At 35.7% G+C, this 54,757-nt stretch overlaps 11 protein-coding genes and 1 pseudogene across 15 annotated transcripts; 7 read left to right on the forward strand and 5 right to left on the reverse strand.

The window, feature by feature from the left end:
- The first annotated feature begins 1,255 nt into the window (after positions 1 to 1,255).
- On the forward strand, positions 1,256 to 3,334 carry LOC148933580 (uncharacterized). The gene is made up of 4 exons (XM_089060648.1): positions 1,256 to 1,373; positions 1,881 to 1,943; positions 2,045 to 2,397; positions 2,506 to 3,334. Exons 1-4 carry the CDS (start codon positions 1,256 to 1,258, stop codon positions 3,112 to 3,114), a joined length of 1,143 nt encoding a protein of 380 aa, XP_088916774.1. The 3' UTR covers positions 3,115 to 3,334.
- Positions 3,335 to 4,589: 1,255 nt separating this feature from the next.
- On the reverse strand, positions 4,590 to 6,590 carry LOC125198739 (uncharacterized). The gene is made up of 5 exons (XM_048097028.1): positions 6,514 to 6,590; positions 6,336 to 6,429; positions 5,542 to 6,082; positions 5,244 to 5,469; positions 4,590 to 5,140 (listed from the first exon to the last, which is right to left on the reverse strand). Exons 3-5 carry the CDS (start codon positions 6,064 to 6,066, stop codon positions 4,689 to 4,691), a joined length of 1,203 nt encoding a protein of 400 aa, XP_047952985.1. The 5' UTR covers positions 6,067 to 6,082; positions 6,336 to 6,429; positions 6,514 to 6,590; the 3' UTR covers positions 4,590 to 4,688.
- A 1,716-nt stretch (positions 6,591 to 8,306) lies between these two features.
- Positions 8,307 to 11,024, forward strand: LOC125223772 (F-box protein At5g51370-like). Of its 2 annotated transcripts, none has more exons than XM_048127067.2 (2): positions 8,307 to 9,787; positions 10,332 to 11,024. In XM_048127067.2, the coding sequence occupies exons 1-2, from the start codon at positions 8,580 to 8,582 to the stop codon at positions 10,597 to 10,599; spliced, it is 1,476 nt and encodes a 491-aa protein (XP_047983024.1). In that variant the 5' UTR covers positions 8,307 to 8,579; the 3' UTR covers positions 10,600 to 11,024. The 2 variants fall into 2 exon arrangements, with proteins under 2 accessions (XP_047983024.1, XP_047983023.1); XM_048127066.2 differs by having other exon boundaries at positions 8,308 to 9,787; positions 10,329 to 11,024.
- A 3,276-nt stretch (positions 11,025 to 14,300) lies between these two features.
- On the forward strand, positions 14,301 to 16,251 carry LOC148933581 (uncharacterized). The gene is made up of 4 exons (XM_089060654.1): positions 14,301 to 14,559; positions 14,633 to 14,832; positions 14,988 to 16,011; positions 16,112 to 16,251. Exons 1-3 carry the CDS (start codon positions 14,301 to 14,303, stop codon positions 15,753 to 15,755), a joined length of 1,227 nt encoding a protein of 408 aa, XP_088916780.1. The 3' UTR covers positions 15,756 to 16,011; positions 16,112 to 16,251.
- Positions 16,252 to 18,980: 2,729 nt separating this feature from the next.
- On the forward strand, positions 18,981 to 20,627 carry LOC125224504 (protein transport protein Sec61 subunit beta pseudogene; annotated as a pseudogene). 2 transcript variants are annotated; one of them, XR_016134693.1, is made up of 2 exons: positions 18,981 to 19,124; positions 20,246 to 20,627. The product of XR_016134693.1 is annotated as a protein transport protein Sec61 subunit beta pseudogene, transcript variant X1 (transcript). The 2 variants fall into 2 exon arrangements; XR_016134694.1 differs by lacking the exon at positions 18,981 to 19,124 and adding an exon at positions 19,250 to 19,270.
- On the reverse strand, positions 20,578 to 22,806 carry LOC125224503 (uncharacterized). 2 transcript variants are annotated; one of them, XM_048127910.2, is made up of 6 exons: positions 22,648 to 22,806; positions 22,310 to 22,568; positions 21,771 to 21,923; positions 21,560 to 21,665; positions 21,378 to 21,492; positions 20,578 to 20,923 (listed from the first exon to the last, which is right to left on the reverse strand). In XM_048127910.2, the coding sequence occupies exons 1-6, from the start codon at positions 22,693 to 22,695 to the stop codon at positions 20,885 to 20,887; spliced, it is 720 nt and encodes a 239-aa protein (XP_047983867.1). In that variant the 5' UTR covers positions 22,696 to 22,806; the 3' UTR covers positions 20,578 to 20,884. The 2 variants fall into 2 exon arrangements, with proteins under 2 accessions (XP_047983867.1, XP_088919358.1); XM_089063232.1 differs by having other exon boundaries at positions 20,578 to 20,965; positions 21,368 to 21,492.
- Positions 22,807 to 23,220: 414 nt separating this feature from the next.
- Positions 23,221 to 25,111, forward strand: LOC125219533 (malate dehydrogenase, cytoplasmic-like). Its single transcript, XM_048121542.2, has 6 exons — positions 23,221 to 23,413; positions 23,489 to 23,823; positions 23,903 to 24,180; positions 24,295 to 24,430; positions 24,498 to 24,609; positions 24,984 to 25,111. The coding sequence occupies exons 1-6, from the start codon at positions 23,275 to 23,277 to the stop codon at positions 25,076 to 25,078; spliced, it is 1,095 nt and encodes a 364-aa protein (XP_047977499.1). The 5' UTR covers positions 23,221 to 23,274; the 3' UTR covers positions 25,079 to 25,111.
- Positions 25,112 to 26,748: 1,637 nt separating this feature from the next.
- Positions 26,749 to 27,374, reverse strand: LOC148933582 (uncharacterized). The gene is made up of 2 exons (XM_089056362.1): positions 27,158 to 27,374; positions 26,749 to 27,023 (listed from the first exon to the last, which is right to left on the reverse strand). Exons 1-2 carry the CDS (start codon positions 27,244 to 27,246, stop codon positions 26,855 to 26,857), a joined length of 258 nt encoding a protein of 85 aa, XP_088912488.1. The 5' UTR covers positions 27,247 to 27,374; the 3' UTR covers positions 26,749 to 26,854.
- Positions 27,375 to 34,219: 6,845 nt separating this feature from the next.
- LOC125221725 (T-complex protein 1 subunit alpha) lies at positions 34,220 to 43,065 on the forward strand. Its single transcript, XM_089063349.1, has 17 exons — positions 34,220 to 34,471; positions 34,563 to 34,627; positions 35,075 to 35,164; positions 35,253 to 35,339; positions 35,458 to 35,517; positions 35,636 to 35,686; positions 36,578 to 36,673; positions 36,873 to 36,938; positions 37,502 to 37,719; positions 38,031 to 38,127; positions 38,432 to 38,518; positions 39,047 to 39,181; positions 39,401 to 39,505; positions 40,307 to 40,435; positions 40,532 to 40,635; positions 42,582 to 42,672; positions 42,759 to 43,065. Exons 1-17 carry the CDS (start codon positions 34,399 to 34,401, stop codon positions 42,840 to 42,842), a joined length of 1,638 nt encoding a protein of 545 aa, XP_088919475.1. The 5' UTR covers positions 34,220 to 34,398; the 3' UTR covers positions 42,843 to 43,065.
- A 1,931-nt stretch (positions 43,066 to 44,996) lies between these two features.
- LOC125217990 (cell number regulator 6-like) lies at positions 44,997 to 46,070 on the reverse strand. Its single transcript, XM_048119577.2, has 3 exons — positions 45,909 to 46,070; positions 45,687 to 45,801; positions 44,997 to 45,570 (listed from the first exon to the last, which is right to left on the reverse strand). The coding sequence occupies exons 1-3, from the start codon at positions 46,002 to 46,004 to the stop codon at positions 45,065 to 45,067; spliced, it is 717 nt and encodes a 238-aa protein (XP_047975534.1). The 5' UTR covers positions 46,005 to 46,070; the 3' UTR covers positions 44,997 to 45,064.
- A 1,350-nt stretch (positions 46,071 to 47,420) lies between these two features.
- LOC125219392 (uncharacterized) lies at positions 47,421 to 48,985 on the forward strand. The gene is made up of 4 exons (XM_048121362.2): positions 47,421 to 47,706; positions 48,158 to 48,260; positions 48,349 to 48,442; positions 48,529 to 48,985. Exons 1-4 carry the CDS (start codon positions 47,522 to 47,524, stop codon positions 48,801 to 48,803), a joined length of 657 nt encoding a protein of 218 aa, XP_047977319.1. The 5' UTR covers positions 47,421 to 47,521; the 3' UTR covers positions 48,804 to 48,985.
- A 4,754-nt stretch (positions 48,986 to 53,739) lies between these two features.
- LOC125219338 (ethylene-responsive transcription factor ERF039-like) lies at positions 53,740 to 54,544 on the reverse strand. The gene has a single exon (XM_048121286.2). It carries the CDS (start codon positions 54,510 to 54,512, stop codon positions 53,889 to 53,891), a length of 624 nt encoding a protein of 207 aa, XP_047977243.1. The 5' UTR covers positions 54,513 to 54,544; the 3' UTR covers positions 53,740 to 53,888.
- Positions 54,545 to 54,757: the final 213 nt, after the last annotated feature.

Here is a 54,757-nt window from a genome sequence, read left to right on the forward strand (position 1 = left end):
TAATCTACCATCACTTGTTAAAATTGGTCATAATTATAATATTATTCTATTGTATTGTGAGAGTGGAGTAAGAGGAGTGGATTAGAATATCTCTCTGAATTCTAGCACGATTATTGGAAAAGTGATAAGAGTTTGAAGAATAGCTTTCATAGACTCTTGGGGTGTTTAAATCATACGGATATGAGATGGTATTTGGGACAAAGGTGTTTTGATTTGGAGATTTATGCGGAGAAAACGTCTCTTTGCTTGAGAAGTGGAATTATTTAGAGACCTTCTATTAGTTTTGAATCATACTTCCATGACTGCAAACACTGAGTGTATATATATATATAAGGGTGTGTTTGATACCCATGTCAAGAAAATAGCATATAAGAAAATAATCAAGATAATTGACCAGAAATATGTTGAAATTATTTTCTTACTTGTATGTTTGTTACGCTACTGATATTAACCCAGAAACATGATGCGTCAATTAGAATTACATTTTTACCCTTTTTATATTTTTCTCATTAATGTTCATTTCATTGGAACGACCTTAAAACCTGTCCACTGTCATCAATGGCAGCCAAATTTTTTTATTCAGAATTCATCCTCAACTGAATCAATAGCAGCAAAAAAACTATCAAATTATCATATACTGTTACAACCCAAAGTTCTTCGCACTGCCATCAATAGCCCCTAAAAAATCAAAATCATAACCCATGTGATTAAAAAAGAAATTTTTAGCTGCTTCACCTCTTCAAATCTTAACAGCCGGCTTGGGCTTTGCTATTCCACAAGAAGCTGATGAGTTTTTCACCGGAAATAGTTGGCCGCCTTTCCGTCTTCAATTGGCTATTGATTTTCACCAATTGCAGCTTCATCCTCAAGATCCGCCGATATTAAGTTATTTCATTTCTTTGTCGATTTTCTCATTCGCGAATCTGATGAAAAATAATCACAATTCAACGGACTACGACGCCGGCGACATTTTGGGTGTTCAGATCTATCACTTGCAGCGGCCTCACGTTTTTTTGCCAAACAAATTCGAAATATTTCAATGTAACTTCATAGCCAAATAACCAGTGAAATCTCCATACATGAAAACTATGGATTCATTGGAGAAAGTTGTGGTGATAAGAAATATAGAATGCAGAAGAGAAATAGAGAATATTAGAAGGACAAATGTTGGAAAGAATTTTTTTTCTTGACACGGCAGAAAAATATCGGAGGGGTAGGCTCCGAAAAGGTAACTGCTGTAAGTGGGAATAGATACATGGGCCTCGCTCATTTCACGGGCCAGACAGTAAATACTCGTAGGTATCAAACTGTTGAGTTTGACCAGAAACAAGCTGTTTTCCAGGCTATACAGGGCTATCAAACGAACCCTAAGGGTCCGTTCGCTTTTCCATATAGCATTTGTCATGTAAAAATACTTGATGAGAATTAGGAGAGTTTTGTATCGAACCTGGCCCACAAAAAATGGCGTTCGGTTATGCTTTAATCATTCTGTTTTGGGCCTCCACTATGGAAGGAAATGACTCACAAGCCCTCATTCATATGATAAATTCCCAATTCTACCCTTCAGTCTCTAAATGGCGGGATGAGCGAAAAAAGGGGCGGGATGAGTGAAAAAATGGGCGGTTCATTTTGGCGCTTCCGATTTTGGGTGAATCATTTTGCGAATTTGAATTAATGGGGGTTGGTTGGGGAGATCACAACATAAATACATTATATTTGAGCTCGGTGTCGAGGTAAAGCTCGAAGATTTCATCTCGCCGGACTAAGGTATCGTCCCTTTGGTTTGTCAGTCGGTCGTCACTCATGCTTGACTTTGGAACGACGGTCGTCGGCATTTGTTGTACTGGTACAGTGACTTCATTTCCCTGTGTGTTTTGCAGGTGAAAGTGCTATGCCGTCGTCAAACACCGAAGAGCCCAGCCGTGGTGCAGGTGGTAGTGTAGGTGAGTTCAATGTTGGTCATTGTTCGCATTCATATACTGGCTGGTAAGTGCAAATTTTTCATTGATTTCACCGGGTTTTTTGTTTTGATTGCGACATGTAGGAGGGAATGGGGTTCGGCGTAATAAATTTCGCAAGGGTGAGCGGACACGTCGAAGTTGGATCGTCCGTGAGGAGGAAATTTTGGCTGCTTCACTCGTTGATCTCGTTGCTCGTGGCTGGAAATCTGACAATGGATTCCGAACTGGGTACCTTGCCAAGATCGAAGACGACATTCGTGCCGAATTCCCCAAGTCCGACATCAAGGGAAATCCTCATGTTGTGTCAAAAATGACAGCTTGGAAAAAATGCTACAACAGCCTCAGCCGCATACTAAGCCGGAGTGGGGTTGGTTTCAATACCAATGGGGACTACAAAATAGACATCGATGATGATCAGTGGGCTCAATGCGTGGCGGTATGTGTTTGCTAAGCACACTACAGTATTTATTTCGATGTCACTCCCCTGTTTAGCATGATATGTAGTCGTGTCTTCAATCAATGTTTTCTAATTTTGGAGTTGCAGGTAGACAAAGAGGCGAAATTTATGCGTAACAAGCCATGGCCGTTATGGGAATCTTGGAAACGTATTTTTGGCAAGGACCGTGCATCTGGGGGTGCAGCAGAGACAGTGGGTGTTGCTTCCACTAGATTGCGACCTCAGCCGGCAACTGGCAGCCAAGTCAATGAGAACGACGTCTACTATCCGTCCTTCGACGATTTCCTTGGGTCTGAGATTCCGCCACCCATGTCCCCTGATGTTGATACTCCTACCAACAATGAAGCTCAATCCAAGCAGCAAGTATCGACCATCAAGCAGGGTAGCAACAAACGCAAAGCGTCGGCCTCTGATGACGCCTTGATGGAGTTCCTAGAGAAACTGCACACGCAAACAAATTCCCGCTTGGATGCGATATCAACTAGAATTGGGTACGAGTTTGATTTGGGTAAGGCTCGTGAACAAATCTTTGACAAGCTCTGTGCCGTTGATGGGCTAACACTTGCCCAGCGTTATGCATTGTGTAACATCCTAGGTGACAAGCCCCAACGTCTCGAAGTCTTCAAGGGGATGCCGGACAATGCGAAGCTAGGTTATGTGCTGATGCTACTCGACAACAACCGTCAAGGAGATTGAAGTGGGGCATTGTGTTTCAACAGATGGGTGGTTATGTTTTGCTTATAAACTGTGTGCTAGCACTTATGACTATTTTGGTGTGTTTGTAATGGTGTGTTATTATGACTTTTTGGATCTTAGTTTCGGGTAGGAGATTACTATGTGTGCTTTACGTGCACGCGGTAGTCCAAGTTTTCTTCTTTTGTATGCTCTACCCATGTATTTTTGCTACTAACTATGGATCCTCACTGATGTAATATTTTCCCTATTATTGATTGTGTGTTGATTACTTGGACTTGTTGGTCCCGGTGTTGTTTGAGCATGGAACTAAACTGTGAAGTGGTGGATGTATTGTTGGTCCTGGCAGTTGCCGCCTCATATATTGTGTTGGTGTTGCTAAATATGGGCATAGTTTATGTGGTCATGTAATATTAATAAGGATAGGAGATCTTGCTGCAAGGAAGAATAGGGGCTGAAAGGAGAGGTGGTGTACCCAGCCAACATAAATGGTTTACATCCAATTAAACATGTCAACTAATAAAATTATTTTTAGAAGATATTTATTATACCACTTTTATTAAATAGTATTGCATAATCTTAAAATATGAAAATTAAAAATATTTTTTTCACTAGATCTTCTAATCTAATAACCCTTTAATATGGAGTACTAGTTAAGAATTGATTCTAATTTTGGATTGTTAATTATTTATTAAATAGTATTACATAATCTTAAAATATGAAAATTAAAAATATTTTTTCCACTAGATCTTCTAATCTAATAATCCTTTAATATGGAGTACTAGTTAAGAATTGATTCTAATTTTGGATTGTTAATTATTTAGTAATTAATCCCATCCGTGTATATATCTATGTATAGGAGGAAAAATATTTTCATATTTTAAGATTATGCACTACTTTATAAAAGTGTTTTAATAAATATCTTCTATTTTTTATAGGAAATAATTTTTTTCTAAAAATAACTATATTAGTTGGCATGAGTACACACTTCATAATGGTTACTAGAAATATGTTTACAAAAATTTTAATTTGTCAAAGATTAATTGGTTGGGTACACCACCTTTCATTTTGGTGTGGAAGATCCACTATATATTTTTCTCTTTATATATATATATATATATATACACACGTACTTATATAGTTATAATTTAATTTTATATTTATACTAGATTACTAAATAAAAATATGACCGTTTAATACACTAAAAGATAGAAAAATGAAATTTTAGTCATGCTTTTCATTTGTCCTAATTTTATACTATCATATATCACAACTCTATAAAATTTACACGTAAATATCATTGACCAGAAAATTATACTAGTATAATATTCTCCAGAAAGAGAGTCCCAATTAAATTTTTAGTAACCATAATTTTAGTATGAGTGACATTGTGAACCTGTGGTTCATCTACAAGAACAATTATTAGTCAACATAAAAAAGATGTATCAGTTTAATGAAGTGTAATGGCCGGACCAATGCGAAACGTTGAACATAGTTTGATCATTAGCATACAAGTGAACACAATATCCGAATGTCTGCATTCATTAACCAAATAAACAAATACAACTAAACCAAGACTAGCGGTTGTTCCACATATATTGTGCTATTTCTTCGCGTGTTTGTGTCCACTGCGCGGATGGTTCCACAGATTCAACAAATTCTTGACCTTCAAACTCGGCATCCTGTGCAAACGGCATAGTCTCACCATCCAGCTCAGCTTCTATGGGGTCGTTTTCCATTTCGCGCCGTATGAAGTTGTGTAATAAGAAACAACTCATTATTAGCCGAATCTGGGTCTGAATCGGGTAATATGATGCACTCCTAAGGATACCCCACCGCATTTTCAACACAGCAAAAGCACGCTCTATTATATTCCTAGCTTTCGTGTGTCTCATATTAAACATCTCTCTCGGATTTTGTGGTATGGCCGTGCCAGGTCCCCACTCTTTCAAGTGGTATCTAACTCCTCGAAATGGTGTCAGAAAACCGTTGCTATTTGCATACCCATTATCGCAAAGGTAGTAACATCCTGCCACGACAAGGTGCATATATATTAGTTCATCATATGTGCATTATGTTCACTTGAACTGCGAAGTAAACTAAACATGTGAAGAACATAACAACATACAGACCTTGTGGAACCTTAAACCCATCTGGCTGCGCCACTGCATCTCGTAGCACCCTGGAATCCCCAGCTGACCCCTCCCACCCGGGGTAGAAGAACACAAATTGCATGTTACGGTCACAAGCAGCCAACGTGTTGGTTGATATTTGACCCTTTCTATTTCTATAACGTGGTTTATCGGCATCACCTACCAAGACATTAATGTGTGTCCCATCCAACGCCCCTAAGCATCCCTGCATCAAAAAGCATGAACAATGATAGCCATTTAAGAACATGTAAATTAAAAACAATTTTGTTAGAGGTACCTTGAACCATTTCCAACGGTGGTCGTTACAGTCGTCAGTGACCGGAGTCGCCTTAGGTATGAGAACTGTGTGAAGACTTAGAATAGCAGCCAACACCTTATTCACATAGTAGGAAACCGTGGATCCGGACCTAACAAAGTTGAAACGGACAATTCGATTTTTCTGGTGGTGCGATAGTACACTTAGAAATATGGCCAATTGTTCTTCCACCCCAAGCACTTTGCCAGTTCGCAGCCCTGCTCGGTCCACTAAAAGTCTACATAATCTTCCAAACGTATTTCGATCCATACGCAAATTAGATATACAGTCAATGTCGCTGAAGTTCACTAGCCGTCCGAGGTGTTCTTCTTGACGAGGGATTTTTGATAGGACACTGCATCTTCTTGCGTGCTCTAAAATTATACGCTTAGCCCTTCGTGTCCTAGCATTCATATACCGACGGACAAGCACCGTAGTCTCAACTCGGTATACATCCATGATGTCTACTAAGAGCATGCATATCTGTGCAGAGTCGTGGGATCTCATCGTGCTATATTAAATCCTACCAAAAACAAAATTTGATGCAGTACGAAAGATCACGTTTCACAGAATGCTAGAGAACCCACGAACCACTACTTGCGTTTACACACCACATTACACAAACCAACTAACTATACCAGCAATCATAAATTTCATAATAATCATTTTATAAGCCAAACTATTCTATTGCTACTGAACTCATTTAAAAGCACCTAAATTGGCTATAAATTAAAATAATAGCATACGCAAATATGTGTAATCCAGGGGTTATTTACCTAGCTATGACGCTGCAAATTTGAGGACCGGTTGAACCTCCGACTGGAACGAGTACACCGGCGGATCTTCGTCGACACGGCGAAACCGAACGGACTATGTACGCACAATAGCATACCAAATAATCAGAAAAACAGACGGAGGAGATCATTAATCGAACAATATTGTTCCGAATCTTACTGTTGACTGACGGAATGGAGGTCGCCGGTCGCGAGCGTTGTGTGCTGGGCGCCGTTTGTCACCAAAATTAGGGCTGGAGTTGCCTCGTTTCAAAATGAGACAATTTGAGGTGATTCTAAATTCACAAGGGCAAATTGGTCTTTCTCTTCAACAACTCATCCGATTCTGGCCTCATTAGAATTTTATCTCACAAAATTTGGAAGAAAAGTAACAGCCCATTTATGAAGCAAACAGTGCGGGCCAATGGGTTTAGCTTGGGCTTTCAAGTATTCATGCATGGAAACCGAACGGTGGTTATTGGGCAGTTTTGAGGGCTTATATGGCCATTACGGGGAAAGCGAACGGACCCTAAGAGTTTAGTCTTTTGATAATTCTTATGCTTTCTTTGTGTCTAAATGTATTATTACCCAGCTCTTTAACAAAGACAATTCAACTTCTATTCGTAGACGATTGGCTTGAAGAAACATTTTTTGTTGCGAGCCCAACTTCAGATTTTGCTTTATCATTCAAGGAAGTATAACCGGAGTCCATAATGTTCAATGTGTGTTTTGCAGGGAAGAACCAAAGACCTTGAAACACATTTTTACAATAGCGTCAAATATGGAACTTCTATTTTGCTTTTGTTTTCCTTTTCCAAATTTATCATTTAAAAGCTGTTAGTTTTGTTAAAATTTCATTAAGGGCAAAAACTATTATCCACCAAAAAGTGATTAGAATTGATAAATGTATTTTTTATTTACCAACGATCTTTTTCTAAATAAATCGCTTGTTTAGAGGTATTAACATTTCATAAATTTCTGCAAGACATGATATTTATGTATGTATGTATTTATTCAAATTTATTCTCTTTAGAATGAGCTACTATTTGACTTCAATGTGCACATTATGCAATTAAATTGAGTGGGTGTTTCACATTGTAAAAATTAATATGAAACCGTGTGATATAAGTGGGCCAATTAAAATGGTACGAGTAGTACCATTATCAGTTTTGTGGTGGGAACAAGAGACATAAAGATAGTAACAAATTTCAAGCACCTTATTTTTTCTGGACTATATTGCTTTTGTCAAAACCATGACAAGTAATCAATTTCTTTCACCTAAACCTCTTTTTGTAATTTATTAGTGTTGCCGCCGACAATGAATTTTGTCATAATCGAATTTCAAAGTCTAGATTTCGTTTTAGTTTTTTTTTTTTTTTTGTGGAAAATAGGATTAATTGACGATATAATACGAAGAATTCATGTTGTTGTATTGAGTTCTTGATTTTATTGACACAACAATAGGCTTGACTGCTTAATGGAAGTCACAGAGGATTGCAATATGCGGAGATATTTCATTTGGGACGATTTAGGATCTGATTTTGCTCAAATTAATCCTCGTGAATAGAAATTATTGCAACGACTTTTTAACGATTTGGCAATTAAAGTACATTGATTTTTCATGTTAAAAATGGGATTTTAATTAATAGTTCCTGCCACGATTTTATGTAAAGGAATTAAGTAAAAATATTTGGGCATGTTGTAGTTATATAAACATAAAAAAAAATAAAATGGAGGTGTAGAGATTAAAGCCAATTGCTCTCATCCTAAAGTAAAAAGGACAATTTACATATTCTAGTATTTAAAAATTAGTATACTACTATAAAATGAAGTAGAATTCACTTTTATCATCACCACTAATTTCATATCCAGATCCAATTATCTTGTGCAATTTTTCTATGCAAATGGCAACAGTATAAACAGATAAAAATAAAATTAAAAAGAAGAGTCAGGCATGGATATTCTCACCATGAAATGAACATTATGCGTCCCACAAATCTAATCTACTCACGAGTAATAATAGGCTCATAATTCATAACTCATCTGAAAAAACAAAATTTTCAAATAATTAACTCTTGAATTTCCGCAGCAAGCAGGAAAGCAGAAAGAAGCAAAAGCAAGAAGAGTTTGAGTTTCACACACGCACCAACACAAGCGGATATGCCGGTGCATTGACTACTGCGTTGCAACGATAATTTCCAGCTGATTCGCCGCCGATGCTCTTCGCCCAAACCCTAACCCCTGATTATGTCGTCCTCACCTCGAAAAGACCCAATCTTCAACCCTAATTCCAACCACAACAAGAGGATGATTCCCAGCCCGGATGACGCACTGAAGCATGCTCTCCTCAAATTGCGCCCGCGCACCGTCTCGCAATCCGGGTCAACCTCTCCCTACTCCGAGTCCGAGCCCGAATCCGATTCGTCAAACCCTAACCATCTTCCTGCCGCCGCCGACTGCACCGCTCTTCTCTCGGATGAGCTGCTGCTGGAGGTGTTGGGTAGAATTCGTGACAGGAAGCAGCACATTGCGAATTCATTGGTTTGCCGGAGGTGGTGCGTGCTGTGCGGGAAGCTGGTTAAGTCGATTAAGTTAATTGATTGGGAGTTTTTGGAGTCAGGTAGAATGAGCTTTCGCTTTCCTAATTTAGAAGATGTTAATTTAGTTCCGGCTTGTATTAAATCTGCTAGAAATTCTGGTATTTTGTTGAGTAATAGCTTGATTGAGGTTCGTCTGAGTTCGGGGATGTTGGAAAATGGCGAAGGGATGTTCGTTAGGAAGGGGGATGTTGTTGAGTCGAAGGCTATCGATGGAGGGGTGGCGATATTAGCTGAAGGGTGCAAGAATTTGAGGAGAGTGGCGTTGATGAATGTTAGCGAAGAAGGGCTAAATTGCTTGGCGAAGGAATGTGAGTTGTTGCAGGAGATGGAGTTGCATAACTGTGGTGATTTCGCACTGAGGGGGATTTATAATTGCAGGAATTTGCAGATTTTGAAGTTGAATGGGAATATAAACGGTGTTTATGGCTCTGTGGTTTCTGATATTGGATTGACTATACTGGCACAAGGATGCAGCCGACTAGTGAAGCTTGAGCTGGTGGGATGTGAGGGGAGTTATGACGGTATCAAGGCAATTGGGCAGTGTTGCCAGATGTTGGAGGAGTTAACGATATGTGATCATAGGATGGAAGGAGGGTGGTTGTCGGCTTTGTCATACTGTAGGAACTTGAAGAGTTTGAGTTTCCAGTCGTGTAAGAATATTGATGAAAATCCCGGACTAGATGAGCATTTAGGATCATGTATGATGCTTGAGGAGTTGCATTTGAGGAAGTGCCAAATGCGAGACAAGCAGGGTGTGAAGGCGTTGTTTGTAGTGTGTCGGAGGATTAGAGAGCTGGTTCTTGAGGACTGTTGGGGATTGGATGACAGTATCTTTACTGCTGCCACTGTTTTTAGGTATAAATCAACTCTAGCTTTTCTTACCTAGAACAAAATTATATCATCCTATGCTTGAATTTGCTTGTTTATGACATAACTGTCTTCAAATACTTTGGCTTGGATACAACTATCTAAAAAATAAGTATAATCATTAACTGCCTACATTGAAGAAACAGAAATGTGATGCAATTTTACTAAGCTGCTCATCTTTTCTAAATATGTAGTTGGGCATAGTTGAAATTTTTTATGAAATATACGTACTTTTTGTTGATATTCCACTGTGTTAGACAGGATATCCAGTTTTCCAAAATCGGAATAATCTTATCGTTGACTGCATATCGTAAGAAACTTATTGTCCAGTAAAAACTTCCTTAAACTTAACCGTTCTTCAATTAAAAAAAACTATGATTGACTGGAACTTTTGCTCATCCCCAGATTTTGTAGATGATGAGTAACCTCCAAGAAGATATTTTGTGAAAAAAATACTCTTTTTGCTTAAGCAGTTAGTAATTGACTGGAATGTGAATGGTTAAGGCATACTCATTCTAATTTCTAACAGCAGGAGCATAAGATCTCTCTCACTGGAAGGATGCTCGTTACTGACAACACAAGGACTAGAATCCGTAGTTCTATCTTGGAAGGAGCTCAATAGGCTTAGAGTAGTTTCATGTAACAACATTAAAGACAGTGAAATAACCGCAGAACTAGCGACTTTATTTTCCATTCTCAAAGAGCTGAAGTGGCAGCCGGATTCCCGGTCAATCCTATCTGCTAGCCTTGCTGGTACAGGTATTGGACAAAAAGGCAGTAGATCTCTGAGATGGAAGTGACGACAAGCAAATGCTGATCTAACCACGATACCTCACATATTTGCTTGTATCCATTTTTTTTGTATCAAATACAACTTTTCAAGGTGGTGCCGAAAAATTTGGGTTCCGCGCATGTTGAAGATAAGGTACATCGGACCCATATGAAGATTTCCGGCAACCCAAATACGGTCTGTAAACTTGGTTAGCCTCTTTAACCTGATACAGTTTTTATCCTTTATGATGTATTTTCCCATTGATAGTGTAGAACAGTTAGGTGTTGAGAAGATGGATTTTAGACTTTTAGTGATGGACTTTTAGATGCAGACTGAAACTTTAGAGCATAGTCCATGATAACAGTGTTGGTGGCATACCTTCTTGTATTCGCCTATTCAAGCTGTATGAATTTCTCTTATAAATGAATACAATAGTTATTTTTGTTCCCAAAATGTGATTATTGATTGCTTGTATTTTTCTTTGACATTGTTTCATGCAAATCTTGATATCTGTGTTAGGATGGCAATCAAGTTCAGCCCAACTGATTTTGGGTCAATCTTGTGCAAGTTGCGGGCTAATCAAATGCTTTTATTGTTACTATCTCCGCCCACCAAAATTTGTCCCACTTTGACCTGACACGGGTTTTAAAAAATATAATGGGAAGAAAATTTGTCCCACTTTGACTTAGCACGGGTTTTAAGGAATATAATGGGAAGTGAGTTGAAAAAGTTAGAGGATTGTGGGTCCTAATTTTATATATTAGTTTTATAATAAAATGTGAGTAGGAATGAGTTAGTGGAATATGAGGTCCACTACCAAAAATGGTAAAAGTGAAATGGGACAAATTTTGGTGGACAGACAGAAATGGAAAAATGGGACAAATTTTGGTGGACGGAGGTAGTATAAATTTTCATCTCTGATCCTACATGTTTGGATTTTGGGTTGCTACTGCTAAAATAAATTCTATATGTTCAATGCAATACACCAATGGCGGATTCAGGATTCGGAAACGGAGGGGGCAGAATATATAGGACAGTATTAGCTTGATTTAGTGCGGGCGTGACTATTTTTTCCGATAAGGGGGAATTAGCGCACGGAGGGGAAAACCGCCCCCTCCTGCCCCTCTAGATCTACCAGTGCAATATATAATGATGAAAATTAGTCATATTTATAAAATATAAAGTACGAGTATTTAATTATGATACTTTTGAGATATATGCTTAAATTTAAACTTAATTAAATACTCTCTCCGTCCACAAAAAAATAAAGCAATTTGTGTATGACACGGGTTTTAATGTAGAATTGGTAAAATAAAAGAGAATGATAAAGAGTAAGAGAGAAGGAGTAAAAGTAAGTGAGAAGTAGTGTTAGTAGAATGATGTGTAGGGTTATTATTTATTGAAAACTTTTCATAAATGAATATGCTCTATTTTCCGTGGATGGCCAAAAATGGTAGTTGTGCTCAATTTTTTATGGACGGAGGGAGTATTAATTTAAGGTTCGCATCATAAAATAAAACATAAATATATTTTCAAAAATTTTAAACATATTTTAGAATCCAAAAAATCTTATAGGAGTAGTAAATTTGAATTTTCATATTTATTTATTTATTGTTATATTAATAAGATATAGTATGTATTTATATTAAATATAAAAGAGTAAATGCCAAATTTGGTCCCTATCATATGGCCGTTTTATCAATTTGGTCCTTAACATTATCTTTTTGATTACTTGGTCCCTCACAAATACACTTCGATCCGAATCGGTCCTCACCGTTAAAAAATAGACGGTCAACGTTATTAATCATGTTTTGACCAAAATTAACAATTTTAAAAAATAGACGGTCAAAATAGATGGTTGGGGACCAAAGTTGTTTCATATTGCTCACTGCAATTATTTAGGAATAACACAAAAATAATTATTTTCTTACCTGGTGTCTTTAATTGTTTTCTTTAAGTATGTTGGTGCATTTTGTTTCCTTATGGTAGTATAGTTCGTTAGTTTGAATTAGTGTGACTGGAGTTTTAAAAAATACTGGTGGAAGTTTCTATTTAGTTAGTACAGATCTGTATGAATAATGGCTACATTGAGGATGACTACATTGAGGTGAAGAATAAGACAGAGTTTGGATTGTATTGTTATTGGCCGTTTGCAGGGGAAGGCATACGATTTAAACTTCAAATTCAAACTTAATTACTGTGCTATATTTGCTAATTAACCTTAATTACTTAATGCTACATTTTCTCATTTGCTAATTAGTAATGAATGCACTAATCACAATTAGTAGAATCAAATTTTAAGGAACATGTAACGTTGAGCTTTTTCATATTAAGTTTTACTCAATCTAATTTATATTGAACTCTTTCATATTGAGCTTTACTCAAACCTTCCTTTCTAATTTATATTCTGCCACCTGAATAAAATATAGAGTTTTACTCAATTTAATTTTCCACATTTACTCAAATTTAATGATTGCTAAATTTAATGAAGAAAAAAACAAGTTGAGTGACTAAAAGTTACAAGACTTGTGTATAATTGTTTATGTGTGTGGTGCAGTTTTGTGTATTGAGTGTGAAGGTGCAAACTTGTACTAAGCGCTGATTATATCTTTTTGCAATGTAGATGGTTCTTTCACAACAAGGTTGATGCACTCTGGTATGATGTTAGATTCTGGTGGTGGAAAATGTTATATGGGTGGGCAGGAGCATTACATTGACAACTGTGACCCAGATAGGTGGTCCAAACTTGAAGTTGACGATGTGCTCGAGAAGCTTGGACATGATGTCAGCCGTTTACATTATTATTACTTGAAACCCGGGATGAGCTTAGACGAAGGACTGGTGAGATTGTTTGACAACATCTCATCAATGGAGATAGCTGAATTAGGAGTCCAGAGAGGGATGGTGGACGTTTATGCAGTCCAAGAAAATGATTTGTTAGTTAGTCAACTATCACAAGACCTTGGTTTAAGTGATGTAGGAATTGGGGCCGTTGATATAGAGGCTAGTAATTCGGGATATGTGGATGTAGGGGCTGATGACTTTGACATATGGATTGGGGATGGTGTTGGTGGTGATAGAAGGGGTGGAGATGTAACTGGTGATACACTCATTATATCTAAATTGAGTGAGACCAGTGAGAAAGCTAAGAATAATGACAAGGCGAAAGCGATTAAGAAGGGGAAAAATAAGGTAGATGGGGATAGCTCTCGAGTTGTTGATGAAGATCCCGAGGATGATCCTTCCTTTGTTGATAGCGATTATGACCTCAGCGAGCATGAAGAAGATGCCATCATGGCTGTCCAAGTTGAAGGCTGGAAAAAGGTGGTGGATCAGATGTCGACACATCCGATGGAACACATTGGTGATACGAGTGACAGTGATCAACTCCCAAGTGACTCACCAAGTTCAGGTACTGAAGATGAGTTGGATTACGACGACAAACTCTTGACTCGGAGGTACAAGAAAGCCACTGATTTTAATGACCCGCGTTGGAAAGTTGGAATGCGGTTCAACTGCAAGGATGACTTTACTGAACTCATCCGACATCAAGGAGTGGTGCAGGGCAAGAAGTTAAGGTTGAAGAAGAACGACAAGAGCCGTTGTGTGGCGCATTGCAGAAACATTTTTTAGCAGCAAAAATGGCCCCCCTTGTCCGTGGTATGTGCGGATACGCTTTATTAAAATCAGCGGCTATTGGCAGATTTCTCGACTACGGAACAAACACAAATGCGGTGGGGTTCATTCAACCATGGATGTGCCAATTCTAACTATCTGAGCAAGAAGTATAAGGAAGATATCCGACTCTTCCCTGACATGACGGTGGGGCAGTTCACCGAGAAGGTGCACTCCGACATGAAGATCACCATATCTTTTGGAAAGGCTAAGAGATCCATGCAGCAAGCCCGTAAGATGATTGAAGTGGACTTGGTGAGACAATACAAGCGATTACAAGATTATAGGGCAGAAATTCTAAGGAGTAATCCTGGTAGCACTGTTGTCTTATCGACCCATCGTCTTACCGATGGAACTGACAAGTTTAAAGGGATATATATATATAGCTTACGAAGCATGTAAGATCTCGTTCAAACGCCATTGTCGCCGCTTAGTAGGGCTAGATGGGTGCCATCTCAAAGGCCAAGCCAAGGGAATACTTCTGACAGCCGTCGGGCTCGACCCGAATGATCAGATATTTCCAATCGCACATGCCGTTGTTCACATTGAAAACACAGAGACATGGACTTGGTTTCTGGGACTTCTAGTCATGGATGTGGAGATAACTGACTCTAGCAAATAAACATTTATATCAGATAAGTAGAAGGTACAATAATTTCTGAAGATAATATTGTCATGGTTTCAGCATTCTTTGATTAATTCATATTTTGATTGATTTTTGTTAATTTACTTTGCTGTTAGGGTCTGATTGCCGCTATCGGGGCCTGCGTTGAGCATGCTGAACACCGTATGTGCGTTTGGCATATGCACAACAATTTCAAGAAGCAGTTTCCTTCGTCAAAGTTGAAGGATAAAATATGGGAGACAGCCCGCGCTACCAACACTTATGGATTTGATGAGGCTTTATTGGAAATCAAGAATCAAAGTCAAGGCGCATACAAATGGTTGATGGAGCACACAAGGAAGGAGAATTGGAGTCGAGCCTTCTTCGGGTTCGATGCTAAATGTGACATCCTTGTCAATAACATTTCCGAATGTTATAACAAGGTGTTACTATTTGCTCGTCAGAAGCCGTTGTATGCGATGCTAGAGTGCATTCGAATGTACCTGATGGATAGATTTACCACAAGGAGGAAGATGGGTGCCAGAATGGAAGATGTGTTTGGGCCGAAAATCCGTAAGAAGCTCGAAAAGGCAAAACAGAAAATGGGAGAATGTATGGTAAGGGAGGCTTCCGAGTGGATCTATCAAGTGAATACAGCTCGAGATGAGCAGTTTTCGGTTAACCTGAGGGAGCGAACGTGCAGCTGCAGGAGATGGATGTTGACGGGGATACCTTGTCCACACGCGATTGCTGCTATAGAGACGACATCAGAGAACGTGGATAGCTTCGTCTCCAATATATACTCCAAGGCTACGTTCCAACAGGTCTACGCCCCCATCATCTACCCGGTGCTGGGTCCACAGCTGTGGAAGAGGACCGAGTATCCTGATATTGTGCCACCCTAGATTACCAACCTGCCTGGACGTCCCAAGGGTGCTAGACAAAAGACCGTTAAAGAGACAAGACAAATAACAAGAGCAAAGGCTTGGGCAGCCCGGAAAGTGCATGTTAGAGAACAAGGAGATGGATTTATGACGATGTCTAGGAAAGGATTAATGTCGGACTATAAGTGCCGAATTTGTGGTGCAGTCGGCCACAACAAAAGAAGTTGTCCAGAGCGCCAGTCAGCGGCATCAACGAGCAACCCGAAACCTGCGCTAGGTATTACTTATTCTATTTTACTATCTATTGTATTTCACGAATTAGTGTATTATGGTGATTATGGTGATTATTAAACTTTGTTTGGTGCATTCATCAATAGGCAAGAAACGAAAGCGGTCCGAAGAGCAGCCAAAATGTGCATTGTGTCGCCAACCCGGCCACAACAGGGCACGTTGTATGAGTGCCATAGCTGACATGTGTGCGAATCCAGCATCTTCGGCGACGGGTGACAACTAAGCTAGTTCATCGCATCCATGTTGAAGAAAAATCTGAACTTTTTGTAACATAATCTGCATTTAGATGTCGTACCACATGACTTTTGCCGGTTACTTTATATTTGGGTAGTGCCCATCATGGCTGTGTTGATTGTATATGTTGATTAAGTTATTTTGGACATGTTATGGCCAGGTTTTGGACATGATTTGGGCAACTGTGTATTACTTTTTTGGACATGTATTATGCAGGTTTTGAACATGTATCAGATTAGCGTTGAATTCTCTGTTTGTGGTTGGAAAATTTGTACTGATATTAGTTTGACATGTAATAGCAAGTGGTATTGTCATTTTTGGTGGTGCTGTATAAACAAAGTGAAGATGATATTATCTGTTATTAATTGAGTTACATATAATTGACATGTAGTTACCTGATTCCTCACTTTGACCCAGCTGCAGCCGGGCATTTTCTTAATGCCGCGGTCAGCCATTGCCTTCCTCAAAGTCTCTGCTCGTCTCCACTGCCCGCTAGCTGAATACATGTTCGACAGCATGACATAGCTCATCTCATCGCCGGGCTTCACCAGCTGCAGTTGTTCTGCTATCTCCGCACCCATCTTAACACAACCTTGAGATGAGTATGACCCAAAAAGAGCCTCCAACGAGCCAACACTCACATTCTTCGGCTCTGCATATTTATCTGCAATTTCTTTTGCTCATCTGGCCTGATTCGATTCCTCACCATATCAATAAAATAGGTTAATGCACACTCTCCACACCCGTTTCTCATGTATCCAGTGATCATTGATGTCCATGAGATAAGATTCTTTTCAGGCATACGATGAAACACAAGATGAGCTTCTTGAAGATCACCTATCTTCATATAAGCATTGATAATTGCATTTCACGAAACATCAATACACATCCCCACAGCCTGGACTAATTCAAGAACCTCATGTTTTTCACCGAAGTTAGTATGGAAACTAAGAGCCGAATTGTTAACCTCCACTGCAAGACTCTATCCACTTTTTATGATAAGTCCGTGCACCATATGACCATAACACGGCTCACTTGTTTCAGCGCAAGCATTCAAAACTGCACTCAAAGTCCACTGAAAAGGCCTGAAAGACTCCTCTAACATCATCTTGAAAAACCACAAACACCATTGTAGTTCTCCCCACTTTGCATAACCAGCAATGATAGTATTCCACGCTATAACCACTTTTTCCGGTTGATAAATCATCTTCAAGATTTCTCTCAACTCCAGAATCTTGACATGAAATCTGCCAATTTCTCTGGTTTTTTTTATCCAATTAAGAAACTAGCTTGCTTAGTGATTTCAGCCCCTAAAATGCTACTGTCAAACAATACTTACTAAACATGACTAGTAGCAACACAATGATCATTCGGTTTCCCTTTCAAGAAACTCATTTTTGGAATGGGTCTTTTATCAAACACTTTATGTGCAAAGTTTGTTACTTGTTATTGCTTTTGGGTTTAGGATCCAAATGTCAATCCAATTGCAAGCAAACACATCCAATTGAAAACAAATAACTTCAACTCGAAAATACAAAAGAGCATTACAACAAAAATCAAAGTTGTTCATCACCAAATCAATTCAACTGGAAAATACAAACAAGTATTACAACAAAAAACCCTAATCCATACATAAAAACATTGTGTAATTTCTTCATGGCTTGATTATTCTCTTCAATTGCTGTCAAAATCAAGTCTAAACGATCAGTTACGGTCTGACCCGGCGACGGTGAAGAGGTCACGACATCGTCGTCGTCCTCGATTGAGTCGATTGGCTCGCACCACCTAAAAAATTCGCAATCTTTTCTCTCACAAACAAAGTAGAGCTTCCCTTTACTCGGTTTGTCATTGCTTCTCACAATTCGGAGTGAAGCAAGTTTCTTGCAATTGCAAAACTCGTACCGGAATCGGAGGTCGCGGCCACCGCTACTCTCGCCGGACCGTCTATTGTGCCAAGAACGCTCCATAACTTGTTCACAGTTGCAGCCGTCGCCGGAACTGAGAAGAATGAAGAAAAGAGAATGAGAATAAAGAGAACGAAGATGAACTCGTCGTTCTTTTTTATTTGTTTTACACAATTATATTTTTATTTTTCTGAAATAATTAAAGATATTAATTAAAATTGTTAATTTTGGTCAAAACATGATTAATAACGTTGACCGTCTATTTTTTAACGGTGAGGACCGATTCGGGTCGGAGTTTATTTGTGAGGGACCAAATAATCAAAAAGATAATGTTAAGGACCAAATTGATAAAACGGTCATATGTTAGGGACCAAATTTGGCCTTTATTCAATATAAAATGAAAGGTTAATTTTCTTTATAATGTTTTTATTATCTAGCTTATAAAATTATTAATAAAATGTCAAATTAGTTGCTGAAAAGGCTGAACAAATTGCATCTAGGTCCAATTCATCGGATTGGCCCACCGATCAAGTTACGGTCAGCCTACTTGAGTTGCGGATTGATCAGGTGTGAGCTAATTGAGTTGTAATTTTATCAGACCAAAAATTTCAATTCTAACCTTCTAAATTTTATGAATTTTTGGGTCAGCCCATAGATTTCGGATTGCGGTGACATCCCATGCATGTATATACGCAATAGAGCTTCATTCATTATTGTCATTTGTCAGCTGAACTGTAAAATTATAGTAGTAGTAAAATACAAAAACAGAAAATATAAATTAAATAATAAAGAAAATAATGAATTTAGAAAATTGCATAATATGTACATGTGTTGAGTTTGATAAATAAAACGTTGACGTGTTATTTACAAAACAATTAGTTGAAACAATTTCCAATCTGATATTCTGGAACCTCGAGAGGAACCCCAATTCAACTATTTCTCCGTCTTCAACTTGCGAAAGGTAGCTCTTAAGAATTGCATGCCCAGATCTTGTTTGTCCAATACATATTCATCCCAATATTATTCTGTGCGCTGATTTTAAATTGTTGACTCAATATAATCCAGCAATTCATCTATCCGTATTTGTGATCTGAAGATTATTGCAATGTATCGATCTATATGATTTGTTTCGTATCTCAGTTCTGAAGATAGGATTCTGGAAGTTTATGATAAATTCGTGTCAGATCTGTTGCCTTTTATTTGATAATCTGATCGATTATGCAGAGCTTTTGTTTATTCATGTCAAAGAGTTGAACACTGGTTTTCCTGTTTTGTTTGGGAACCAGTCCTTCCAATTTGTCTCAGAATCTGAATTATAACCACTCCTTAAAAGTAAATAAACATACCTCTTCGTTGCTTTGACTTAGGATTAATCAGCTCTATCTATCCAAAGTCCAGTTCAGTAATATGATTGCTCAAAATTGAACCATGAGTGTGTTGTTCAAATTAGTAATAGGACTGCTCAAAATTGAACCTTGAATTTCTGTGAAATAAATCTTTAATGGCACAGTTAAAGCACATGTCTATGTTGTCTTGTTTATGTGTTTCCTTCTGTTACCATTTGAGTGTCTGGTTTATACCAATGAATGCCTCATCCCAAATTGATCTGGGGAATTATCAATGCGTTTTTAGTTTAGGGTTATTTTTTATCAATTATGGTTAATCCTTCTCGTTGGGTGAGAATTTATAACCAGGTACATCAACCGAGCAGCCTGAACAACAGACAGAATTTCCCATGATGCATTTGGTGTTCATATGCTTAGTTCAGTTCTTGAATTTTCAAAATGTTTTTCAAGATATGCAATTGCTTCTGTCTATAGGATGTTAACTTTTTAAGATTTTGTGTATACACCACTTTATTGGCCAATGTTATAGGTAGTGCACCAGGAATCTCATCAAATGCGTCTGCTTGCTTGATACTTTGCATCCTAGCTTTTCATTTAGTAATTTGATTTCTTTTGACTTGTATCATTAACATACTCTACATTTTCCTCTTTATGGCATCTATTCTTTAAAGGTTTTATCTGTTCTAGTTTTAACTTCTCCTGCAGTTGGTTCTAAAGGTTGTTATTTTGGGTGCAGAAATGGCAACAGGTGGAGCTGCACCCGAACGAGGAACTGCTGCCGCTGCTGCAGCTAATCTTCGGAGGAGGAGAACAGGTGGAGGTGGAGGTGGAGCGGGTGGTGGAACTAGTGGGACCATGCTTCAGTTTTATACCGACGATGCCCCAGGGCTTAAGATTTCTCCAAATGTTGTTCTTGTGATGAGCATTGGTTTCATAGCTTTTGTTGCTGTACTTCATGTTGCGGGCAAGCTCTACTTTGTCCGCAAGGAGTAGAATGTGCTGTTCGTCTACATACTGAATTCTGGGCGTGGAAAAACTACTGTTTGTTCTAATTTTATTTTGGTGAACTTTGAGAAAAACTAAAATTTTGCATAAAGAAGATTTGTCACAATGTTCAACATGCATCCACTGCACATGTATTTGACAAATCCAGTGCAATTTGACCGCAAAACAGATGCTATTGACAAGATCAAGGTTTCTTTTCCAATACTAGCAGCGGCCACATAACTAATGACATTGTTCACCAACCATCCAATCAATCCAACAAACTCTACCACAATCCATAAGAACTCACTTACAGTTCAAGCTTATACACAAAAGGTCTTGTGAATAGCATATACTTGTCCCATGTACAGCCGAAGCAAAAAGGAGATATCTAATCATATTCCGATGGCGTTGCATCTTTCTGCACCATCTGTCAAGAAAAAGTGCAGCACAGAATTCATCAGGAATATAACTGCACATCAGCATTAACAAAGGAAACCTCATTTCTTAAAAATCTTCTGGTTAGAACAGCAATGCTGGATAGGCCAGCAACACAGAACATGAATATTAACCTTCCCATAAACACATAGGTATGGAGACAATCAAAGATAAATCAACTCTGCAACTGCAATAACACACTCAAAAGAGCTTGTCACAAGCAGACAATTTTAGACTATTCTGCCTCATAATTTCATAGCTGCTTGAATTGATTAATAATTTGCTCGTAAGACCTTATTTATTGAAAACTGCATCGCAATTGAAACCAAATCATGCAATGTCCCAAAGAAGGATATGAATTAGCTTGCCAGAAAAAAAATAGAAAACATGAAATATGCACTGATACACATAACAAAATAAGGCAAATGGATTTTACTATGCTTTACCTGAGCTACATATTCTTTGATTTTGTCGTAAATAGGCGCATCTAGAGCTCTCTCAGCAAGCTCATAATGCACAATGTTGCCTTCAGGACCATTAACTTTTTCTTTCTGCAAATATCTGCATCGCAATACCAAGATTAGATATTGAGGCCAACCACACTCTGAAAGAATGTTCTAACAATCACCTTTGCTGGACAAGTGCTTCTAACGCCTGTTTGGTATTTGAAAATTTCGGATGGTTTTCCTCATTTTCATGCAATCCCAAGCGCTTTAGATGATGCCAAAGATTTTCTTCAAGAGTTGCAATGAAAACAACATTTTAGTATGACAAATGAAAAAATCTAAACAACAAATCAACAGTAGGATGATTATAATTGAATCAGGAAGTAGCCACACCTTCCGTGATTTTGCCTCCTGCTAAATGAATTATCCCAATTACGACGAAAGTTAAGCCTGACAGATGTACTGAACTCTTATCCTCTACAAATTTTCCATAGACATCAGAAGGCAGCTTACTTATGATTATATACGATTTTGCTTCACCAACAGCTGCAACAAAGAAAAAGGGAATCATCAGGCTAAAAGTTTACCAAACTCTTAAGAGTTAATTATGTTGCTCTTAATCAGTAACCCTTGATGACTGGGTACCTTTGCAAACCAAGGCTAAAAAAGGGAAGGACTCAACTTAGACATTAATCTATACATGCTTGCATTTTCCACCTTAAAACAAGAGAATACAAGTCTTATACTACTACTACTACTACTAAAGAACATTGTTAGTCATCTCTGGTTCCTACAGTATAAGGGCAAAGATAACATTTTTAAACCTTCACAAATTCTAGCTCCTAAACAAAGCAAATTGACCAAGCAAATAATCAAACACGTGAGCGACATTTCTCCTTTCAATAAAACCAAAATAAACTAAGGAAACTCACACTGTTGTGATTGCGAAGCACGGCCTGTGTTGGCTGCCGCCGAAGGCCGAGAACGCTGAAGTTCCCTCATATCATAGCCGAAGATCGAAGAGAGTTTGGATTTGGCCTCATCGATTACAAAAGAAGGAAAATTTCTCTGCTTATACCCTTTAGCCGTAATCAACTGAGTGAGTTCCTCCCTTTTAATTGGACAGCCTGAATTTTGCTCGGTTTTGAAGAGGATGTAGCGGATCACTTCCCCTACCAATTTATCCTTTTCCTGCGTCAAACAAAAAAAGACACGCACATTAGAAATTGCGATTGTTACCACTGAATCAAACATAACAATGGGAACCTACAAGGTCAGGTATGTCAAACTGAGAGGCGATTTCAGGAGCGTAAGACATTGCACTGAATCAAAAACCCTAATTTCGACTCTTCCAACCAAAATCCAAATTTTGTGTTCTGAATTCTGATATTTGCTCTGGAGAGCGCCAAATTATTTCCTAACTTAATTACACACATTATATCATGCCGTATAATTAATTTTAAAATGATTTATTCATAATTAACCAATGGCCACTTGAGCTGGGCTGGGCCGGGAAAGCCCAACTCAATTTATGTTGAAAATTTAGTCCACTTTTTATTTTGCTTTATTCATGACATTTTATTCAATAATTTATGTATGATGCAATCTGGGAATGAGGCTAATATACTAACAACAATAAAGGGGACTCAATATTGAATTTGAATATATATGCAAGATGGCAATTGGCACAAACCCCTCTTGCATGTTTATTGTTACACATGATGTTCTTTTCTTTGGTAAGAAGAGAAGTTATACTATTACATGACTTTTGGATTTGGTCTTGCTCTTTGTTTCTTTAGCATCCCCATCCACCTTAATTTTCCTATTTATATAGTGTTTAAGAATCGCTGCAAATTAAAACTATAGTTTTATTGATCCATCTCATTTGAGAGTCAAAATGGAACAACTTTTGTCATTGGAAACTCCTGTTGTTGTTATGGGGTGTGTGCTCTTGTCATGGAAAATTGTTAGGCACATTTGGAGTTTCTTGGATGTTGGGAAAGAACCTGTGACTGTCCTTGTCACTGGCGCTGCAGGCATGTTAAAATGAACAATAATTCTTGATTAATTGTTTTTCTATGATATTAATATTTGTTGGTATACCATACTAGGTCAAATAGGTTATGCCTTGGTTCCAATGATAGCAAGAGGGGAAATGTTGGGTCCTGATCAGCGAGTGATCATCCACATGCTGGACATCGAAGCCGCGGCTGACTCTCTCAACGGCGTCAAAATGGAGCTCATCGACTCCGCCCTACCCCTTCTCAAGGGTGTGGTGGCCACAACAGACGTGGTGGAGGCGTGCAGTGGCGTGGAGATCGCGGTGATGGTGGGCGGGTTCCCTCGGAAGGAAGGTATGGAGAGGAAGGATGTGATGTCCAAGAATGTGTCTATCTACAAGGCCCACGCCGCGGCTCTTGAGCAACACGCGGCTCCTCATTGCAAAGTATGTAATACTTGTGATTATAATGAAATTAATCTTAAGTGGCAAGAGGCAAATATTTGGTATCTGGTGATCAATGCAGGTTCTGGTGGTGGCTAATCCAGCCAACACGAACGCGTTGATCTTGAAAGAATTTGCTCCCTCGATCCCGGAGAAGAACATCACGTGCCTAACAAGACTGGACCACAACCGAGCACTTGGGCAGATCTCGGAGAAGTTGGACGTGGACGTGAGCGACGTCAAGAATGTGGTCATATGGGGGAACCACTCCTCCTCGCAATACCCGGACGCCACCCACGCCACCATCAATACCATCTCGGGGGAGAAATCCGCAAGAGAACTGATTGCTGATGACAAATGGTTGGTATAGGAAAAAACTTACCATAATTAAATAGAGACTACCGAAAATGAAAAAATAAGACTGTTTTTCGAGGTAGTAGTGAATAATGTTGGGCCGGTTTGTTTAATTGGCAGGTTGAAAGGGGAGTTCGTGACGAGGGTGCAGCAAAGGGGCGCGGAGATTATCAAAGCGAGGAAGATGTCGAGCGCGATGTCTGCTGCGAGCGCTGCTTGTGATCATATGCGTGATTGGCTTCTTGGAACTCCTAAGGTTTGCATGCCTTTCTTTTTCTTCTTTTGGTTGCATAGTTTATAAATATGTGCTTGATTATTTGTAGGGTGGTTGGGTGTCGATGGGGGTGTGTTCTGATGGATCGTATGGCATACCGGCCGGCCTTGTCTATTCTTTCCCGGTTACTTGTCACAACGGACAATGGTCTATCGTACAAGGTTACACATCTCTTTTATTTCTGCGCCATACACAATTACATTCAAAATATAAATTATTGAAATTTTATAAATATATATACAAAATTGGGACCAAATTTTATAATTTTTATAGTATTTTTTGTCATAATTTGTAAAACTGACTACAATTAATAAAATTAAGTACTTACCTAATTATATAAAAGTAGTAAGTACTATTTTATATAAAAACTTCAAATTTAGTTTTTTTTTTCGGAAATGCAAAACCAAATCAAACCTAATGATATGGATTCAAAATATTTGAACTGAATCGAAATTAAAAAAAAATAATTAAATCAAATTTAATATCTCGATTTTGTCGAAGTATAATTATAAGCGATGGATTTATGTATTTTCAGGTCTCAAAATCGATGAATTTTCGAGGGAGAAGATGGACATCAGTGCAAAAGAGTTGACGGAGGAAAAAACATTGGCTTATTCATGTCTTAATTAAGATTACATTTTCAACCATTTTATTATGTGTAAACTCTCAAATATTTAATTAAAATATTAAAAATATGGAGTACTATAAAAAAAACACCCTGATTCAATCCAATACAATACAAATTGAGTTGATAGCATGTGGGATAATTGATTAGGACATGAGCATGAACTTCAAAACGATAACCTAGACATAAAAAAAATTAGACAAATTTGGATTGGTGTGACAACCACGTGTTGATGAAACTGTAGCACCACGTGTCCGTGGGGTAGTGAGTCAACATCCACCATTGCCAATTTTATGAATTTAACCAACGAAAATTTATGTAGTACAATGAATTTGTCAAATCAAAAACTACCCCACAAATTATAATGCATTTTGCAGTGAAGTAATGGAAATCGTGGAACCTCCACTACATAATATAGAGGTATACAATTTATAAGCTCCAACAAGTAATAAAATATTTTAAATATTTATATAAACTTATTTTTGTAAATTGGGTGTTACATTACTTACATAATCCTGAAATTAAAGAATAAGCTAGATGAGGTTGTTAAACTTTTTTCTTTGAAAGGTTTGTCAGAAGTTTTTTTTGTAGTGCGATATTTTCATAACTTTAAAATAGCCAAAATGACAGTTACTTATTTATGTTATGCCCAATTGACCAATTCATTAGCGTTGCATACTAACTTTAATCTCCAAAACCTTATTTATAACTCCAGATTCAAGATAACTTTTTTATACTATTGGGGGCGTGCATGTCTAGCTTGTACGCATGGTGAATTAGGTCTTTGAACACATAAGTGCATAACATACATGTACTATACTATTTTATGATTTGAGATTCAAGTGTGTGACATATTTGCATTGATATATATGACAAAGTTAAAGACAATAAATGATGCAGTGGATCTTCCATATAGAATTTGTTGCTTGCAAGTTGGAAAGCAAACTTTGTGAAGGCAAGCAACGAACATATATGGAACTACTTTCCTTTCATGTCCAAAACCAGCTAAACAAGCATATGTCCTGATTTTTGTATATAAGTCTTTTTAAAATAAAAATGTCTTTATTTGCCAGAAACAGTTATGTTGCTATCCAAAACAGAATGTGTGTTTTAATGCCAAATTTAAAATAATATATATCTTCATCTTCAGTAATAGTAGTGAGCAACACTAGTATATGTGATGCATAAATATGACAATATGATAATGATCGGTTCAAAATTTCTATATTATGATTTAATCTATAGTTCAAGTCTTGTTCTATTTCAAAATTATTTGAAATACATACAAGAATCATATTCAAACCCTAATTAAGTCGAAACAAAGTTTGAATATAAAAGATCGCCCACTAATTAACGGATAAAAAGTTATTCTTGTAAATTGATTAATATTAATAATTAGTCGTTTAAATATTAGTAAATTTAGTTTAATTTCTCGCTGATCAACTATGACTATTTTCCAAAAAACATTGAAATTTCCATAATTTATTTGATTATAAACATTTATGTTTTACATTGAAGGCGTTGCACGACAAACATTCTTCCAAATGCCATACAAACATGACCGTATATTAATATTGTTAATAAATACAACTGACACGTCGGCATTTTCCCTTTGGCAGTCACATGATCAGAATATTGTTATGAACACTTGAAATTTGCAATTTAAAAAATAAAGTGAAAAATAAGAACGAAAGTCGTATAATTAATTTATTGAAATTAGGCAGCACAGGAGCAAAACACCTAAACCCAAAAACAAGTTGTAACTGTGAAGTTGTTGATCATCAGCACATTACATCCTTGAGAAGCTTGTACCTTCGGATTGCGGTTTTTCCGGCGGATTTCCCCGCCGGACGGCCGCCTTTCTTGGCGACGGACCTCCTTTTGTCGCATTGGCACCAATCGCACACTTGATTAGTCTCTCCGCATTCTCCGTAGTAGTTACTGCAATACCTAAATTATCCAATTGTAGAAATAAATAAAAATAATGAAAAATGGAGGGATAAGGGGGATGGGGATTCGTTTTCGAAGTACGTGTGCAATGATGAAGGAAATTAAACATGCACGTGCAAAGATGGCAGACTCACCAGTGTTGGAAGCGGTGGCCGCACTCGGAGCACCGGAAAAGCTTATCGGAGAAGCCCACGTCGCCGCACAAACAGCAAACATCCACCATTTTTCTCTTCTTCTTAATTTGGGAAATCAATTAAGTAAAACTGAGAGAGAGGCACAGGGGTTTTATTGGAGTAATTTGTTATAATCGAGAAAAGCGAAATAGTAGTAGTAGTGGGGTTTTAAAGTCGGTGTGCGCCTCCCTATTTTATATACACGCACACAATATTCCAAGTTATATATGTATATGTTCAATTAATGTGCATTATAATAATTTATGTCGCTATTTACTTCTCTCCCATCCTATAAAAAATGATGTATTTAGGATTACAAAAATTTTTATTATATAATTGGTAAAATAAAAGAGAACTAGAAAAATATTGATTATGAGAGTATATTAATGTATAATAAAAAAAGTATTAAAAAGAGAAATTAATTATTTTATGGGAGTATTTAATTAATGCGTATGATACTCGTCAGCACATGAAAAATACACTGATGAATTTTGTTCATTTTGCACCATGGAACTGTTTTGGGGGTAAAATTCATCAAAAAAGCTAGTAGGACTAATATTTTTATCCCCTAATGTCAATCATATACAATTTCCAGGTGCTATAAGTATCAATTACCATTACCACTAGCTCGCCAACTACATAATATATACAACTTCACTCATAACGATACTCGAATTCTGGTTTTTAATATATAATGCAATTTAATTATACAAAATCGTAGTAGTATATGGATAGGCCCGCATCTATGAAGTGTGTCTGCATGAGCAGCGTGCGTGGAAGGATAGAAATTCAAATCCATACACTTATCTACAACTACCTTTTTCTTTCTAAACCTATCAATCATTCCAAATTTAATTTATCTAATGTTGACAGTTGACTTCACCTTCCGATCTCTTAAATTAAAAATATAAACATCTTATCTAAATGCATGTTTTGTTTTATCGACAGATAATTAACATGTCAACGACTTGATTTGCCCGTCGGTTTCAACATATATCAAAACGTAAAATAAAACTATACCAGCAAAATATAAAAAAATTGAGCATTTTGTTTGAAAGTTTTTATACTCATTCCATCCCCTATTATGTGTCCTAACATTTTATTTTGGTCCGTCTCTTATTAATTGTCTCATTTTTATTTTTACTGCTTATGGTAGTCAACTTTGCAATCCACTAACACATTTTTACATATATATAGTATAAAATTAAAACTCATTTTCCACTAATTTTTCAATTCACTTAATTATCTTTACATTTTTTCAACATGTATCAGATCAAACTGGGATATGTACATATTAGTGGACGAAAGAAGTACGTAGTAGTTATTTACACAACCAAATCTTGATCATCACAACGGAGATGATATCAATATAGTATAATGGAAATAATTAGTGAACATGTAATGTAATCATGTTCCAACCAAATATCTATTTGTCAGAATCAATTGTTGATATTTGTTCCAAAAAAGGCCCTAAAAACAAATACAAATGCTCCCTAACGCCCATCCCATTCTTGAATTATGAGAATCCCAGCTTTAAGATTTTTATCTTGATAATGAATGTTCTAATGATACTAATTGATGATTTCACATGCATATTGCCGTGACTCATCAGGCTTTGTTTAAGATTACGTAAACTCACTTAAATAATTTTAGGTCACGTTTGGTTGACGGAAAAATAAAATTGACAAGAAAAATGATTTCTGGGAAAATGAATCCAGGAATATGATTCCTAATAACTTTACTTTTCAGTGTTTGAAAAATATCAAGATTTTAAATTTTATATTTGATTTAAACACCAAAGTAAAAAAAATACTTATTATTTTATATTTATAAAATAAATAGTAATACAGAATTTTTAATAAATTATTAATTAAAAATAATAATTATTATAATATTATATTTATGATTACGATGGATAATTTAAATGTGGATTATCCATCATAATATATAATAATATAATTTAAATTTAGTTGCATGGACTATTATACTCATAAATAATTATAATAATAAATATTATTATTATTATTATTATTATTATTATTATTATTATTATATATTATAATTATTATATTTACGAATGTTAAAATTAAATAAATTTTATAATTTAAAATTTACTATGATTTGATTAAATATTAATTTATAAAATTAATTATTATTTATTATTATATGATTTATATTATATAATTATATTTTAATTATTTATAAATTATTAATTATTATTATAATAATAACAAATGTATATCAACATTATAATAATATAGTTATAACTATGATAATTTTAGTTATAGTTATTTATTATAATGAAATTAAGTATAATTCATAATTTTAAATTATTTTTAAAACATTGTAATTAATAATAATAATAATAATAATAATAATAATGATAATAATAATAATAATAATAATAATAATAATAATAATAATATAATAACAATAATAATATATTGCATTACATAGGTAAGAATCCTAAAACTGGAAAAAAGAATATCTAAGAAAAGCTAGGATTCAGATTTCTGGAAATTGTAGTAACTTTCCTTGTTCTGGGATTCTAATTACTTTACCAATTTGATTAAAAATCGAAACAAACATAAGAATTTAAAATTTAAGGAATCTGATTACTTTCCCAGACAAATCCTGACAACCAAACATGACCTTAGAGTTTTCGTGTCTATCTATCACTCACATCCTCCATGCATATATAATGATTAATGAATCGTAGTAGTATCTATTTTCAGTTCTTATAGTATTATATATAGAAATAGAGGAATGCTAAAATGACAACGTTATTTTGGGTGACACTGTACCACCAATGCGTACCGTTAGATATAAGAACATATGCATTCTTAGATTGACATGTGGCAGATTTTCATTTATAAAAAAAATAAAAAAAATCAGAAAATAACGGTGGAGGGCAGAGATGGAAACACAATTCCCTCTGTTTCTCTCCCAGCATAATTCACGTGATTTTCTTTTTCTCCCTTTCTTCAATTTTGAACATATTCACGATAATTTGAAGCAGTTTTTGGCTGTACTGATTTTAATTGTTGACGCTCAAACTCTCCAATTGTTAATTCAATCTTCAATTCATTCAATCAATGGATAATGAGCGTTCTGATATCGATGGAATCGTTGATTTTCCAGAATGTAATAAATTCTTCAACTTCATTATGTTCATCTTTAATCAGGAATTTGAACTGGAGTTTTGTGAATATGTTTTGCAATTCAACCTAATTGATTCAATATGCAAATCATCTCCCTGATTTCGAAAATTTGGCTGTGTATGTTCCCCTGATTCAATTTGATCGACAATTGTTTTTGTTCCCCACTTAAATTTTCTGAATTTGCAATTGAAATCATGGAGTTGAAATTCATATCCAATGACTGCATATTTCATGCTGGTATACGTTTGCTATATTACCACAATAATACATGTCGTTTGGTCCGTGATTATCTAAATTGCCATTTGTTATAATTCTTTTTTGTAGTTCTGAAATTGCTTTGCACTGTTTTTCCTTCATGTATACTCCCTTTTCTATTTTACAAATAGGAGTAGATAATAGATTGCATGACTATGTATTCCGTGATTGTTTGATGTAATAGTCAACCATTACTTCGCATTGTTGATTGCTTAGTAATAATTGCCTAGTTGCTTGTGCATGTACTATATTTTGCTTATTGTAACAGTCATTCCGTATTTGTGTTTTCAGTCACGATGCCCTTTTCTTTTCATAATTAAGCAATTGCTATTTATTTCTTATGTTATATAGTTGCATGGGTGCTTAATTGCCCCGACAGCCTCAAACCATTCGTAGGTCAGAAATTCAAAACCGTAGACAAAAGAATTACTTTCTACAACGCTTATGCTCGGACATCTGGTTTTGGCACGTAGAATTGTCAGCTGTTTGGTATCGCCAAAATATAAGGCTATTAAGTTTAATGACAAACCACTGCGTAGGTGTAGGAACTGTGGGGAATAAGGCCCCCACGACTCTAAGAATTGCAAGAGGGTGGATGAAAAAGAATAATCAAATTGCTTGTTTACAATTGTTTTATTGCTTGCCTTTGATTCAGAAATTGCATATTAAAGTTTTTGACGCCAGATTGCTTGGTTACATTGTTTTTACTGCTTTTATATTCATTGTTTCCTTATGCAATAGTAGTGCTCTTAAAATACTAATGTATCACATATTTCATGGAAATTTATACTTGGTTGCTACAGAGTCGGTTATATGTTCTTTTACAATATTGCAAATCGATTTGTGATTGATTTTGAATAGTATTCGCAATTGATTTTTGAAACTACAATTTCGTTTGGTTAGGTTTGATGATTTGCTTGTCTTTTCGGCACCATTTGCTTATAATAATAATCGATCATATTATGTTTCATTAATGTTCTTAATCTCAATATGATAAAGACAAAAGTAACTCTGACTTTAAAATTCAGTAATGTCTAAAGTAAAACATACCACAACTCATTGAGTACCTAGATTTCGTCCAACAAATTCAAAACAAAATAAAGTTGTGGTCATTGTCAAAAAACATCATTCGGAATTCAAAACATAATTGTTCCTTGATCCACCCTAATTTTCTGTCGACTACGAGCTTCGACAGATTGTCTTTCTCATTCCTCTTCGGTTGCCTTCGTCTTTCTCACCATTATATAATTGAGTCCTGCGTTGCATTACCAAAATAAATACAAATAAAACAAAGCAAATAATCTAAAGCATATAATAACTTTAGAACAAGCAAATACTCAGTCCTTAATAAGCAACCAAAAAATCAGTTGACAACCAAGCAAAGAATATAAGTGAACCAAGCACACCTCACTAGAATTACACATTTGTACCGTATCTGGTGCACACCAAGCAAACAATAAAACAGAACAAAACAATTACTAAGACTTAATCAAGTGTCATTAGTGTGCAGGAACCACACCAACGGCATCCTGTAATTCAAAAGTGCACTCCATCTATTACCAACCAAGTAACAACACAATAAAAACAAGCAATTCCTAATGCTTTTCAAACCGTTACAAGCAAACACCGATTCATACAAATGCAATCTAGAAAGTGATTAATAACCAATCAATAAAAGAACCCAAAAGGAGCAAGCATGGAATTTAGAATGCGTTACATGCAAAGCAGCAACTGTCGGTTATGACACTTAGTAATTACGGGGGCAATAGAAACAAGAAGCAATCAACATAATCAATAAGCAAACAGAATTTTGGAGTCTAATAAGAAGGATTGACATATGCGAGCAAGCACACAAATTGGAAAACATAAGCAATTATCACTCACTAGTCAAGCAATTCACTTTTAGTTTTTGAAATTGAATTCAAGGCAAGCAATCTATATTATGTGGACAAGCAATTAATCAAAAGCAGTGAAACAATTCACTACTATTTTTTGCTTAAGTGTAGTTAAAGGAATCCATAATGTTTAATCAAGCGATTCACCACAACTCGTCAATCATTTTTCCATTTATTAAGCAGTCAAATACGCATTGTGGAACAATCAAAAAACAAATCGTACCAAACAGATCTATACTCAATTTTCAATATTCCAAACCTCTGAGGATAATAGTGCATCAACCAACATATCATATCTTAACAACTATTGCTAAAACGAAACATGAGCAAATGCAAAGCCAATAGCAAAACAAACAGTATCTTCGCGGCTACATAGGAAGCACTTTCAATTGAAAAAGAAATATTGACATCTCCAAGCAAGCATGCAAATTGGATAACATAAGCAATTATCACTCACTACTCAAGTAATTCAGTTTAGTTTTTAGAATTAGATTCTAGGCAAGCAATTTGTATTATGTAGACAAGCAATTAATCAAACACAATGAAGTAATTCGCTACTATTTAAAGAAATCCATAATGTTTAATTGAGCAATTCACCAGCGCCTAAGCTTAATCAATCGCAGTGAAGCAATTCACTACTATTTTTTTTTGTCTTAGTATAGATAAAGCAATCCATAATGTTTAATCAAGCAATTCACTACACTCTCGTCAAGCAATTAACGCATAAGCTGAATCAGAAAATTGCATACATAGATCAAATAATTGCATATACAGAGAAATAGCAAATTGAAAAAAATGCATACTCATCAATTACTAACGATATAGAAGGAAATAACGATTCATAAAATTGCATACACATCAATTATCCAACTATCATCAACAAACCAGAAATTTTAATACACATCAATTACCCAACAATCGACATTAAGCGATTCCCAATAGTCAGCAGCAATACCAAATCAAAAAATTGCATACACAATCACCCAACCTATCGCGTCGGAGCAGGAATCAAAAGCACCACAGGACCATCTATGAACAGATAGCGACGCCCTCCACCAGATGCAATCATAAACGATGAGAGTGCAAGGTTGGACAGATTTCAGCAGCGGCGCTCCTTCTTCTGCAATGCTAGGATGGAGGCGAAGAGAAAACTAGTGGAAAGTGATTTCTTCCTAGGGTTTCTAGATTGAGAGCGTCGATTAATTGCAAAATAGGGGAGAGAGAAAGGGTTTTCTTTTGGATTGAGAGCGCCTATTAATTGCAGATTAGGGAAGAACGAAAGGTGGGAGAGATTAATTCTCAATCATATCCAAATTAATCGTGATTTTCAAATCTGTATCAGTTTCATTTATGGTCAAATGACAAATATACCCACACAAGCAATATTATGTTAATAGACAAGCAATTCGTACTCTAATCCTACAAATCAATCTCATCCATCTAATTAAGGGATTGGACAGCCTATAATGGTGTTAGGTTGTCATTCTAACTATGGTGTCACCATAGTGCTCCCCGTACAAATTTGTGCTGCATTTATTCTGGGTAAATTTTCATGACACCAAAAACAGTTTGGGGCCTCTACTATTATAGTTGGAGGCCCAATGCAATCACATGTCGTGGGCTCATTCATATATAAAGCCCATTTAAGCCGATCCCGATCAGCCCAAATTGAGCTGAATAATAAAGCCGTCGTTTAGTTTAAAAATGTTCCGCTCAAACTCAAACCCTTCCACACTGAGCTAAGAATTGTTTCTGCAATCGAAGAAGCCCTTTGCGAGAGAGAGAGAGGGAGATCACTCTCACTATTTCTACGCTCAAAATCTATATTGTAAAGCAGACGAAAGCCGCCGACTCGATCTGCCTTCTTTTAGCTGTTTGAATACATTAAAAAATGTCGTTTGCTGCAAATACACCTGATATTTCCGGCGAGCGGCAATCTGGGCAAGACGTTCGCGCTCAAAACGGTATGAATTATCGTTCGATGTATAGCTCTTGTTCGGATGTATGTTGGATTTTCCTTCGATATTGATGTATTTTGTTGTTGGAAATGAGCAGTGATGGCATGCCAGGCCGTGTCGAACATCGTCAAGTCTTCGCTTGGTCCTGTCGGCCTTGATAAGGTATTTCAATTATAAATTCTTTTTTTTTGCGTGAATTTATGCTAAGGTGGTCTTGGATTAGAATGATATTTTACCACTGAGTGCATTTAGGCTTCCGTTACATGTGAGTTCTCCTATAATATCCTGAATCTAGTGATGTTTTTATAATGCCTGTGATTAGGCTACGTGGAATGAGAAGATGTATATAACAGTTGAGCTAAATTTGCAGTTAATTTTTGGCTATAAGCAATTGTGTATGTGAATCTTTTGGAGGGCTTTAGTGAATGGTGTATGTGGTTAATTCTTTTAGTGAAGGAAGGAGTAGGTATAATGTAACTAACAGCTTGATGTGCATAAGTCATGGACCCATCTGCATTTCCTACTATTACTTGTGCACAATTTTGAATGTGATATCAAACTGGAAATTTTTGTTCTATTTTGCTCAATATCCTATATTCTGCTTTTCAGATGCTCGTGGATGATATTGGTGATGTGACCATCACTAATGATGGTGCGACAATACTGAAGATGCTGGAAGTGGAGCACCCAGCTGCCAAGGTGAATGAATAAACTTTTGGCTTCTACAAAATCAGTTTTTGAACAACCAGTTCCTTACTTATGTTGCCTTCATCTTCAATTCGTATAGGTCCTTGTTGAGTTGGCTGAACTACAAGACCGAGAAGTTGGAGATGGGACAACTTCTGTGGTCATCGTAGCTGCAGAATTGCTTAAGGTAACATATCTGGACCTGGCAGCAAGATAAAAGAATCCTCTAATCTTGTTTTACATTCCACCTATTATATATTGGGAATATGAATCCTGAGTACTAATATGACAGTCTTTTTTTGCAGAAAGCTAACGATTTAGTTAGAAATAAGATACATCCAACATCAATAATCAGTGGATACAGAGTAAGCTTTTGTCCTTCTATACAGTTTCCCCAGTACATATTGATCTCTATACTTCCCTTCACGGTGTAATCTTTTGTATGTTCATGATACATCTAATTGTGTAAACATTTCTTGGCAGCTTTCAATGAGGGAAGCATGTAAATATGTTGATGAGAAGCTGGCTGTAAAGGTTTACTCCCCTGACCATTTGATATCTATTGATTTTGTATAATACATTTCCTGAAGTTTAAAAAATATTAAAATTATGAAGAGGCTAGACATGCCATAATTTGAATTGGATTACCTTTCTTGTTTGGATAAACCAACACTGCCAAATCTTTTAAGCATTTTAAGTTGTCATGCTACAGTTTTTGGTTTATACTTTATACAGCTTCTCTCATAACTCTCCTCTTTCAATCTCGCCACTGAAGTGCGCTCCCTTTTCCCGCCTGCTTCACGAACATATGATAATGGGCCAGTTATGATGGAATGAATCTCAATGAAGGACCTAAGAAAGCAGCCTCCACAGGCTAGTGACTGTCCAACAGCTCTGCTGCAAAACTCAACTGCTAATTCCTAACCCTAATAGTCTCAAGGAACCATATTTCCTAAACCCTACTCCCTTCGTCCCACTCAAGATGTCCACTTTCTATATTTGGAAATAAATCTCACTCTCCTCTGTCCTCATTGAAATATTCAACTACCTTTTTTTTCTCTCGATTTACTCCACCTAACAACTTCTCCTAAAATCCCGTGTCACTCATGAATGTGGACATCTTGAATGGGACAGAGGGAGCATATGATATGTAGATATATAATCTAATATTATTTATAAATAACGACTCAATAATCAAGATTATTACAGAAGCTTCATCCTTGGTTTCTTCTGAGTCAACCTGATGCTTTCGCCTCTAATATCCTTGAATGGTTGGTTCTTTATCAAGTTAAAAATTATATTAACAACTTAAATAGATACTTTGCCACTGGAAAGATTTAGAACTTTTTTTGCAGTCTATTATCTGTTTAAATGTACTGATACAACTGCATCACTCTGACAGCCATTTTTCCATGTGTATATTAGGTAGAAAAGCTTGGGAAAGATTCTCTTGTAAACTCTGCGAAGACATGCATGTCCTCAAAATTGATAGGTGGTGATAGCGATTTCTTTGCAAATCTGGTAAGTTGCTTAGTGATTAGCAGTAGCTAGGAACGATGATTTCATTCTTAACTTTTGAGTTGTGCGTCTGGCATCTGGCATGAAAGTGCTTCCTCTTTCCCACTAAAGAAACCCGGTTCATGAGATGTGCATTTAGCAGCTGTTTCCTATCATCTCATCACTTTATTTGTAGTCATAACTCAAGTTAGTTTCACTTCAGGTTGTGGAAGCTGTACAAGCAGTAAAGATGACCAATGCCAGAGGTGAAGTTAAATATCCAATCAAGGTTGGTGCTTGTTGCTGTTTGATGTTCCCTTCTAGTTATCCTTTCCCTTACTCTGTTCTCTTCTAAACATGTTTTTTGGTTGGGGGTAGGGAGGCAGGGTTGGGGATAGACAGTTTTGCATTTTTCGGGTTTATTAGGAATCCAAGAATTAGATCACAAGAGTGTAAAAGAATGTGAATTTTATTAATGTTGTTGTATTTTATATATTGGGTTTATTGTAAACAGTAAAAGCTAAAGGAAATACTTTCCTTTTCCTCTCTCTTTAATTTACAGCTTGTACAAAGTACAAACACATTGACAATTTTTTAGATGTTAAATAGGAAATGTATTTGCTTCAAAGAGCGCATTAATAATTGACATTTAAATTTGGTTGAAACTAGACTTGTTGACTTGCTTTCCTTCACCTTTCTATGTAAAACCCTGTGTCCACAAGGACAGTCAATAAACATAGATTTGAAAGGCTGGAGAAAAAGGTTCCTGAATATGCATGAATTCTAGCTTCACATCACTGTTTTAACCGTTGATCTGGAAGAAGTAGCTCAAATGATATTGGTAATATTCAGGGAATCAATATTCTTAAAGCCCATGGTAAAAGTGCCCGAGATAGCTACTTACTGAAGGGGTATGCTCTCAACACGGGACGTGCTGCACAGGGCATGCCATTGAGGGTTGCTCCAGCCAGAATTGCTTGTCTTGATTTTAATCTTCAGAAGGCAAAAATGCAAATGGGTGTCCAAGTTTTGGTCACTGACCCCAGAGAGTTGGAGAAGATTCGTCAAAGGTGATTTATTTTATTCATTTCTTGTAAGATATTGTGTCCTAAACAAGGCAGTTGACTTCATTGTAATCTATTTAGCATCTTTTCATTAGTTGGATCTATAATTCTGTATTTCTGGCCCACACATTAATTGTATCAGGCAACCGTAAATAAATTTGCATGTTTTGGAGATATGCATTTTTACTGGTGTTGCTTATTCATATTCTATAGTTGCTCGTGTATATTAAGTGCCGTTTGAAGGCCACAGCAATTTACCCGCACAACTTCCCTGAAGTTTAAATGTACTAACAATTGATTGACCTCTTGACTTTTAGAGAAGCGGACATGACAAAAGAACGTATTCAGAAACTTCTTCAGGCAGGAGCCAATGTAATTTTAACTACAAAAGGAATCGATGACATGGCACTCAAGGTCTGCCTTCAGCACAACCTTAGTCGCATAGAAGTTCTTTCATCCTTTATACTGGCAGATACATGAAATAACTTACTGTTTTATTATGCTTCCATTTTATAGCTTGCTTTTTATTCATCCATGTAAAAATAAGCCAATCTTGTATGATAACTGGGCAAACAGTGGAAACACTGCTGGAAAGGGTTGAAGTCAGAACCATTTTCATTAAGCCATGAAATAGAATATTGTTGTATTGTGCTAACGTATTATCTTTGCACATCTACTTGGTTTTCTCTTGTTGTGACTGTGTGTTATACTGTAACAGTATTTTGTGGAGGCTGGTGCAATAGCAGTGAGACGTGTTCGCAAGGAAGATCTGCGTCACGTTGCCAAGGCAACTGGTGCTTCTGCGGTAGGTTTTGCTTCTTATCTTCCAACTGCCTGTCTTATATCTTTTGTTTGTTCCCATAAACGTTTAAAAAGGAAGATTAATTATTAGTATTATGGATGAGTTCAGATTTAGAATGACCTAAGAGATGGTTATGCTGAAATCATGACTCGACGGCTCGACCACCATATATAGTTACAAAAAAGGGTTTAATGAATATGACCACGAAACTGAAGTGTGGTATCATAATTCATAACGATATGGTTGCTTAAAGAGGTCTCCTACTATTATTCATTTACTCGAGTTAATATCCCTAACTTCCCGTTTACCATTTTCTCATCGATGATGCTACTTATAAACAACAAAATTAAGTCCAATATAAGTATGACAGTTCTTGAGATTTGTCTTTCTCAACAAGAGGCATAGGCTTATATGATTTTCTTTTTCTAGCTATCAAATTTCTATTTTGAGATCTCTTGCTTTGGAAAAAGATAGAGTGAAAAACTGTTATCATTTTTTATGTATCAATCCTTAATTGTTGCTCCTATGCAGGTTTCAACTTTTGCTGATATGGAAGGGGAAGAAACATTTGATGCATCACTTCTGGGACATGCTGATGAAGTAGTGGAGGAACGAATTGCTGATGATGATGTGATTATGATAAAAGGAACCAAAACCTCAAGTGCGGTATGTATTAGCTCTGAATTCTTTAATACTAAAATGATTTCTTGTCCTGCTGAAATGCTTGAGCTACTTCTGATAGTTTGCAATTTGATGAGTTGGTTGGTTCAACTCCCAATCATTTTTATTCATGAAAATGCTCATTTTTTAAATGTATAGATTAATGTCTTACAGTAACTTTCATTCAGTATTATACATATTGACCTGGAATTTGCTTTTTTTCAGGTTTCATTAATACTTAGAGGTGCCAACGATTACATGCTTGATGAAATGGACAGGGCTTTGCATGATGCCATATGCGTTGTCAAAAGGACTCTTGAATCTAATACTGTAAGATTCTGTTGTCATTTATTTTGACTGTGGCACTCTGTCTAATTTTTCGTATATTCCTTAAGTATTGAACTTATTTTTCTATTAATTGTTGTCTCTTTCTTAGACTTGATATGTCTATTAGTTTTACTTAAATGCTACACATCTTGAAATGCGCTTGTTATTTTTATGCTTAAATTTCAAATTTATAGGTAACACATTGTTGCTTACTACTCCCCCTGTCCCATTAAATATTCAACGTTTGCTTTTGTGCACTTGTTTTGAAAAAATTATAATAAATAACTAAAGTGGTGAGAAAAAAAGTAATAGAGAGAATGATGTAGAGGAGAGTCCCCTTTATCATATTCTCTTTTTTACTTTATTTTTTCTCCACTTTAATTATTTATTACTACCTCTGTCCCTGAAAATTTGATACAGTTTACTATTTCGGTCCGTCCCCGAAAATTTGATACACTTCAGTTTTACCATTTTTGGTAGTAGACCCCATATTCCACTAACTCATTCCTACTCACATTTTATTATAAAACTAATACTTTAAAAGTAGGACCCACCTCCCACCAACTTTTTCAACTCACTTTCCATTACATTTCTTAAAACCCGTGTCGGGTCAAAGTGTAGCAAATTTTGGGGGACGGAGGTAGTATCATTTTTCCAAAACATGTGTGAAAAAGCAAATGTTTCATATTTAATGGGAAAGAGGAGTATTATTCAAGCCAAATTTTAAACATTTAGATCTGACAAAAACATAGACAATTGTCATAGATACAAGTACCTCATCTTCTTGAGTTCGATGAAATATAGGTTGTTGCTGGTGGAGGTGCAGTTGAGGCTGCCCTATCTGTATATTTGGAGAATTTAGCTACAACTCTGGGGTCACGGGAGCAGTTGGCCATAGCTGAGTTTGCTGAAGCTTTATTGATCATTCCTAAGGTACTTACAAGCAAACTTTGTTCTTGATTTTATTTCATCAAAAGCTCATAAGTTATCTTTTGCCAACTGAAGTGCATCTGGATATTTTCCTTCTAGGTACTTGCTGTCAATGCTGCTAAGGACGCTACTGATTTGGTTGCTAAACTACGAGCTTACCACCACACTGCACAGACCAAAGCAGATAAAAAGCATTTGTCAAGGTATATATCGCATATTAGCAGTATTACACTGCTTAGTTGTTTTGGTGTTACTACCAAATTGTACATACGATGCATGTTAATAGTTATCTATATGAATAATAATTTTATCTGTATCGGAAACAGATAAGTCTTATTTTAAATTTTTATAGATTCTAGGTATAAAATTATCCTTATCTGAAGTAGATTATAAAAATATACACCTATACAATGAATTTACTACCATCCTTAAAATTATGATAAGGATATTATAGGTGTATCAGAATTGTAAGAATTAATTATATACATACACCTATACATGAAATGACTAAACTATCCTTAGATTTATAATATGTAAAAATATGTAAAAATATGTAGGAATATGCACTTTTATAATAGTAATAGATTCTCTAAGGCCCTTCTTGGTATGGTGGAATGGAATGGAGGAATGGAATGACATTCCTACCTCCATTCCATTCCTTTGCTTGGTAAATATTTTGTTAGGAATCACCATTCCATTCCACATGGGAATACCCATTCCATCCATTTAGCTAAGGAATGACCATTCCATTCCATTCCATTTTCCTTTCTTCTTATTTTAAAATTTAACAAAATTATATAAATATTATTTTATATTATATTTAAATTTAATATTATCACAATTTTACAATAACATTAAAATTTTAAATTTTTTAATAATTGAAAAATCCACACACACTTCACACACTTCACAAATTTCACACACTACACACACTTCACACACTACACACACTTCACACACTACACAAATTTCACACACTACACAAATTTCACACACTACACACACTTCACACACTACATACACTTCACACACTACACACACTTCACACACTTCACATTCGCACACTTCACATTCGCACACTTCACATTCGCACACTACGCACATTTCACACACTACACCCATTTCACACAGTTCACATACTACACACTCTTCACACATTTTCACACAATGCACACATTTCACACAATGCACACATTTCACACACTACACACTACACACATTGAACACACTACACAGTACACAAATTCAAAAATAGGATGCTTGAAATGTGTTACATGTGATTAGTGTTTGTAGTGTGTGTATTGTGTTAAATGTGTGAAATGTGTGTAGTGCGTGAAATGTGTGAAATGTGTGTAGTGTGTGTAGTGTGTGAAATGTGTGTAGTGTGTGAAATGTGTGTACTGTAGTGTTATTTTTGGTAGAATCAACATATTAATTATTCATATTTCATTCCATTCCATTTCTATAATAATTTGTAGGTATCAAACATAGGAATGGAATCAATCAAGGAATAACAATTCCATTCCTTTTGCATTCCTTGTACTTACCAAGCACAAGAATGACCTTCATTCCATTCCCTCCTTATTCCATTCCATCCTACCAAGTAGAGCCTAAGAGAACAAAATACCCTCAAATTAACAACCTTAACTTCAATCATTCTCATCATTGTTAATTTTATTTTCTTTATTTACCGTTGCCCAAGGATCTCATTTTCTGTTTAGGTAAGCGTTAGTAGTGTTTTGAAACATCTTTAGGAATTAGGATCGTAAGCATGTTTAACATTGGCTGTTTAAATTGGTTAGCATAGAAGGATGATGGTATCAGTATCATATTGGTTTGCTCTGCATTTATTAATTACCTTTGGTTTAATACTAATTGAGGTTGCTAGATGATTATGAGTCATATAATTCAATCATTGATGACTGTCACTTGAATCTTAAATCCATATTATGTGACACTGGAGTACCTGCATTTTGCCTGGAATTTTATTGTTCCACTGTTGTTTTTATATCTTCGAATCCCTAGCATAATATAATATTGAATTTATTCATCATATGGTAAATCTAGTAAAAATGCTGCAAAGAACAGTTGTTCTTGGCCTTGATGGAAGGCGCTTTTGTTGATGATACTTCCTTGTTTATTACTGCAGTATGGGTCTGGATCTGATAAATGGTACCGTTCGGAACAACTTGGAAGCTGGAGTTATTGAGCCTGCAATGAGCAAAGTGAAAATAATCCAGGTAAGAGCCTGGCAACTAGAACGATTCATTAATCTTTCAGCACTATACACATTTGAACTCAAGAATCTGTTTTCATTCATTGCTAGTTTGCTACTGAAGCTGCTATTACTATTCTCCGGATTGACGACATGATCAGGCTTGTTAAAGACGAGAGCCAGAATGACGAGTAGGGGTTGCAACTTGGTTATAATTCGTAGGCTATTTTATCACATCGTAACAGTAGTATAACTATGCATATTCTATCTTTTGATATCCTAGTGTTTTCGAAACAGAATTTTGAATTTACACATGGCGCTGTCTATGATGTTTTTATGTACAAGTAGTAGTACAATTTTTCAATTTTCATGTCATGAAGTGAAATCATGACTTTTATAACACACTAGTCTTAACCCATGCGATGCACGACGGAATATTATATTTTTTTGTCATACAATTTTAAATTGTTAATCGATTAATTAAAATAAGAAACAATATAATTATATACGATTTAAAATAGAAAAATATACTACTATGTAATAAAAATTCAATAAATATATACTCCTCAATTCATTTTACACCTAAAGACATTAACTTAAACATATTTAAAATTGAATTGAGACAAACACAATTATTTGGACAATGATAAAGAGACTACATTAAGTGTTGACATTTTTGAAAAATATGTTTAAAACAATCCTTCATATTTCTCTACTAAAAATAATAAATTGTGTAAAGATGAAGATAAATACTATGTATGTTTGAGTTAAGGATGTTACAATTCTTCTCTTTCTAAGAACTGTAAGAAATATTGAGATAAAATTCTGGAACCATATACACGCGGTACTCTAACTTTTGTAATCAAAGGAAAAAAACAACAATAAATGAAATGGAAATTACAATGAAAATTAGTCAAGAAAAACCATCTTTCCGCAAGACAAATTACATCACGGTTAGTGCTCTCGGATTGACATATTTTCTCCAGAGATAAAAACGACTTCCTCCTAACGTATATAACATCTCAAACCTGCTAGGCACCTATAAACTTGACAGGGCTCCAAAATCGAGCAAAACAATGTTCCTAAAATGTGTAATAAAATGTTGAGAGCTTGAGAGAGAATGAAGAATGTTTTGTTAGTGTGTATATTGTATTTCATCCACAATTCTATGCCTTTTATAGGTACAAAATTAGTAAATGAGAGATCATGGAATTAAAACATCATAATTTTAAAATCAAGACAATATATGTTACAAAATTTGTTAAATGCTCATTATTCTATTTAAATATTTGTAACCACCAATGAGTCATTGTAGTGCTTTAAGAATTAGTCAAATACTCATTAAAATATCTAAATAAATATTCATGAGTTACTTAAAATATTCAAATTGGTCCATAACTTATAAATATTTCAGAATAAGAACAAAACATATAAATATTTCAAGAAAAGGCCAAAACTCGCCTTTTATATATGTATAGATACTGTCCTTAGGGTTATGTCATGGCAAACATATGTAGTCATGAATGTCTAAATGCGTAAGCACTAGTGAAAAGTTTAATTATATTAATATAATCGATTTTTAATTTTAAATAATTATTCATTAATATGTACTGTAATGTTTATATAAATGTTTGAATCTAATTAAAAATGCTTGAATATGGAGTACTATTTTAGAGTATATTCTCTGTCCACAAAAAATGTGCATCAATTATCTTATTTTTGTGATAAACTTCTTTATAGTTTATCTTCATAATACTTCTTATTTACAGAAGAACTCTTTATAACCTACTACTATTTCCACCTTTTACCACTTTATCCACTGATCAATAATTGAACATAAAACATGATTAATTGTATGGATAAGTTTTACAATAATGATTATGGGATAGGATAATATGTCCTAATTTTGTGTCGTATTATTAATATGACCATTGTGACAGAGAAATGGCGGATTCCTTGTAGTCAAATGATCCGGTGTTAGAAACTGTCATGCTTTCTTCAAAGGCTAAATAGGATTAATGTGAATATATATCTAACAATACAGGTGAAGGGTTATATATAAAATAAAGGGCTATTGACTCCTAATATCACAAAAATTTTCAAAGATTTGTTTTTTCCACGAACTTAAATAGTTGTTGAATTTTTTACCACCCGTGACAAATCCAACTACTACATTAAAATGAGATGAATAATCATACTTGGCTTCTAAGACTTTACAATCACATCACTATTATTTTTCAATGATGACAATATCTTAGGTGATGTAATAACAAATGAAATGTAGCCGGGGTATTTAAGTTCGTGATATTATACGCCAAGTATAAAGTTTGTTGAAAAAAAAAACAAATTTTTGAAAATTTTCGTAATATTAGACATCAAATATTCCCCTAAATTAAAATAGGTAGAGATGGGAATTACTACAGATTATTAGTATCATGATTAGTGGTTACTAATACAATTTGATTGTTTGGTTGGGAATTAGCAGAGGCAGAGGCAGAGGCAGCAGCGTTGATCATCTCCTGCAGTTGAGGCGGATCAAGATCAACAATGGCCGCCGATTCCTCAGAGAGATGATGCTTCATCTCTCTGTGTTCTTGGCATATGGCGCACCAATGCAGGCAGCAGTGCACCCCACACGGATCACACGGTGAATCCTTCAAGTGGTATTTCCGCTGCAGCAACTGCCGCCCCATCCCGCTGTATATGGCGCACACCCACCACGCGAACAACAGACCCTCCGTCACCAGGCACACCGTGTCCGGATCAATCATCCCGTTACACGCCATCGTTAATGCAGCAGCCACTACGCCACCTTCCACGCACACTGCATGGCCCACACACGCCCTATCCGGGGATATATTCTCGTTCACCACCGCCATGTTGCGCCCAAATAGCACGCACGGGCATAACAACCCTGTCACGCCTGCACGTATTTTATTTCATCAGTACATGCTCTTTTAATTCCCGCATTAGTCTTTTTTTTTATAAAAAATTTATAAAGAGAATCAACAATGGTTCTCCGTTTCAAGTTTAACTTACAACTATTAGAATCATCAAGGCAGCCAAAGATGCCGGTAGCCCAATCTTCGTCCGCTGGAGGCACGTACGATACAGGTAGGGATTGCCCACATAGCTCACATGTTCTACCATTTGCCTGCAAGATTTCTCATCTAATTAATGAATCTATTTACATTCAAATTGTGCATCAATGCTATATGTATATACAGACCAACTTTTTAATTTCTTGAATACATGTATAACCTTTTCTATATCAATGGGTTCGTTTAGTTCACCAGGAGTGATATTTTGTAAGGCAATCTGATCCTCTGTTAGCTTCACGTACGACCCTTCTGCCATCTCTCTCAATCAAAACACTAATTAATTTATAAACTTTTTGGGAATTCTATGAACTCAGAAAGAGAGATTAATTTCAAACTCTTTGGTGTTTAATTAATTATATTTGCTGAAATGAGGAAGTAGCAGTTAAGTTAGTTGGTAGAATTATCGGATCGAAAAACACTCCCATGCATTAATTGATTAACTAGCTACGCTTCTACTACACCTATATACTATACTATACTATTTACTATGTGGGTTGTGCTACATACGACTTTAATTTATACTTCTACCATTATTTAAAATGCGTATTTTAATAAACTTTGGTATACTATGTGCAAGTTTTATTTATCAAATACTCCCTCCTTTTCACTACAGTTTCACTATAGTTGAGTCATTTACCATTTCGGAAAGTTTCTTCATAGTTGAGTCATTTCCTTATATGGTACTACCTCCATCCCCCAAATTTTGACACAGTTTACTATTTCGGTCCGTCCCCCAACTTTTGACACACTTCACTTTTTACTATTTTTGGTAGTGGACCCCATATTCCACCAACTCATTCTTACTCACATTTTATTATAAAACTAATACTTTAAAAGTAGGACCCACATCCCACCAACTTTTTCAACTCACTTTCCATTACATTTTCTAAAACCCGTGCCGAATCAAAGTGTATCAAAACTTGGGAGACGGAGGTAGTAACTTTTTTCTCTTTCTTACTTTACTATCTCTTACTTTATTCTCTCTACTTTATTCACTTTATACTTTATTCTCTCTACTTTTTCCTCTCTTACTTTTTTATCTATTTATTTAAACACACTCAATATTCATTTCTAAAACTCTGTGCCGAAAAGTTTCGCCTCAACTATGGTGAAACGGAGGGAGTATATATTAATGAGAATCCAGATTCTATGTGGAAATGATTAAATGTATTTCATTTCATTCATCTTTAATACTCCATCTGCCCGCGGATAAAAGTCTCATTTTTCTATTTTAGTCCATGAATAGGAGTTCCGGTTCACTTTTACTATAAATGGTAATAAGACCTCACATTCCACTAACTCATTCGGTCATTCCATTCACATTTCATTTAAAACTAATATATACAAGCGAGACTCATATTCCATTAACTTTTTTTCACTCATTTTTTTTAACATTTCTTAAAATATATGCCGCTAAAAAATGAGATTTCTAACGACGAACGAAGGGAATAATTAATACTCCGTTACTTTCGTCCGCAAAAAATAGTACGGGGTACTTAATAATTAAGTCAAGTAACTAGATGTCTATCTTTAGCTAATGTTTAAGTTCATGATAAATTCTTTAATTTATTTTCTATGTTTATTTCCTTGGAATTCACTACCAGATTAGAAAATGTAATCCAATGCAATATAGGTTGAATTCTTAAAGAAGGGGTAAAAATGAAAATATGCAAAATTGCTAAAACAAAATAAACTCCCAACAACAAGAAGTAAGATTCATCGTGTTTTGGCTTACCTTATCCCAACTGAAACAATCATCAATCATCAATCATCATGGGAGGCGGTTTCATGTTTTCTGCCAACTCAGCCTCAGCCTCCGCTTCGCCGCCGTTCCCTGCCGCAAGAAGCTTCCAAACTCCGGCTGAACTTCAACCATGCTATTGCTCTGATAACGACAGCTTTTTAGGGCCTGTTCCTTCTCGGGTCGAAGTTGAATCTGCAATTCTTCAACTCCAAAGGTTAAAGATCGCTACTTTTTTCCCTTTCTTGGTATTCTTCCCCTACTTCTGATTCTAATCGGGATCAAGGTTGTGTTTTTTACTTGATCAGATGGGTAATTTGATGTGGGATACTTTTAAAAATACTCAATTTGTTTATGTATGATTGGAATGATAAGGATTCCTTTGGGTGGAATTGAATCACATACGGAATTTGGGGATTTCAAATTTACTAGATTTGTGAAACTATATTTGTCAATTTGATGTGAATAGCCTAATTTAAACCGTTAATTTCATATGCTGATGTGAAGAAAATAATTATATGTAACCATCTAAACAGGGCAGCCTCAAGCATAAGTAGCCCTTTGAATAGTGAAGACTACTTTGATTTTTATATTGTTATCAGAAATTAGTTCATTGTATGCAATTAGCTTTTGATTGCATTTGTGTTCTAATCCTATGCTATAGTCAGGTTTATGCGTGACCAAATGCATCATCATCTCCACTTGCAATCTCCCGGGTTCACAAAATTCTCCGAGGCGTTCGCCATGATGCAAGCAGAACCACCTCTTCAGGTGCTTCATGGATTCCTAGTTTGCATTTTAATTATACATATAAAGCTTTGTTAGAGAATGCTCTTTGATTATGCCTTTTTTTGTTCAGAATTTGGTTACCTCTATCTCGTGTGATGAAGCCGTTTGGAAGGCCATGTTGAATAACAAGGCGGTTGGTGATCTACGAGGTTCAATCTCTGCAGGTGAATGCAATAAACTTGGCTCCATTTTCTAATGTTGTAAGAGTTGATAGAACAAATTTTTAGCTGCAATATAAATATTAATGCAGCTAAAGAAGAGAAGCTGGTGAGCTACCTTGAGAAGGGAAAGGCAGAGCCAGCGTTGGCGGATGTTATGCTGAAATGGATTTTGGATTTGGCCAAGTCCAAAGTTATGCAACTGCTTGAATGCTTTGCATCGCTCGTGAATGACATATTCCAGCCTCCTTCAAACGAAAATCCCACTTCACAACTTGATGACCTTCTTGACGAGAAGCTTAGGTCTTCGTTGCTGCTCTCTGTCGTCATCCTTCTCATTGTTGTTGTTGTCCGCGGCCAACAATGAGACGTGTACCAAGATAGCATCTTTCTTATGCTTCACTTTCTTGATTTTTTACTTATTTGGTTTCTGTTTTCTTGTTAACTATTTTCTGTTTCCCTTTGGTGAAACTTCTGTGGTTTCCATAGGCAACATGTTGTTATCTAACTTTGGTGGTCTAAGAAATAAACTAGTGTGGTTGAAGCAAATGGTTGTTTAAATCTCTGCAAGACTGCACATTAGTATTTAGTACCATTACCAAATAAATTATGACCAGTTAAATGGAGTATAATAGTAGTATGAATTTCAAATACTCCGTATATGGTATGAGGGTATACGTGTATTTGAGTAGATGACTGTATTTTGCAGATTCAAAGTAGTATATATAAATGATTGTTGCAATTTAATTCCATTTTATCACACGATTCCATACGTCCATGAAAATAGTTAATTTTTTCTATTTTAGTTCGTCCACTAAAATTTATCCCAAGTTTATTATAACTGATGCCATCTATAAATATGACCTCTTTTTGTGGACAAAGAGAGTATAAGAGAATACATAATAGACTAAGTAGGGGTGAATAATCGATTTTCGGTCTAGTTTGTTGGACAAGCCAAATTGAAAAACCCAAATTTTATGAAAATGAAAACCAAATCGAATTATCAGAAAAAACAAAAAATCGAACTATAAAATCGATTCAAATTGAAATACCAAAATTTCATAAATATATCTAAAAATTCCGAAAAAACAAAATCCAAACTACTAAAATTGAACTCGAAAAATTGAAATTGCATAATATATCCAAAAAAACTAGAAATAAATCAAAAGGTTGAAAATTATTTTTCAATATTTTTAATATCCGAATCGGGCCGGAAAACCGAAATTAGCCAAAAGTTTTAACCGCGACCCAAACAAAAAAACTTAAACCAAATTTTGAATTTCGATGTGATTCAGACAGATATCCGGTTTCAATTATTTTGCACACCGCTAATACTAAAAATATTATAAAGGGATATAGTACTAAAAGTAAAAGCATATAAATAGAAATTTATACAAGAGTAGTTTTGCATTTAATTATTTAACTGAAAATACTTTCCGGATTGTGTGTGTATGCGTTTGTGCTTTATGCTTTATTTCTTTATATTTAAATCGCAAAGATCAAATTTCTCTTTTGAATAGGCTGAGCTTTAACTACTAGTCTACTACCTCAACATTTTTAATCAATTCCAAATTGCATGGATCCATTTGTCTGATACTTTGATTAGAACTTGTAATTAATTTATTATGATGCCAAAAGTGATTTACTTTTTGTAGCTACACACCTAGGGGTATGTTATATGGTCCAGATTGGGAGCTTTAGTTTGAGCATCTATTTTCGAGATATATGGTTGGGTCCAAAGTGATCGACTTTGTCCCTCAAATTTGCCAATGTGGATACAATAATAATTAATAAAATTAGCCTAAAATCATTGAGAAATAGACTATGTATTAACGAGAAAGATAGTGATGGTGAGGTCATTTATCACCTTCAAATAGGAATAAATAATTTCCTACAGCGCATAAAGTCTGAAGAGCGAGAATGAGAGTGCTGCGTGTATTGCTCGAGTAAAATGGAACTTCTCCGATCCAGAGAATTTACTAGACACTGGGTCTAGGAACTCAGAGAATCCTCGGGTCACCTGTCGTTGGGCACACAATCACTTTCTTCTCCTTTCAAAACCCTCAACCCGCTATGCTAAAAAGATTAGTACAAGGAAGCAGGGATCGAATCCACAGAGACAGATGCGTAAGTAAACATGCTAAAAGATCTGGAAACTATTTTTGGCCGCTGCCACGCAATTTTCTCGGGGTTGAGATTTAATTCCTAGACTCTGGAAAGGGAATGTTCTATCCTAACAGCTAGATCTAGGCAGAGATAACAGAACATGCATAATGATGACCGAATACGCTTGAAATTACTACTAGACGGGGTAAACGGCTTCCTAAACTAACCTAGACGCAGGAAAGAACAGCAGGTGGGGACCATTTCCCTAAACGACATAGTACGACGGAAAAAGCCGCAGATTAACCAACTAAAGGACTAACTAACAACGTCATCATCTTCTCTAACTTTTATCACGAAATAACAGATGAAAAATAGAGCAAAGCAAGGATCGAAACATGGTAAGCGAAATTAAACCGATTAACACAATTAACTATTGAAACTAAAGCAGATCTACGATTACTAGAAAACAAGCAAACAGAATTTAAATATCACAACCATGCAAGCATGAACAGATCTTAACGCTGGATGCTTCATTCACTCCGGATCCAAGCCATCTACAACGATCCAACACAATTTCCATCTCCGATCTTCACAGATTCAACCAGATTCAACCGATCAACTATAAATCTCCATGCAATTCAAACTCCACCTCAGATCAATCAACAATATCTACCAAAAACAAACAGATTATGCAACAATAACATAACCGAAACCAAAGTAGCAAATTCCATAGCAGCATACGCAATATCCAACGAGAAAGTAACAAAAACATGACCGAGCTTCGAACAGCGAAGACTCGGGAAATCCAAAGCATAAACAAAAGCAAATAAAGGATTGTATCTTCGCCTTCCTTGGAGACGGTGTTACACAACGACGGATTTGAAACGTGAACCCCTAAGGTGATTCCCCTAAAAGTGTGTGTGAAGAGAAATGGAAAAGCTAAGCTAAGAGCTGATGATGCAAAAAGAGGTCCTCTTCATGTTGAATGCGTGCTCTTATTTATAAGGGGCGGAGCTTCTAGACTCTTCCTAGTATTTCCCATTTTGCTCTCCTTATGAATGCTCCTTCGTCTAGTAAACTCTTCCCTTTTTCTGCTCACTTTTCCCACCAGCATCTTCCTCTAAGTAATTCTTTCGTTCTTCCTGGAGCTGATATTTTCTCTACACACCTGGCTTATAAAACTTTGTTAGATTCAGGAAATCACAGAATTTATCCCATGACCAATGCATGAAATTAGCCTTATCAAAGTCCATACCCTTTGTTTTCAATAGTAGTAAGCGAAAAACATTTACTCCATCCCTTCATAAAAAATAATCTCATTTACAAAATAGTCTTATTTTACAATTTTAAAATGTCCACATAAATAGTTTTATTTCTGAAAATAAAAAATTTATCTCGTATTTTACCCACTTTTTCTAATTAATGCTAGCGTTATTTATATTATAGTGAGGACACTCCCTTAAATTGGGAATTAAGGTAAATAATATACAGCAAACAGGATTAACCTTGAAAGAAAAAATCGAGTAATTTTCGATATCTTATAGGAGTACTTGTATAATTAAGGTAGTCATTTACTCATTTGCGTGCTGATGAAATACAAATATACAATGTAGTACTTGCATAAGTTAAATAGAAGAGAATTAATTGACGAATATTTCATATTTATGCTTTTTATTTGATGTGAGGTTTCCTTCCTCTAGATGCACTTGACAAACATGGATTTTGCATGTCTCTGGACAGTGTATGTATATGATGCTTAGCTTGGTATGATAGTCAGTTGCAATCTTATTTCATGTGTTAGATATTCTGATACTAACTCTTAGTTATATTAGATCTATCCTGTAAACTTGAAGGTATTTTTAATATTAATAAATAGTGCTAGGAAGACTCCTTTAATTTGTAGCTTGGAATTTTTTTTTAACTAAATTTGAATTATATTTTGGATTTTTCATAAGCATAGGTTTCCACGTCCAGTCCTAAATATATACGTATCATTTCATTTATCTATTCTTAATCCTCGTCCTTGGTTACATGCTTCAATTAATCATTGTAACAGGCAAAATTAAATAATTGAGGAAAACAATAGGAAACTACTAATAAATTAAATTTACAAGTCTATACTTATCTAAGTGAGAGCATAGCACCAATTATTAGGGACGTACGTCGAATAATTGTTTCATAAAGTTGCGTAAATGTTCAGAACGCGTTTGCGTAATATCTGTACATACAAATGAAGACGAGATTGATTAATTGTTTCATTTTTGTGTTCTAAATTATTAATAGTAATATTTATTCTAGCTAGTATAATAATTAATTAATATTTATTCAAAAAATAGGATTTTGAACAAATTGCATACCTGGTGAATTTATAATTCTAACAATAAAAAATTGTCTAATTAAAGTGAAAATAAATTATAAAGAGTTAATTAAAGAAAAAAAAAACAAAAAAACATGTGAAAAAAATGAAGACACAAAGAGTAGTCCGTGAATATCGTATCAATAATGATACACTGAAAATGACTTAGCGAATCTAATGGAAATCTTTTTCTTTTTCTTCCCACCTTCCCAAAGTATGAATTAACAGAAAATTAATTAATAGCGAGCACCTCTAAAATAGTGTGTCGTTGGAATCTTTGAATCAAGTCAAAAGACACACAGTACCCTTAAAAGGAAACACAAGGATAGATTTGGAATTGTAAAATAATGAATTTTAAGTGAGAATTATCTTATTGTGTTAAGTAGTGTTATAGATCATCACAATTTGTGTCCAAATCATTGAAATCTCACCCGAGTATTGCATGTATTCATATACATTCTGAGATGTCCCACTCTAAAAGATACATTTTTTTAAAATAGAAGCATCATTATTATTTTTTATTTTTCTCTGTTTACTTAACACACAAAATAATACTATGTTGCATAAAGTCTCACATTGAATAATAAATGTTCCACTTACATTGAGACGGAGTATATATAAAATATTTCTTGGATGTATAACAAATCATTGGTTCATTAGATGCAATATAGATCGTGCGTTATTACAATACGTAGTTGTTTGATGAAGCTACACATCAAGTCATCAACCAAATTATAAAGTTAACAACAAAGTGCAAGACAGTTTAGTAACTTTAGTTGGCTCATACTTAAAGTTCGATCAATCAAACGAGAAATATTCATTAAAAATTTTGATTGATCACACCTTTCAAACTATATACTGTATATACTTAATAATTACACAACAATTATAGTACATTGTATCATAAAGTTGAGCTGGTTTTCGAATACATCAAACTCAAATTTGTAAAATAAAAAGAAAAAGAAAAGAAAAAATTAGAAGTTGAAACAGTTAGCATTCCCACAAAAACGGCTCTTGCCGCCAGAATATTCCAATATCGGCTCCAGCCAGCTGCCACGAAGAAGCCAAGTCCGAGCTAGCCAGGGTCAAATCTGGCAAGTCGGAAAATGCGTCGTCTTCGTCATGAGCCGTTGTAGCCGACGCCAAATTCGGTTCGGCTTCGGCGCTGGTGGAAGACAAAGCGGCGGCCTTTGCAGCCGCGGCTTGGATGTCCTTAGCTACGGCAGAAGCTGGGCGGGGCAGTTCGTGAGCCAAGCCGGGGAAGTTCAAGACGGCTGAATGGCCTTTAATGGCTAGAGCCGCCACATCGTGCGCCCGAGCTGCCATCTCAGCCGTGGGATAGGTTCCGAGCCATATTCTTGACTTCTTTCTCGGCTCTCGGATTTCGCTGACCCATTTGCCCCAGCTCCGCTTCCTCACGCCGCGGTACGAGCCACAAACTTTTTTTGCATCTTTGCTTGTGTTTTCTTGAGGAAATGTTGAGTTTTTTGTCTTGTCGGAGAATGAAGAATTGGAGGAGAGGGAGCTAGTGGAAGGCGAGGCCGAGCCACCCGAAGACGAGGCGGAGGCCGCGGCAGAAAATGGTAGAGAATTGATAGTGATTATTTTTGCCATTGGAAATGAAGTGTGGAAGTGGAATAGAATGGTATATGAATAAGATAGTGAGGTAGGTTTATGAGATTCTTTTGTATATATATATAAATATATAATGTATGATGAACAATAAAAGGGGAAGCATAAGACGCCAAAACCACACACTAAGCAAATATTAAGCCATTATAATTTACAATCGAAAATCAATACGCTACGTATCCATGTGACACCAAAAAACACAAACGTCATATAAATCAATTAATTTT

This window comes from Salvia hispanica, chromosome 1 (assembly GCF_029641045.1).
Source record: "Salvia hispanica isolate PSC_SH4W2 chromosome 1, Shi_PSC_v1, whole genome shotgun sequence".
In the NCBI taxonomy this organism is placed as follows: Eukaryota; Viridiplantae; Streptophyta; class Magnoliopsida; order Lamiales; family Lamiaceae; genus Salvia; species Salvia hispanica.

Excerpts from the sequence above, each read along its gene's own strand:
- LOC148933580 (XM_089060648.1), top strand. The coding sequence starts at position 1,256 with ATGGGCCTCGCTCATTTCACGGGCCAGACAGTAAATACTCGTAGGTAT. Across the intron at positions 1,374-1,880 it reads CTATCAAACGAACCCTAAGG|GTGAAAGTGCTATGCCGTCG; the intron begins GTCCGTTCGCTT and ends TGTGTTTTGCAG. Across the intron at positions 1,944-2,044 it reads TGGTGCAGGTGGTAGTGTAG|GAGGGAATGGGGTTCGGCGT; the intron begins GTGAGTTCAATG and ends TGCGACATGTAG.
- LOC125198739 (XM_048097028.1), bottom strand. The coding sequence starts at position 6,066 with ATGAGATCCCACGACTCTGCACAGATATGCATGCTCTTAGTAGACATC. Across the intron at positions 5,470-5,541 it reads ACCGTTGGAAATGGTTCAAG|GGATGCTTAGGGGCGTTGGA; the intron begins GTACCTCTAACA and ends TTTTTGATGCAG. Across the intron at positions 5,141-5,243 it reads TGGGTTTAAGGTTCCACAAG|GATGTTACTACCTTTGCGAT; the intron begins GTCTGTATGTTG and ends TTGTCGTGGCAG.
- LOC125223772 (XM_048127066.2), top strand. The coding sequence starts at position 8,580 with ATGTCGTCCTCACCTCGAAAAGACCCAATCTTCAACCCTAATTCCAAC. Across the intron at positions 9,788-10,328 it reads ACTGCTGCCACTGTTTTTAG|CAGGAGCATAAGATCTCTCT; the intron begins GTATAAATCAAC and ends AATTTCTAACAG.
- LOC148933581 (XM_089060654.1), top strand. The coding sequence starts at position 14,301 with ATGCGGTGGGGTTCATTCAACCATGGATGTGCCAATTCTAACTATCTG. Across the intron at positions 14,560-14,632 it reads AATTCTAAGGAGTAATCCTG|CTTACGAAGCATGTAAGATC; the intron begins GTAGCACTGTTG and ends ATATATATATAG. Across the intron at positions 14,833-14,987 it reads CTTGGTTTCTGGGACTTCTA|GGTCTGATTGCCGCTATCGG; the intron begins GTCATGGATGTG and ends CTTTGCTGTTAG.
- LOC125224503 (XM_089063232.1), bottom strand. The coding sequence starts at position 22,695 with ATGTCTTACGCTCCTGAAATCGCCTCTCAGTTTGACATACCTGACCTT. Across the intron at positions 22,569-22,647 it reads AGTTTGACATACCTGACCTT|GAAAAGGATAAATTGGTAGG; the intron begins GTAGGTTCCCAT and ends TGTTTGACGCAG. Across the intron at positions 21,493-21,559 it reads GAAGCACTTGTCCAGCAAAG|ATATTTGCAGAAAGAAAAAG; the intron begins GTGATTGTTAGA and ends ATTGCGATGCAG.
- LOC125219533 (XM_048121542.2), top strand. The coding sequence starts at position 23,275 with ATGGAACAACTTTTGTCATTGGAAACTCCTGTTGTTGTTATGGGGTGT. Across the intron at positions 23,414-23,488 it reads CCTTGTCACTGGCGCTGCAG|GTCAAATAGGTTATGCCTTG; the intron begins GCATGTTAAAAT and ends ATACCATACTAG. Across the intron at positions 24,610-24,983 it reads ACAATGGTCTATCGTACAAG|GTCTCAAAATCGATGAATTT; the intron begins GTTACACATCTC and ends ATGTATTTTCAG.
- LOC148933582 (XM_089056362.1), bottom strand. The coding sequence starts at position 27,246 with ATGGTGGATGTTTGCTGTTTGTGCGGCGACGTGGGCTTCTCCGATAAG. Across the intron at positions 27,024-27,157 it reads GGCCACCGCTTCCAACACTG|GTATTGCAGTAACTACTACG; the intron begins GTGAGTCTGCCA and ends TGGATAATTTAG.
- LOC125221725 (XM_089063349.1), top strand. The coding sequence starts at position 34,399 with ATGTCGTTTGCTGCAAATACACCTGATATTTCCGGCGAGCGGCAATCT. Across the intron at positions 38,519-39,046 it reads AGGCAACTGGTGCTTCTGCG|GTTTCAACTTTTGCTGATAT; the intron begins GTAGGTTTTGCT and ends GCTCCTATGCAG. Across the intron at positions 40,636-42,581 it reads GATAAAAAGCATTTGTCAAG|TATGGGTCTGGATCTGATAA; the intron begins GTATATATCGCA and ends TTATTACTGCAG.
- LOC125217990 (XM_048119577.2), bottom strand. The coding sequence starts at position 46,004 with ATGGCAGAAGGGTCGTACGTGAAGCTAACAGAGGATCAGATTGCCTTA. Across the intron at positions 45,802-45,908 it reads AACCCATTGATATAGAAAAG|GCAAATGGTAGAACATGTGA; the intron begins GTTATACATGTA and ends GAAATCTTGCAG. Across the intron at positions 45,571-45,686 it reads CCTTGATGATTCTAATAGTT|GCGTGACAGGGTTGTTATGC; the intron begins GTAAGTTAAACT and ends AAATACGTGCAG.
- LOC125219392 (XM_048121362.2), top strand. The coding sequence starts at position 47,522 with ATGGGAGGCGGTTTCATGTTTTCTGCCAACTCAGCCTCAGCCTCCGCT. Across the intron at positions 47,707-48,157 it reads GCAATTCTTCAACTCCAAAG|GTTTATGCGTGACCAAATGC; the intron begins GTTAAAGATCGC and ends TGCTATAGTCAG. Across the intron at positions 48,443-48,528 it reads ACGAGGTTCAATCTCTGCAG|CTAAAGAAGAGAAGCTGGTG; the intron begins GTGAATGCAATA and ends ATATTAATGCAG.
- LOC125219338 (XM_048121286.2), bottom strand. The coding sequence starts at position 54,512 with ATGGCAAAAATAATCACTATCAATTCTCTACCATTTTCTGCCGCGGCC.